Source organism: Cynocephalus volans, chromosome 4 (genome assembly GCF_027409185.1).
Source record: "Cynocephalus volans isolate mCynVol1 chromosome 4, mCynVol1.pri, whole genome shotgun sequence".
NCBI lineage: Eukaryota > Metazoa > Chordata > Mammalia > Dermoptera > Cynocephalidae > Cynocephalus > Cynocephalus volans.
In genome coordinates this window covers 53,550,825-53,622,913 of record NC_084463.1, presented here as the reverse complement: position 1 = coordinate 53,622,913, position 72,089 = coordinate 53,550,825, and the positions used below count along the sequence as shown (strand labels likewise).

General features: G+C 38.6%; 1 protein-coding gene across 1 annotated transcript; it reads left to right on the top strand.

Annotated features, from left to right (window-relative positions):
* Nucleotides 1-27,027: 27,027 nt before the first annotated feature.
* LOC134375418 (zinc finger protein 260-like) lies at nt 27,028-42,425 on the top strand. Its single transcript, XM_063093844.1, has 5 exons — nt 27,028-27,095; nt 27,701-27,870; nt 30,085-30,231; nt 38,012-38,138; nt 40,296-42,425. The coding sequence occupies exons 3-5, from the start codon at nt 30,175-30,177 to the stop codon at nt 42,065-42,067; spliced, it is 1,956 nt and encodes a 651-aa protein (XP_062949914.1). The 5' UTR covers nt 27,028-27,095; nt 27,701-27,870; nt 30,085-30,174; the 3' UTR covers nt 42,068-42,425.
* Nucleotides 42,426-72,089: the final 29,664 nt, after the last annotated feature.

The window sequence follows — 72,089 nt, the reverse complement described above, 5'->3', positions numbered from 1 at the left end:
TCTTTTCTTCTGCTATTTAATTTGCTCTTTTTCTTCTATTTCCAAAGGTGAAAAGGTAAATTATTGATTTTAGACTTTTTTCTAATGTATGCATTCAATTTCATGTTTCTTTCAAAGCACCGTATTTGCTGTACTCTACAAAATTTTGTAGGTTCTGTTTGCATTTTCATTTAGTTAAAATATTTTTAAATTGGTCTTTAGATTTCTTCTTTAATCCATGTATTATTTAAAATATGTTTTTTAATCCCATTCTATTTGGGGACCTTTCTTTCTTTCTTTCTTTCTTTCTTTCTTTCTTTTTCTTTCTTTCTTTTTTTCTTTTTCTTTCTTTCTTTCTTTCCCTAATATTTCTGACTGTGAATTTTAGTAATATGTTCAACAGAAGTGGGAACCGTGGACAGTCTTATTTTTTCCTTGATCTTAGAGGTCCTTGATCTTAAAGCTTTCAACTTTTCATAATTTACAGTGGTGTTATCTTTGGGCTTGTCATATACGGCATTTACTGTGTTAGGGTAGATTTCTTTTATTAACATAGAATATATATATTAGAGAAAATATCTCCAAATATGTTCAGTTTATTTGGAAATAGTAAATAGTATTATAATCCAAATGCATACCATGGCAAGCTACAAATGTCTTCAGTGAGGGAAGGATAAGAGAAATCTTTTATTGGCAAAATGGAAGAAGTTTACATAAGCTGATTGGTAATACATTTCCTTAGTTTCAGAGGATCAAAGTCAGATGTATCTTAGCTCGAGGATTGAGATGTTTTATGAGCAGTTTCTTTTCTGGGCATCTTATCTGTATTACTGCAGTTGTAAAATATGTCTAAACAGAAATTTTGTCACAGAAACATCCATAAGTGCAAAGCATGTGATGCATAAAAGATGTGCAAAACATGAAGGGATTTCTGATGGGTTTTTAAGAAGATCCTTGGAAACAGTTTTTCCATTAGAAAAGCAAGCATAAGCCACCCTCCTTCATGCCTTTCTCAGCTATTTTGGGGGAAATGTGATTTCATCAACATTCACATTTCCTCCTTTTGATCAAGGTCTTTCTCAGAAAGCATCGCTGATCAATGATTCTATTGTCAGGTTTTAAGTGTCCCTTGAAGCCAGGATGAACATGGGGTCTGATCCCACATCAGGAGAGGTCATGAACAGCTGGAAGTCAGAATCAAGACCCTTTTAGCAAAATTTGAGCAACAAGGAGGCCTGAAGGAGGATTTGCTGGGCCAAGGTTGTTTGGATTATACTGTTTAGCTTGATTTTATCTGTTACATAGGCATTGGTTATCATCTCAAAGTTCTGAGCCAATATTACATGATCAGGAGTTATATTTCTTCAAAGATTTGGCAGTCCACAACTACACAACAGTAAGTTTGAAAAGAAAAGTAGAAACAAAAATAACAGCAATATGACAATTCCAATTTATGTGATGGTTTTATGCCATAAACCTAGACTTAAAAGCATTTAACTAAATAGCAAAATGACTGTGGGGAACTGGGTGAGACTTGTTATAGCCATGTGGTTTGTTTTTCTGTCTTATGCAACTGGGTCTCAACTTTCCCATACGAGTTTATCCACATCCAGCATGTAATAATAGCAGTAGCACAGACAGCACCATGCTAAGCTAATAGATAATCAAGAGCAACTCCATTCTCTAAGACTCCCCTGGCAAGAGAAGTTAATGAGTGCCCTTTCAAAGCAACAGCCTTTCAGTGGAATCTACAAGAATTTCTAGGATAGCGGGTAAGTTTCTTATCATTTGTTCTTAGAAAATACACCATACCATGGTACAAAAGATCTGCCTAAAGAAGCAAATTCAGAATTCTATAATTCACCAGGTAATTCATGATTGACAAGATGATGTAATAAGAGGCAGATAACCTAATCATTTTTCCAATTATTAATTTCAGTTCTATTATGTATTGATAACAGAGCAGTCAAATATTCTAATTTATATTGGTCTCCTGTTGTCCAGGCTCAAACTGAGTTATTCTACCCACAAAATTACATGTATCTGATAGGCACACAGATAATTCTTCTATCTGTGAATTTTCTGTATATAATGAAATAAAACCAGGAGTCAGTCATATTACTAATTATTGCTAATAGATTTTCCTTTTGGAATTAGTCTCAATAACTTATTTTTACATATAGTAGTGAGACTTTAGAAATGTTTTAAGAGTGATGGCCCATTTCATATTTCTAGGGTCCAACTAGGAGACCACTGTTTTGATTAGGTAAGACATAGAATGGTCACTGAAGGTGGATGAGAAATTCTGACATATAGGGGGGTCCAGAGATACAATTTATATGTGTGGTTGGGAAATGTGGATAAGAGCATTGTCTTTCCAGGAGAAATAGAAAGAAAATAAAGTATTAATAGAAAGGAAAAAGTACAAAGGCCTAGTCTGTTCATCTTGGAAAAAAGCAATCTACCCAGATGCCATGTACATTAAATTTTGAGAATTTTTAGTTTTAATTTATTTTCAAAATTGCAGGCCCACACAGGAGTTGATTTTTAAAAAACTAAGATACTGGTATCCAGAAATCAATTCCTTTAAATTTGGCAGTGTAAGGGTTGGTCAGAAAAACATGGTATGGCCCTTTCTAGTATGGATGGAGAAATTCCTTTTACAAATCTCTTTCTCAATTGACAAAATCTCCTGGTTGTAGGTTGTGGTGCTTAAGGTCTTTGTTTCCTAGTAGTGTACTGTGGAAAAATTGCTCTGTCAGAGCATAATTTTTATTTGTAGTCTTGATAATGTCTTTATAATAAGCATTTCAACCTTTTATTAATTTGGTGTCAAAAGAAGTTTGAATCAAATGCATGGGGTACAGCAATTATCTTGATAGGTGAGAGCTTGTGTAATCTCAAGGGAGTAGCTTGTACATTCAGAAGCAGTAGAGACAGGGATTTTGTCCAGGGGAATTGGAAATTTTAGATAAACTTTGCCAGTTGAGTCTTAAAAGTACTGTTTATGTGTGGCACTAGTCCAGAGGACTGGAGATGGAAAGCACAATGGAAATGCTGCCAGACTGGCCACAAAGCACCCACTTGTTTTATAGCTTGTCCAGTAAAATGAGTTTCTTGGTCACTACAGATGTTGAAGGGTTACTCCAAGTAGGGTACCAAGTAGACAAAGACTGATAATAGTTAAAGCAGCATAAAACTCTATTGCACTTAATAATTTTTTGCATGTGTTTTATTTATTATTTTGTCTTCACTGAAGGTGAGGAAATGCCTCAGCTTCCACAATATCCCCAAATCATACAAAGCACACATGGTCTGAGGACAGCCACTGGAACATCAATGGTGGTAGGAAAACATGGGGAGAAAATGGCAAAATCAAGCTGCGCCCATGCACACTGCAAATACTTGTGCAGTGGATTCTTACAATGAAGAAGAAACAGCTAAAATTCACTTACACCTAAATTAACTAAAGTCAACTTTTAACTTATTAGATGTATTTAACAGATGCGGCATGATATTCAAAAGAGATATTTATATGAGAGAAAAGCAGGTTGAAATAATTATGTCAATTGTAACATTGTGTAGGATGCACAGAAAAGGTTCTGGAGGCTGATTTTTCATTCATGGCTCTGGGGAGGAGATTTGGAATTTGAGGCGCATGCAGAGGTGCAGAAATATTTTCATAACACTTGAGGATCGGATTTAACATCTATCGCTGTTGTTCACTTTGTTTTGACTGTTGTATGTGGTCACCACATAGCAGAGTGTCTTTGTTCTTCAGAACTTCACACTGGGATGACAATGAGCACTGAGTCTGCGACTCACTCTCAAGCCTCAGAAATGTCAGCAAGTTGGGAATCTGGTGAAGGGCCTGTGGCATGTTTGGTTCCTGTTTCTGCAAATTTTATGTAAATTTGACATTATTTTTAAATATGTCAATGGTCCCAACTTGACTATTATACATTGTACACATGTAGTAAAACATCACACCCACAAATATGTCCAATTATTATGTGCTGATTAAAAGTAAGTTTTTAAAAAATTTAAAAAGTGAAAAGGAAGGTGCTCATACTGTACAGGCTGTATTGTATCCTGAATGTTTTGTTAATAAGATATTACTTGTCTCATTTACAGATATTTTCTGTTTTTTGACTCTCTGACTTACCTATGACAAGCACTAGACATAAAGCAGAGAATAAACACAGAGGAGCAGCTCATTGCCTCCTCTATTAGTAATAATGTACAGGAAAATATTTGCCCAAACAGAATGCTAAGGTCATTTAGGGTTTAGTGGAAGAAAATTAAATGTAGTTTGGGTACTAAATAATTTTGTGCAGTCATTGTTTATCTCAATAGGTGTAATTTTTGAATTGTATTATATACAAAAAATTTTTTATTTTTACTTCTAGAGAGGCATACTGAAGTATTTAGTGTGAAATATCAGTAAACCCTGGACTTGTTTAAAAGGACAGGAAAAATGATATTTAAAGTAAATAATGCAATTTTTACATTTTTAGGTGAAGATTAAATGGTTTTACTACAGTATCCATTGTACCATAGTATATGTACAAATTTTCCATAATAAAAATTAAAGAGACAATAAACACAGATATATTATTAGAGTACATGAGGCACCTCTACCCGCACTTTCACCTTCCATATACTGTACTGTCATCTCCAGAGTTCAATAAATGTTTGCTTTTGTTGCAAAAAAAAAAAAGAGTAGATTTGATTTTTCAAAAGAGTTTGAGGAGGAGACATACCGGCCTGTTCATGGTGGTTTGCTCCGTAGAAGCAGAAAGATGTAGGGACAAAAGAGAACAGGATAACCACATAATTTTGTGTTATTTGCACATTTTAAGACAGAATTTGTCACTTGAGTGCAAAAGTAAAACTTAAAGCACTACATAAAATACATTTTAGGAAAAAGTCTCCAAGTCTTTACCACCAAACTGGCTGTAGTTATTTCTACAATAATAACAATAACAATAATAATAACTGAAAAAAGGAGAGTTGGTGTTTCACTTTTTGTTCCATTTTTATTTCTCTGTTAATTACTTGAATAATTTAATATTTTAATGCAAAAATTTATGAATACTCTTGAATTTTTATGAGATTTCAGGTGAGAACAGCATAAAGGTTAAAAAAGGTAAACCTGAAACCTGCTGATCATACAATTTTATGCATAAGTTTTAATGGTTGAAAGAATTTTATCCTATGGATGTGCTATATTTACCAAATCCCTTAAGGCATTTTTAGCCTCTTTTAGGTTTTTAAAAGTATAAACAGTACAGTGGTGAACATCATGTTTCATTGTTTTCTTAGGATACATTTCTAGATTTGATGCACCCACTTAAGACTTTGGATATGTACTGCCAGAAGGTTTGTAAGGTGACACTACTTGTGCATATGTGGCTGACAGCCGTGAAGATGCTTGAAAACAACTGGTTGGTAACAGTGGAAAATGGGCCATCTTGTATGTACTGATAGGCTCATAGCAGATGCACAAAGTCTTCAGAGGGCAGTGGATAATGTCTATCAAAAGTGTGGCAAAGAGTCTCTTTGAACAGATGTTAGGCTCCTCTGATCCCTCTTCTTAACATGGTCTCAACTTTGGCCTGCCTTTAGCAAAAATTCGGCTGTCCGGTGCTTTGTTTTGTTTTTGTTTTTGTTATGATGGCTGCCTGGCTCAGGAATCATACCCTGGTCCTTGGTGTTTTGATAAGTCAATTTGACAAGAATCCTCCCACTCTTGATATCATCTCCCAGTAATTTTCTAGCCACTGACACCCTCACCCTAACACTGGCTATAAATTTCCACTTATCCCCATTGTATAAGGAGTTGATGTCCATCTCTCTTCCTTACTTCAATACAGTTAGTTCCTGTTGCAAAAGTCTCCCTTACTATTTTAACAAGTGTCAAAATATTTTATCTCTATGACAACTATTAATTTACTTGCCCTTTGATATAGCAGGTAAACTCAGGTTTTATTTTACAGATTATCTGCTAATCTAAAAAAAAAGTGTGGCCAAATATATAGAGTTCACCTGGACCTAGAGCATTATAATGGGAATACTCATGTCATAATAGACTATGTGTGAATGGGAATACATGTGTCATAGTAAACTATGTGTGTATTCAGAGAGGTAAAGAAAGACAAAGGGTTTTAAAAGAAAGGCGATGAAGGATTACATAATTTGGAATACTTTTTATTATTCTTGGCACAAGAGTTAGTAAAAAGGATGAAGCCAGTTTGAGGTCAGAGAGACAGTTTTGGGGCAGAGGTTTTCAAAGTATTTTTGTGTAAGTTTGTGATGGCCTTTGTGCAAAGTCATGGTTTTTTATATGCCCTAATGAAGACTTAATAAAATACCAAAATATGACTGGTAACATATTAGATTTTAAGAATTTTATATAATTTTGTGACAATTATATTAACAACATATCCATATATGTAAATTTATAAAGATCTGGTATTATAAGTCACTGGACAATTCATCCTACATAATCTGTCAAATAATCCTAAATCATTTAATATCTCTACAAGATGAGACATAAGCCATTTAAGTCTATCCAGAGGCCCATCTGGAAAATCTCAAAGACTTACCTTAGAATTTTGATATTGGGGAAGCCCATTAAACATGTCAATATTTTGAAAACACTTCATCATAACAGGATCCCAGGCTAATGTGAAATAATTATTTATTTAACCAGAGTAATTATATAAAGACTTTTTTCCCTGGCAGCTGGATCTAAACCCTTGACCTTGGTGTTACCAGCACAGCACACTAACCAACTGAGCCAGCTGCTCAAGCCCAAAAGACTTCCAAAACACTCAAAGTTACATGGATGTAAAAACTTTTACCCTTTTAATGATCACTTATTCGAAGTAATTAAAAACATAACGGGTGAGCCTGTGGCGCACTCAGGAGAGTGCGGCGCTGGGAGCATGGCGACGCTCCCGCCACGGGTTCGGATCCTATATAGGAATGGCTGGTGCACTCACTGGCTGAGTACCGGTCACAAAAAAGACAAAAAAAAATTTTTTTTTAAAAACATAATGAAGATAACACAGGGAGTTATCTTAAAAAAACACAAAGTCTTTGTGGCTGGCCAGTTAGCTCACTCAGTAGACTGTGGTGCTGATAACACCAACGCCATGGATTCAAATCCCCATACTGGCCAGCCATGACAGAAAGAAACAAACACAAAATCTTAAGTTTATTGTAAGACCAGTCACCGAAAAGGTAAAGATAAACTTCCTGTAGTGTTATTGCATCTTCCTACAGGAAGCTGGCTTGGATAAACTGAAAGTTGAACCTGATGAAAATGTATAAATTTAATCAAGCAAAGAAAGTATGTATCCAAGGTAATGAGAGTATCAATTTAAATACATCAAGAAAAGCAAAGGAACACTTATTCTGTTGCATAAAATGAAGAGTTGCAAAATTCTAGAACTGCAATAAAGCCAGTTAAAAAAATGTGGGGTTGGCTGACTTGCTCAGTTGGTTAGACCATAGTGTTATAACTCCAAATCAAGGGTTCAGATCTCTTTATCAGCCAGCCAAAAAAAAAAAAAAAATTAAGAAAAGCCAAGAGTACTGTCAAAATATACTAGAGAAAAACATTGGTTTTTCTAGGCATTCTGATTATAGTGTCGGACAACTGCTGAGTCATCTGATGAGCAGGTTAAAGAGAGTTATATTCCAAGACCTTCTCAAGGGGAGAAAAAGAAAGAGCTGCAGACTCTGACATAGGGCCTGCAAGTTACATGCAGCAAGACACAGTATAAGTTGAACTTCTGAGACATGAATCTAAGAAGCTTTCAGAGGAAGATTCTACCTCAAGAAATGAAATCACCATTCTAAATAAAGAAGACAGCATTTCCAACCTGAAAATAAGAATATTAAATGAATCTCAGGAACAAATACCTATAGTTTAGAAGATGGCCATTAATAAAGCAGATTAAAAATTTTAAACAATCATAAAAAATTCTTCTAATTTTCCTAAGAACAGATCAGTACCTCAATAGAACCTTTCTGTTCTAACATACAGGAAGAAAATTTAGTTTTGCATCCGTGTATTTTTAATATCAAAGTTCAATCTTTAGAAAGACTTGTAATTTTATTCTAATTGTAACCAATGTAACCACACACAAAATTCACCCTTCAGGAACTGTTACTACACTTTAGTCAGGCATTACCATGTTGTGCTTTAGATTTTCTATTTTTCCTGTTTCTTAAATAGTAAGTTTATTTTAAGATAAAAATTTACTACACAATATTTTCTTATGCAAAATACTTTTTCTTTTTTAACCTTCCTTACCAAAAATACATCTTCATACCCATGACTTTCTTCGCATTTCCCTTTTTCACATTAATCTTTCTTTATCATGCTTTTATCTTCATTTTTGAATTTGCTTTTTGAAACAACCTGTAATAACCTCTGAATTTGGATAAAACTCATTTTTTAAATAAAAAACACAATTTTATGTTTTTTAGTAATTTTTAAAATCAAAAGCACATCTTTTTTTGGTATACTTTATAAACAAAATTATGTATATTGATTAGACTACTAACAATTAGTAACTATAATTTTTTTTAAAAGATGACTGGTAAGGGGATCTTAAGCCTTGACTTGGTGTTGTCAGCACCGCGCTCTTCCCAGTGAGCCACGGGCCAGACCCTATATGGAGATCTGAACCCATGGCTTTGTTGTTATCAGCACCACACTCTCGCAGGTCAGCCAAGGTCCAGCCATCAGTTACTATAATTTTTGTGAAAACCAAGGAAGCAATCAATTTTGAACTGTATGTTACATGTCAGCATTTTGTAAATGAGCACCATTTTATAATTATAGAAATGTATTTTCCAAAACATTAATTTTTTGAATAACTTTAAGTTTTATTTATATTAATACACCCAAATGTAGTTAGGTTTCTTATAAATTTAAAGCTAAGAACACACTTATATTTTAGATTTTATGTATAATTTGGAAAATTAATGAGTAATTTTCAGTTAATTTAACATAACTTTAAGACTCTAAATTACATAAAAATTATTTATAAACATTGGTCTCATTTACATTGACCTAATTTATGTATGTATTTTAACAATTAATCCTAGATTACTTATAAAAACTGAGATATTAGACCAGGGTAGTCATTATTTTAAGATTTTTATTGTTGTTGTTGTTAACCATGTCATAGCACAAGGGTATTTTGCTGATAACTCAGAGGATACAGTTGTTTTTATTAAACCAATATTAAGTGAGTCTTAAGGACAATTTAAGGACATGCCAGTCCTTAGCTGGAGTGGCTGAGCTTGGATGGGCTTGTTGGCATCTTGACCAAAATCCCGTAACCCTGACAGATGAGCTGAGGTGCTCTAAAGCCCCTCAGCTGAAAAGCGCATCTCTAGGCGGGATTTCTGGGGGCTGAGATTAGAATGTTGAGCTCTGAGGGAGACAATGAAGTGCTCAGGAGATCCTCACCTAGAGTGAACAACACAGTGGAGCTACTGGGGCTGTGGGCTGGGCCGGGTACCTCTAAAGGAGGTGTTGGGACACTCTGCAGGTCCACAAATAAAGTGGGCTTCATAAAGCAATATAAGGTAAGCACATTGGGGCTGAGGTCAATGGGGCTGAATGTTGAACCCTATGCCACCAAGAGAGATGCTGGGGTGCCCTGCAATTTCTCCATTGATGTGGGCCACTGTGGGTGAGGTTGCTGGGTTCATAAGTGGAGCCCTGCATCCTCAAGAAGGACACTGAGTTGCTCTGCAGCACAACTGTTGGGAGTGGGCCACCCTGGGTGAGAGCATAGCAGTTTTGGACAATACCTTCTGGCCCTAAGAAGAATGCTGGATCATTCCACAGCTTTTCAGGTGGAGTGGGTCACTACGGATAAGGTCTCTGGAGTCATGGGTGGAACCCTGTGCCACCAAAAGAGATGTTTGAATCTGCTGCAGCTGTCCAGCTGGAGTGGCCTCTCTGGGTGAGGTGACTGTGGTGTGGGTGGGACCCTCTGCCCCAAAGAGTGATGCTGGGTCTCTCTGCAGCTCCTCAGTCAGAGTGGACTACTCTGGGCAAGATCGCTGTAATCGTGGTAGGACCCTGTGACCACAAGAAAGGCACTGGGTCACTCTCAAGTTCCTCAGTATGGGTAGGCTGCTCCACTCAAGGTTGCTGGGGTTGTGGGCAGTCTGCTGTACCCCCAAGAGAGATGCTGGGTTCTCTGCAGTCTCCAACAGGGTCAGTTTGGCATGAGTGGTATTGGTGCTGCAGGTAGAGCTCTGTGTCTCCATGAGGGGCATGCAGCCTGTCTGTAACTTCCACGCAGGAGTGTGTGGATCTGGGGAGGGACACAGCACCACTGTGAGGTGCACAGGTGCTTCACTGAGGTGAGCAGCATGGCCACCAGTGATAGATGGCTCTGATTGGTTGCATCTCAGTCTCTGAAAAATTTGCAACTCTATTCCAGTAAGAGAGATTCTGGGTTTCTCTGCAGCCCCTTCTGTGCTGGTCCCAGCACTGCCCAGATGCACTGGTGCTTCAGATGGGGGTCTGTGCCCTCAAGAGAGGCATGCGAGGCCTCTACAGCACCCCCACTGGGGTGCACAGATCTGTGTGGGTCTACTGCAGCCATAAAGTGACTCAGCATGACTGTGAAAGTTGCCAGGGTGCTTTATTGAAGAGGGAGGGGCCACCAGACATGGCAGAAATCTCTGATTGGTTGGCTGTGAGGCTCTGCAAAGTGTGCACACTGACCCCCTCTGTCCTAAGGTCCCTTGCTGCACAGGACCACCTGTTCCCAGGGTGCTGGATGCCATGTGGACTCAGGTGCCTGCAACATGGCATGATGATGGGGTCTCAGGGCTGTGGAAACACTGTGCCTATGGGCCCCAGGGCAAAATGTCATCACATGTTGGCTTCATTCCCAAAATGGCAACTACAGCAGCAGCCTGGGACCAGGCCATGGGTGGGAGTGGGGGGCTGGTGGCTTAATGTAAACTCCCTCCCTGGACCAATGCAGTCTCAGGGACCTATTAAAAATTGTGGGATACAGCAAAAGCAGTGCTTTGAAGAAAACTATGGCAATGAATGCATGTATTAGAAAAAGAAGAAACATGTAAAATTTATCATCTATGTTTCCATCATTATAAACTAGGAAAAGAAAGAGCAAATTTAATCCAAAGGAGATAGAAGAAAAAATAACAAAAATTAGAGCAGAAATTGATAGAATTGAAAATAAGAAAACCAAGAGAGAAAATCAACAACAGCAATAAAGCTGGTTCTTTTAAAAGATCGATAAATCTGATAAACCTATAGTGAGGTAAACTAAAAAGATAAAGACACAGGGCAGAAAGTACTATTATCACAAATGAAAGAGAGGACCTGACTACACATCCTGGAGACATTAAAAAAGTAGAAAAGAAATACTATGAACAACTCTCTGTGCACACATTTGAAAACTAGAAAAATGGATGAATTCCTAGGAAGACACAATTTATCAAAGCACACATAAGAAAAAATACACAATTAGATTAGGTCTATATCTGTTATGAAAATTGAGTAAATAAATAATAATCTTCAAAACAGAAAGCACCCAGTTCAGATGAGTTCAAGCATCCGTTTAACAAAGAAATTACACCAATTCCATAAAACCTATTTTAAAGAATAGAGTATAGGATACTTCCTAACTTATTCTAAAAGGACAGAATACCAATATCAAAACCAGACAAAGATATGACCAGAATAGAAAATTATAAACCATTATCTCCCATAAGATACATGTAGAAATTATCAACAAAATACTAGCATACCTTAAACAACAATGCATAAAAATAATTATGCAACACAATCAAGTGGGATTTTGTTCTTGACCAGTACCCCAAGGGGAGATGGTGGGAAATGAAGAAAGACACGATTTATCTTACGGGATCAAGAGTACCTTGCAGGCTGCTGACCTGCAAGAAATCCTAGTTTATTTTAGGTTCCTTTTTATAAGCCAGTGAAAATAACAAATTGTAGTGATTAAATCAATTATATCTGCTACCAAACTATTTATAGAACATTTTCAGCTGCCACAGCACTTGAAGATTCATAGCTAACTACTTATCAACAAAATAAGAACATAAGTTTCTCATTTACAAAGCTTCCAGGGTCTTGGGTTCAATCAAAGGTCAGACCTCAAAGGGAGGGAGAAGGGGAAAGTAGGTAAAAGGGATGTCAGCCTTGCTGTCTTTCCTAGAATAGCAAGGACACTGTCAGCTTGCTTATTCAGTACCCCACAGGATTTATCCCAAGCAGACAAGGCTGTTGCAACATTTGAAAATCAATTAACATAATCCATCAGATTAACACACTAAAAAGGAAAAAATCACATAAATATATCAATAGATACAGAAAAATCATTTGACAATATGTGGTACCAATTAATCATAAAACCTCTCAATTAATTAGGAATACAGGGGAAACTCACAACTTGATAAAGACTGTCTACCAAAAACTACACTAAACATCATCTTTAATCGTGGGAAACTCAAAGCTTTTTGAGAAATTCAGGAACAAGGCAAGAGTGTACCCTATCACCACTCTTTTCAACATTGTACTAAAAGAACAAGCTCACACACTAACACAAGAAAATAAATAAATAATACATAATAATAAATTTGCCTTTTCAGATGACATGATTGTGTAGAAAATACAAGTAAACAGATGATAAAACACCTGGAATTATTAAGTGACTATAGCAAGATTGCAATAACAAGGCAAATATGCAAAAGTCAATCATTTTTTCATATGCCAGCACATAACAAAGAGAATTTGAAATGAAACAAATAATACCAATTACATTTACACTCCAAAAATGAAATAGTTTCAAATCATATATCTGATTTAAAAAATAATAATATTCAGAATACATAAAAAACTCCTACAACTTAATAACCATAAAACCTAATTAAAATATGGGTGAAGGACTTGAATAAATATTTCTCCAAAGATAATATATAAGTGGGTAATAAGCATATGAAAACGCTTAGAGAAATGCAAATCAAAACCAAAATCAAAAATCACTTTACGCTTGATAGAAAACAAGTATGGGCAAAATTGGAACATCTATACACTGTTGGTGAGAATGTAAAATGGTGCCGCCACTATAAAAAATAGTACAGCAGCCTTTCAAAAATTTAAAAATAGAATTACCATATGATTCAGAAGTCCAATCTTTATGTATATATCCAAAACAACTCATAGCAGGATCCTGAAGAGGTATTTTCACATCCATATTCACAGCAGAATTATTCACACAACCAAGAGGTGGAAGCAACCCAAATGTCTATCAACCAATGAGTGAACAAAGAAAATGTGGTATAAACATACAAAAAATATGATCAGCAAGGAAATCTTGACGTGTTCTATAACATGGGACCATGAAAACACTATTCAAAGTGAAGCATGCCACAGAAAATGACAAGTATTTTATGGTGCCAGTGATATGAGTCGAATTTTTAGAAACACAAAGTAGAATGGTGGTTGCCAGGGGCAGGGAGGAGAGAGAAACTGAGAGTTGTCATTTAATGGGCATAGAGTTCCAGTTTTCCAAGATAAAAACTTCCATATATCTGCTGCACAACACTGTTCACAAATAAACTTAACACTGTTTATAGGTCAAGAAAAGGCTAAGATGAAAAATTTTGTTATGTGTTTTTTACCAAAATTTTTTAAAAGTAAATTAATTTCTAAAATTATTTTAAAAGTCAATAGATCCAAACTGAAATATTAAAACAACAAAAAGAAATATGAAATATTAGATTAACCAAAAACAAGTTAGGAAAGAAAAAACAGAGAACTAAAAGGAAGATGCAACATATAGAAAATAAGTACTGAAATGGAATACCTATATTTAATGATTAGTTTATTAATTATTAATTAAAAATTAATAATTAGTTTAAATGGAATTTTAGTAAATATTTTACTTAATGTATAGAGATTTGATAGGTAAGACCCAAAAATATCCTATCCACAGAGATGTACTTTAAATACAAAGACATGAACAAAATGAAAGTAAAAAAAAAGAAAAGAAAAAGATAAATGACACAGACACTAATCATAAATGGCTTAAGTGGACATACTAGTACTAGCAAAAAAAAAATAAAAATAAAAATAAACCACTTTGGTGCAAAACATATTACCAGAAACAAAGAGAGCACTTTAATAATAATAAAAGTATCATATGTGAGGATGATATAATAAATACAAATGTGCCTGTACCTAAACACAGTTCCTAACGTACAGTCATGCATCACGTAACCACTGACATGCTAAGAAATGCGTCATTGGGCGATCTTGTCATTGTGTGAACATTAGAGTGCACTTACACAACCTTAGATGGTACAGCCTGCTATACTCCTAAGCTATGTAATACAGACTATTGCTCCAATCACTGTCATATGTGTGGTCTGTTGCTGGCCAAAACATCATTATGTGACACATGACCACATCTGAAACAAAAAAGCAACAGAACTAAGGTGGTAAATTGACAAATACACAACCATATTTGAACTACTACTCCTTCTCAATAACAAATGGAACAAGATAAAAATCAGTAAGACTACTAATCTATGAGACAAAATCTTACCTATTTGATAATTATACAGCACAATGTGGAGGGGTCACCAAGACAGAGCATACGTTGAGCTAGAAAACAAGTCTCAACACTGAAATCTTATAATGTATGTCCTGACTACAATGAAATTAAATTAAAAACCAGTAACAACAAACATCCAGAAAACAGATATTTGAAAATTGAATGATATCCTTCAAAATAACCTGTGGGAGTTTCAAGATGGTGGTGGCTGCGGCGGTTGGCGCGGAGTAGCTGAGGTGGAAAAGGTGGCCACTGGGTCTCAGGCAGCCGGGAAACTTGTGGACCTTCCTCTCGCCATCTCTTAAGGGAGGACCGCAGCTGCTGGCTGGTCGTGGGGGCTGACTGCCACTTTGCCCCCGGCAGGAGAGGCTGCCTCATTTACAGGCAACAGCTTTGAAGTGTGGAGCCAGAAAAGAACTGTTTCTTAGCTGCAAAAGCGAGTCTCGAAACAGGGAACATGGCGCCAGGGCTGCTGTGGATGCTGCCAGGATCCCGGAGGCCGGGGCCGTGCTGAAGGCAGCCAGCTGCCCTATTCAGGATTCGAGGTTTCAGGCCAGCATTTAAGAAGATTCCTGGGAGTGCCCGAGCCACGCCGCGACTGAACAGCCCGAGGTGGCAGAGGCTGAGAATGGGGAAGGTGGCAAACCAGAGGCAGAGAGTGAGCACCCAACCTGGCACAGCACTGTGAGTGACCTTTGGCCCAGCTCTGTTCGGGGGGCTGATGCCCACCCGGCTCCCGCCTGCACCACCAGGCCACTCACTGCCCCAGGGCTGCCTCCATTTTCCCAGGGGCAGGCAGCTACGCCCGGCTCGGCCGCCACTGAGCCTCCCCACTTGCTTGGCCCGGCGCGGGGCTTTCCAGAGCCTGCTGGCCGGCCTCCCCTCCCACTCCCTCCACGGTTCTCTGGCAGGGCTGGTGGCAGGGGGCGTCCCCAGCCAGTGTCGGGAGGGCAAGGAAGTACGGGCGGGCCAACTGTCACTCCACCACACCCTGGACTCCGGCCCCGGTAAAATTCCTGTTACTGGGAGGCAGATACCATCTCTGTGGCCACCAGTTTGGAAAAAAGCCTAACGAATTTCTGGTTGGGAATAGTGTGGTAGGAGAGTTCCCAGGTCTGCTTGAACCTGCCAGAGAGCTGGCTGAAGGCGGGTGCTAGATTCAGTCTATGCCGGGGGGATACAAAGGTGAACAACACCCAAGAAAGATCTACACAGTGCTACAAAGGCACCCAGAGCGACCGGTCGTCTGTGCCCAGCAGAAACCTTGTAGACTTCCTGGGCGAGGCGGTGCCGAGCAGGGTCTTGAAGGCCCACCTGATAGACGAGGGGTGCAGAAGACACGCCCCAGCCCAGCACAGTGCACACAGAGTGGGGAGACATGTGGCCAGGGAGGCGGAGACTCGACAGAAACCACACACCCGGTGGGGTTGCCACTGCACGTTTTAACAGCCTGGGCCAGAGCACATGGAACAGGGAGAAGTACTGCACAGGAAGTGAAAGCTCAACAGAGATCACACACCCTGTGGTATGTGATCCACCAGCCCAGCAGAGTCCAAGCTGACCAGAAAGGCAGCTCCCCGGAGAAGCCCAAGACCCGAGGCAACCACACACACAAGGCACTAGAGGCCAACTGAGCAGTCACAGAGGGAGCCATACGAAATTGGCAACCACAGCAACATCCTAGTTAGTCATTAGTCTCAAACCAGTGGACTGTGAAACCCCCTGCCACAACGAATAAACACCAAAAAAAAGATACCAGAAATACAAAAAATCAGGAAAGTACACCGCCAAAAGTTAATAAATCTCAAACTCTAGATCCTATAGAACAAGAAGCCCTGGAAATGACTGACAAGGAATTTCGAGTGATAATTCTAAAGAAACTGAATGAGATACAAGAAAACTCAGCTAGACATCATGATGAAATGAGAGAAAGTATACACGATCTGAAAGAGGACATGTACAAGGAAATCAATGTCCTGGAAAAAAAAATGTAACAGAACTTGCTGAACTGAAGAAGTTATTCAGCAAAATAAAAAACACAATGGAGAGTTTAACCAGAAGGCTTTTCGAAGTTGAAGAGAGAACCTCTGAACTTGAAGATGGGATGTTTGAAATAACACAAGCAGACAAAAAGAAAGAAAAAAGAATCAAGGACATTGAAGAAAATCTGAGAGAGATATCAGACAACCTTAAGCGATCAAATATCCGAGTCATGGGTATTCCAGAAGGGGAGAAAAATGGAGATTCCATAGAAAATATATTCAACAAAATAGTGGCAGAAAACTTCCCAGGTATAGGAAAAATCACAGATCTTCAGATCCAGGAAGCTCAACGATCTCCAAATGTATTCAACCCAAAAAGATCTTCTCCAAGACATGTCATAGTCAAATTGGCAGAACTCAGAGACAAAGAGAGATTCTTAAAAGCTGCAAGAGAGAAGCGTCAAATCACCTATAAGTTAAAAAAAACACTATCTATAACCTAAGGAACCTACAAACACAGAATCCAAACAGTAAATCAGAAAGCAAGGAACAAAAGACACCTAAGACAACCAAACAACCAATAAAAAGCTAGGAACAAATCAACACCTTTCAATAACAACTCTTAATGAAAAAGGCTTAAATTCCCCAATCAAAAGACACAGACTGGCTGATTGGATCAAAAAGGAGGACCCAACTATATGCTGCCTACAAGAGACCCACCTCACACATAAAGATTCACACAGACTAAGAGTGAAAGGATGGAAAAAGATTTACCATGCAAACAGAAAAGAAAAACGAGCTGGAGTAGCTATTCTTATATCTGACAAAATAGACTTTAAACTAAAAACCATAAAAAGAGACAATGAGGGACACTACTTAATGATAAAAGGACTGATCCATCAAGAAGACATAACTATCATAAATATTTATGCACCCAAAGTTGGAGCAGCCAGATTTATAAAACAAACTCTATTAGACCTAAAGAAGGAAATAGACACTAATACCATAATAGCAGGGGACCTGAACACCCCACTGTCAATATTAGACAGATCATCTAGGCAAAGAATCAGGAGAGAAACACAAGATCTAAACAAGACTCTAGACCAATTGGAATTGGCAGATATCTACAGAACATTCCACCCAACAACCTCAGAATATTCATTCTTCTCATCAGCACATGGATCATTCTCCAGGATAGATCACATATTACGTCACAAATCAAGTATCAATAAATTCAAAAAAATTGGAATTATCCCATGTATCTTCTCAGACCACAATTGTTTAAAACTAGAAATTAATAACAAATGAAACTCTGGAAACTATACAAACACAAGGAAATTAAACAGCATTCTACTTAATGATATATGGGTCCAAGAATAAATAAAGCAGGAAATCAAAAATTTATTGAAACTAATGAAAACAATGATACATCATACCAAAACCTGTGGGATACTGCAAAAGCAGTATTGAGGGGAAAATTTATTGCATTGAACACTCATTTCAGAAGAATCGAAAGAAGGCAAGTGAACAACCTATCACTTCACCTAAAAGAACTAGAAAAAAAAGAACAATCCAAACCCAAAGTTAGTAGATGGAAAGAAATCATTAAGATCAGAGCAGAACTGAATGAAATTGAAAACCAAAAAACAATTCAAAAGATCAAAAATCAAAAAGTTGGTTTTTTGAAAAGATAAATAAAATTGACAAACCATTAGCATGGCTAACAAAATAAAAGAAGAGAGAAGACTCAAATAACAAAAATTAGAAATGAAAAAGGCGAAAATACAACTGATTCATCTGAAATACAAGGAATCATTCGAGAGTACTATAAACAACTATACACCAACAAATTTGAAAATCTGGAGGAAATGGATAAATTTCTGGACGCACACAAGCTCCCAAAACTGAACCATGAAGACATAGAAAATTTGAACATACCAATAACAATAAAGGAGATTGAAGCGGTTATCAGAAGTCCCCCAACAAAGAAAAGCCCAGGACCAGATGTTTTCACAGCAGAATTTTACCAAACATTCAAAGAGGAATTGACACCGATTCTTTACAAACTATTCCAAAAGATTGAAATGGACGCAAATCTCCCAAACTCATTCTATGAAGCAAACATCATCCTGATACCAAAACCAGGTAAAGATATAACAAAAAAAGAAAACTACAGGCTGATATCCTTGATGAATATAGATGCAAAAATCCTCACTAAAATACTAGCAAACAGAATACAGCAACACATACGTAAAATTATTCATCACGATCAAGTGGGATTCATCCCAGGGATGCAAGGTTGGTTCAACATACGCAAATCAATAAATGTGATACACCATATTAATAAACTCAAACACAAGGACCATGTGACCATCTCTATAGATGATGAAAAAGCATTTGATACATTTCAGCACTCATTCATGACAAAGACCCTCTATAAGTTAGGTATAGAGGGAAAGTATCTCAACATAATTAAAGCCATATATGCCAAACCCACTGCCAATATCATCCTGAATGGGGAAAAGCTGAAAGCTTTTCCTTTAAGAACAGGAACTAGACAAGGATGCCCACTCTCACCACTCCTATTCCACATAGTGTTGGAAGTACTAGCCAGAGCAATCAGAGAAGAGAAGGAAATAAAGGGCATCCAGATTGGAAAAGATGAAGTCAAACTCTCCCTGTTTGCAGATCACATGATCCTATATATCGAACAGCCTAAAACCTCTGCAAAAACTGTTGGAATTGATAAATGATTTCAGCACAGTAGCAGGATACAAAATCAACACACAAAAAGCAGTAGCATTTCTTTTCTCCAATAGTGAACATGCAGAAAGAGAAATCAAGTAAGCCTGCCTATTTACAATAGCCACCAAAAAAATAAAATACTTAGGAATTGAGTTAACCAAGGAGGTGAAAAATCTCTATAATGAGAACTACAAACCACTGCTGAGAGAAATTAGAGATGATACAAGAACATGGAAAGATATCCCATGCTCTTGGATTGGAAGAATCAACATAGTGAAAATGTCCATACTACCCAAATTGATATACAAATTCAATGCAATCCCCATCAAAATTCCAAAGACATTTTTCTCAGAAATGGAAAAATCTATCCCGTCATTTATATGTAACAATAAAAGACCACGCATAGCCAAAGCAATGCTGAGCAAAAAAAAATAAAGCTGGAGGCATAACACTACCTGACTTTAAGCTATACTACAAAGCTATAATAACCAAAACAGTATGGTACTGGCATAAAAACAGACACACTGACCAATGGAATAGAATAGAGAATCCAAAAATCAACCCACACACTTACTTCCATCTGATCTTTGACAAAGGCACCAAGCCTTTTCACTCGGGAAGGGACTGCCTCTTCAGCAAATGGTGCTGGGATAACTGGATATCCATATGCAGGAGAATGAAACTAGATCCATACCTCTCACCATATACTAAAATCAACTCAAAATGGATTAAGGATTTAAATATACACCCTGAAACAATAAAACTTCTTAAAGAAAACATAGGAGAAACACTTCAGGAAATAGGACTGGACACAGACTTCATGAATACGACCCCAAAAGCTGGGGCAACCAAAGGAAAAATAAACAAATGGGATTATATCAAACTAAAAAGCTTCTGCACAGCAAAAGAAACAATTAACAGAGTTAAAAGACAACCAACAGAGTGGGAGAAAATATTTGCACAATATACATCTGACAAAGGATTAATATCCAGAATATATAAGGAACTCAAACAACTTTACAAGAAGAAAACAAGCAACCCAATTAAAAAATGGGCAAAAGAGCTAAGTAGGCATTTCTCTAAGGAAGATATACAAATGGCCAACAGACATATGAAAAAATGCTGAACATCACTCAGCATTTGGGAAATTAAAATCAAAACCACACTGAGATATCATCTCATCCCAGTTAGGATGGCTAAAATCCAAAAGACTATGAACGATAAATGCTGGTGAGGTTGCGGAGAAAAAGGAACTCTCATACATTGTTGGTGGGACTGCAAAATGGTGCAGCCTCTATGGAAAATTGTATGGAGTTTCCTCAAACAATGGCAGATAGATATACCATACGACCCCGCTATCCCACTGTTGGGAATATACCCAGAGGAATGGAAATCATCAAGTCGAAGGTATACCTGTTCCCCAATGTTCATCGCAGCACTCTTTACAATAGCCAAGAGTTGGAACCAGCCCAAATCCCCATCATCGGATGAGTGGATATGGAAAATGTGGTACATCTACACAATGGAATACTACTCAGCTATAAAAATGAATGAAATACTGCCATTTGCAACAACATGGATGGACCTTGAGAGAATTATATTAAGTGAAACAAGTCAGGCACAGAAAGAGAAATACCACATGTTCTCACTTATTGGTGGGAGCTTAAAAATAATATATAAATTCACACACACACACACACACACACACACACACACACAAAACTGGGGGTGGTAGAAGATATAACAACCACAATTACTTGAAGTTGATATGACAAGCAAACAGAAAGGACATTGTTGGGGGAGGAGGGAGAAGGGAGGGAGGTTTTGGTGATGGGGAGCAATAATCAGCCAAAATGTATATCGAGAAAATAAAATTTAAAAATATAAATAGATAAATAAAAATAAAAATAAAAGAGAAAGGTATTTGCCAAAGAAAAAAACAAAAACAAAATAACCTGTGAATAAAAGAAGTATCCACAAAATAAATTGGAATATACTTTAAACAAACATATTGTAACAGCAACATTTCTGGCAGGTTAAATGTGGCCACAACTTCCTTCCTACTCCCCTCTGTGTGGTGAAAACAGATTTCTTTGTGAAGCTGACAAAAGTGGGTGGGCTGCCACATACACAGAAGGAACTGAAAATTCTTTTTCATGATCTGGTGACGTCATTGCAGGCCTAGTCTACATTTCCCGCAAGCCTCTGCGCAGTCCACTAGGAGCCACCTGAGGAGGTTCCTGTTGTTTCTCAGGGAGTCAGTCCTGCTGCCTGTAGACCAGGACTTGATGATCAGTACTGGTTCCTACCTAGTGACAACATGTGATATTCTGCTTCTCTACTAAATCCTGGTTTCACACCCTGACACATGTGGAATGAATGGGGAAGTTCAAGTGTGGGTGAAGCAGTTGATGATATCAATAATTACCTTTAACTCTTTCAGCTTGGTTAAGGATATTGTGGTTACAGAACCCACAGGTATTTTTTTAGTATATATTCTAAAGCATGAAAAATCAAGTCCTTATTTCACATTAAATTTGTTACCAATCAAGAAACAAACATGGTATCTCTCATTGAATAGATGTTTTTCTCACCCAATACACTAATCTGTGAGCCTTCAATGGATCATGTTACGCAGTTGGAAACACTGCTCTAATGTTTACCATATACTGGAATAAAATAACAGAGTCAGAGGGTAGGTGCGCTGCATAATCTTTATTACAATTTATATCCACGAGCTAATAATTATTTGCCCAAATGCCCCAATTCCATGCACTAATCTTTCTATCAAATCCTTAGTTATTAGTTTTTTGTGAGAAAGACCTTCCCTTTTTTCCTAGATTTCTGATACAAATGAGGCAAAGAGCTTCACAAAGGGTGTCTCAGAGCTGCTGCTACTACCACTGTTCTTCCCAAAGCAGGAAAATGCCTCACTTGAGTCATCCAACTTGATGTGGACTTAAGTTTGTGATGTGTATGAAAGAGACATTAAATTTGTGGGTGGTTGGATGGGGTGGGTGAGAGGCAGGACCCTTGACGAAGCCCTATCCTTGGTTTTCCCTTTTCCTAATGGATGGCCTGTCTTGTTCCAGTTCCTGTATCTTCTCTGATCCTACAATTGCATTTTTTATGTGCCCTTTACCAGTTTAGAATGTTGCCTTCAACTACTCCTTTGTTGAGTGTTTTCATCATGAAAGAAAGTTGGATGTTTGCAAATAATTTTTCTGCATCTATTAAGATTATCATGTGGTTTTGCTAATTATGATATTGATATGCTGTGTTATATTAAATGATTTTGGGCTGTTAACAAACCTTGTATTCCTGGAATGAATCCTACTTGGTCATAGAGGATGGATTCTGTTTGCTTGTGTTTTGTTTAAGATTTTTGCATCTATATTCATGAGCTATGTTCATGAAAATATTTCTTTTCTTGTGATGTTTTTGTACGATTTTGTTATCACAGTAATACTGTCCTCATTAAAACCTGGGAAGAGAATTGGAGAGTTTGGAAAGAATTGATCATAAATATTCTCCAAATGTTTGGTAGAATTCACCAGTGAAATCTGAGCATGGGCTTATATGCACATTATAAATCCAGTCATATTTATAACACCAATTGGGCAAATATTTATGTGAAGGCAGAGACTGTCGGACTTCATTAAAAAAAAAAAAAAAAACAGATTCAACAGTATGCTATCCAGAGATATAGTTTAAATACAAAGACATTGACTGAAAATAAAAACATAAAAAACCACAAACTTTAATAATAAAAAGATCAAGTGAAAGCAGAGACTAAAACAACACCTTAGCAGCTCCATGTTCACAGCAGCATTTTTCACAATGGCTATATTAGTCCATCTTTGTTGCTTATAACAAAATACCTGAAACTGGGTGATTTACAAAGAAAGTTAAATTTATCGCTTATAGTTTCTGAGGCTGTGAAGTCCAAGGTCCATCTGGTGGTGGCAACAGTGACCAGGGGTCTCACATTGAAAGATGGTGGAAGCACAAAGAGCAGAGAGAGAAAGACAGTCTCCTCTTATTTTAAAGCCCTTAGAACCATGCCCCTGACCACCATTTTAAATCCATTCACTATGGCATGGTTCTACAATTTAATCACCTCTTTAAAGTTCCACCTTTCAATTACCATAACAGGATTTCCCACCCTCTTAACAGTCACAATGGGCGCTAAGTTTCTAATACATAAATCTTGGGGGATACAATTAAGCTTCAGTGAGTTTTGGGGGACATAATTCAATCCACTACAATGGGCAAAAGGAGGAAGCACCAAGTGTCCACCTGTGTATGAATGGATACACAAAAGATGGTCGATCCACATCATAGAATAGTATTGAGCTTTATAAAGAAATAGAAAAAACTGACAAATGCTACCACATGGATGAACCTTGAGACATTAAGCTACATGAAATAAGCCCAATACAAGGGGACAAACATGGTATGATTCCACTTACATGAGGTTCCTATGGTAGACAAATTCTTAGAGACAGAAAGTAGAATCCTGTTTGCCAGGGCCTGGGGTAGAGGGGAGTAGGGATTTAGTGTGTGATGAGTACAGAATTTGGGGAAAATGAAAAAAATTCTGTGAATGGATGTTGGTGATGGTTGCAAATTAATGTGAATAAACAATACCACTAAACTATAATCTTAAAAATGATTACAGTGTCGATTTTTGTTACATATATTATATCATAATAAAAAGTTTTTAACCAACTATGAACTACAGCTGTAATAGTTCCTAATCATAGATATTATTGATGCATAAATCTATACTTGCCTACTAATTTTTAACTGATTAGGTGAAACAACAGAATTAAATACAATCTTTAAAAGTGTTTGAAAACATGACAAGCCATTTTTGAGCTAGAAACATACAATTTTCTATTAGTACAAACTAGTGATAAAATCAGGGAAATATGTATCAGTGAAAGGTACAAATGACTAAAACCTGTGCTCCCTGTTTTTATTCTTTGTGTATCTTTCTCTTAACTCTTGTTCAAATGTATCCCGCTAACTCCTGCATGTTTGTCCCACTGACTCCTATGACTGTCACCACAGCTCCTGGCTGGTAGCACAGCTCAGGAGGGACCAAACTTCATCAATGAGAAAACACCCCCTTCAGGTTTTGCCAAAAGTGACATTTCCAATGTAAGAAGAAAGTTACTGTGTCTGCTTTTGAGCACCAACAGCATGTAGGCATTAGAATAAAAATTCAGAAACACAGAAACAAAAATAGCAGGAAATGACAGCAGAGATTAGAGCTGAGAGAGAGGGAGGAGACAAGGAAAATCCCCTTTTGGTTGTTTGGGTCAAGACTATTTGGTAGTAATACCATATACGAGCATACTTCAAAAAGTTCATAGGAAAATTGAAGTAAAAGATAATAGAAATCTTTCCCTAAACTTTTTGAAGAACCCTGATTATGGGGAAAGAATGGAGAATGTGGTTTCATTTTGGATTTTTGCATCTTGAGGTGGCTTTTGGAGAGATACAAAGAAGCATTAAACATTGAGTTGAATGTATGTTGTAAAGGCTAGGAAGAGCTGAAAGCTGGAGAGATGCAGGTAGGAGAGTCAAACCACAGAAAGTCATATTAGTCAAGGGGAACTTCAGAGTGGGATAAATGAGAACAGGATGGAACACGTCTAGGAGCTGTGTTAAGAAGAAAAATAAAGCAGAATTCAGAGGATAAAGAGAAGGAACCATCAGCAAGGTCATGTCTAAAGCTAACAGGAAACAATTTCCATGGAAAAATCATGAATAATAGTTTCAAATACAGCAGAAGATTCATGTAAGGTAATGCACATAAGCCTTTGGATGATAATTTAGTTATTGGTGAACTTTTGAAGACGTGAACTAAGGTCACATTGAGGAGGGTAAAGTTCACATCAGCAATGGACATACCCAACAGAAAGTATAACTTTGCACTGTCTGGTACAACCCACATATACAGAACAGCTGAGAGAAAGGTGTGGAGAGTTATGTAAGAACCTGCGGTAGATTCTGTCCTCCACACTTCCCAGCTTGTATCCCTGCATCAAGTGGGGACTTTCAAAATCTGTCTGGGGCCACCCTATCTCAGTAATTCCAGAAAAACCTCTTACTGCCTGATTTGTGCTTTAGCACTAGGTAGCCACGACCACTGCACAACGCTGAGTGTTTACTTCCAAGTTGATCATGAAACACTGTCCATGCCATCATCTATGTGCCCAATAAAGACTCTGCTTCACACTTCATATCTCATGAGAATTTAGCATGTTGCCCTCTTAAGGTCAATTGGAAGCATGTAACAACGTGTCTTTTGCCATGGTATCAGAAACACCAGAGACCTACTTGCACTCAACTTAGATGGCGCTAAGGTCTGGTAACCTGCCTGTATCAACATGCCAACTTTCTCATTTTTGTATATTTCTCTGATGCTGAATTTTGTTTCTTTTTATTTCACCATCTGTTTTAGTCCATTTTATGTTGCTATAACAGAATACCTGAGACTGGGTAATTTATAAAGGAAAGAGGTTTATTTGGCTCACGATTCTGGGACAGCTGCATCTGGCTCGGGCCTCAGGCTGCTTCTACTCATGAGGAAAGTGACAGGCAGCCGGCGGGTAAAGGGAGATCACATGGTGAGAGGAACAAGAGAGAGAGAGAGAAGGTGCCAGGGTCTTTTTCAGCAACGAGCTCTCACGGGAACTGTTAGAGCAAGACCTCACTCATTAATCCCCCTCCTCCAGGGAGAGCATTAATCCATTCATGAGGGATCTGCCCCCTTGACTCAATCAGTTTCCAACACTGCCACATTGGGGAGCAAATTTCCACATGAGTTTCGGAGGGGACAACACATCCAAACTCCATCACCATCTTAATGAAACCTCAGGAATCTTCTAAAATACAATAAATAACTTAACAGAGATATGTTCATTTTCTCTGCTCTTGAAGACTCATAGAGGAGTCTGGAATTACAGCTGGAAGAGAAGGTGAATGGAGACAGTCCTGAGAAATAGCGAGGTTTGTTCCACCACCATCCCCTATAACCATCGTCACCCCCTATAACCCACCTCCATCCCCCATAACCATCATCACCTTAACCGTTTAAAGGAAAATAGATGGATGATTTTTCTCATACTCTTAAATGCGTCTGCAAAAATAAACGAGGGTTCTAGAATAGCAATACGTATATTACAACTAAAAAAAATAAAATTACTTATTAATATCATGCTGTAATTGCGCTACAATCAAATTTCCCCATTATTCTCACAATGCCCCAGGTTCTCAACCAGGATTTAATAAAGATCAGAATCACACCTCGCAATAACGTGGATAGAGACGAGTCTTGATCAATCAGGTCCTGGTCTCCTGGTAACAGGACTCCCTGCTGAAAAAATAAACAAAATTTTCTCTTTTCGTCCCTAAAGGATGACCCCACAGGCTTGTGGGAAATGTAGTCTCGTTCTCCTATGATGTCACCAGCACAGGAGCCATTCCACCAGCCATTCCAAGTTCCTACTACGCATGTGCTGCTCCACTAGCTCTGCCACCCGGGAAAGGTAGTTTCGCCCTGCAATGAGGACACCTGCGCAGGACTATAGAAGGGCTTTTCCGGGTATGTTCTGCGCATGTGCAGCTCCGCCCACACCGCCATCTTTGGTTTGGAGGTTCCGGACGCTGCTGCTGACCTTACCCTGTTCATCAGATCCTGGGGTTGTATTCTGCGATCCTGAAGGTGAGTGCGAGGGTGGAAGAGGAGCCCCGAGGGCTTCAGGGTCCCTGGGGAGCGGGACGGGTGTCCCGGCACTTGGCGGGACAGAAGCTCCGTGGGCCTCGGGCAGGCGGGACACGGACCTGGGCTGGGCCGGGGAAGGGGCACCCGGGCTGCGCTTTCCATCTGAGGCTCCATCTGAGGACGGCGCTGCCGGAAGGCGGGCATGCGCTGCAGGGTGTGCAGAAGCCGGTTCCAGATGTCTCAGAACGGGGGCTCAGGTCCAACGTGGCCATGGGAAAGCGGGTTAGAGGGGTCTCTGAAGACAGTGAGCCAGGGAGGGGTGCGGGAGGTCACATTCCAGCTCCGCCATTCAGGAACCCGGTACCTACCTATGGGACATTCATTTTATCCATCAGTAACATGAGTGTGCTGATATTAGTGTGATGCCCCAAATTCCCAGAGAAATAATTGTGAGGTGTGTGCAGAATGTTATTCTATAGCAGTTGTGTTTGTGGGGTTTCTTGGTGTCTCTTCAGGAGGTCAAGTTTTTGGTCCCTCCTGCACTGTACAGCCTGCCTAGCGCTCCTGGTCAGAGTTTACCTGTTTATGTACAACCTTGTTTCCAGGGACAGTAATGTTTAGGAAGGAGATTGGGGCACTGGATATTGATCCCATTTTCTTTGGAGTGAAGGAGGTGTGACAAACTTGGAACGACGGCGTCCTGTGAGTAGGAATCCCACCTGGGCGAACATCGTTATGGCCGGAACCCTCTCAGTACTGCTTCAGTCCCAGAAAGGTGAAGATCCTAGCTTTGTACAGCCTAAACAATAATTGTGTCTAGTGCTTAGAACGCACCAGAGTTGCTGATAATACCTCGTTCCACAGCCATTTGAGACTGGGTGATGGAAGGTTTGGGCCAAGTGTCAGAAGGGAGAGGTGAATTAGACTGAGAAGGAGAGGCAAGGACCTAGGAAATGTTACTTATTGAAGAGGGTTTGAAGGTGTTCTGTGGGGTGCAGGAATAACCTCTCACAGCTGAGAGGATCTGTCTGCAGTGCTCTCTGAACACACTCCCATTCCTTCAATCTTCCCTCATTGTTCCCAGTGTCTGAGCTCTCTCAATCCCAGCCTGTCACCAAATTTGGCATCTAGAGATGTGTTGATGGTTCTCTGTCTTCATAGTTCTTTTCTGGTCATTCATGAGTGGTTTTCCCCATATATCTGCCTTGTAAGAAAAGTGAAAATACTTGGATATGAGGAAATGTGATTTGCCCAGGGTCATGTGATTTGTTGATGTTAGACATCCAGAATTTTTGGCTAGAGTTTTCCATTTTGCCTCATTTAAATCAAAACAAGTGTTTGTTCACTTTTGAGATCATTTTTGTAATGCTGAAGTCAACTTAGAGCAAACATTGCTGTAACATACATGCCTTAAATATTCCTATTCTTGTTTAAATCTAATACTTTCTATGGATTATGTCACCTCAAATGGAAAATAATGTATTTCCCAGTTCATGTTAGTAACCTATTTTTCAAAATCATAAATTTTGCAGGAATATATTGGAGGCAATTTTATGTTATTTAAAATGTGAAAATTAGGGGCTGACCCGTGGCTCACTTGGGAGAGTGTGGTGCTGACAACACCAAGTCAAGGGTTAAGATCCCCTTACTGGTCACCTTAAAAAAAAAGAAATTAAAATAAAATAAATTGTGAAAATTAGATTGCACTTCCTTTCTACTCAAAACCAATTTCTTAAATTAATTAAAATGCTAGTGTGCTTCAAAAAGTTAATGGAAAGATTTCTATTCTCTTTCATTCTATTTTCTGCCGAATTTTTGAAATTACCCTGGTACACTGCATTACTCACTTATAATCAGCACCCTTTTTATGTTGTATGTTTTTAAAGTAAACAACTCATATGTGATGTACAAACAATATAAAACAAAACTTATGACATACTTTTCTGATGTACAAACAATTTTCTTTTATGATTCACATAGCCTCTATTAGGGCTACAAATCTCACTGAAGTCCATGTAGTTAACATTCATCGTCATTTTCAAAACTTCTACCTGTGGTTCTGAAGGTATATTGACTTGTTATTTAAGACTTTCTCCCCCACATAATTTTGTTAAATATGTTTTGAGTTTTGTGGTCTTAGATGTATCATTCATCATTTGCTGTGGGAGGAACAAAGCAAACCCCAATGGCTTAAAATCCCAACCATCTTATTTTTCTGAAGTTCTATGGATCTTGGGGTGCATTTAGCTGGGCAGTTTTCATTCTAGGGTTCCCTGGATTATAAATATGGATTTAGTCGCCTGGTATCTTGACGGAGGCTGTTTGGCTAAAGTTGGCTTCACTCACATGTCCTGTGGTTTGTGCTGACCCTTGGCTGGTGTCTCCCCAGGCTTCTTCACAGTATGACCGTGTTTAAGAGGCAAGCTCCAATGGCCAGTACTTTGCAAACGTATGTTTGCATGACATTTTCTAACATGCCACTGTCCAGAGCAGGTCATATGACAAAGACTAATTTATTGTCAGCATACTATATGAGGGCTTGGGTACAGGTAGATCAGTGTACCAGAATATGTATATTTTTTACTTGTATAATCATGGACTAAATGTGTTGGGTTGCAAGACGCACACTATCCAGATATTTAGCTACATAAAAGGAAGATGTGTTGTAATGGAAACGCTTTTTTGGAGTAATGTGTGAACTTAATATATTTATAGGGTCACAGTTAATATAGCCAAACTATTTCTACAACATTAATTTTAGTGATGTCACTATGTGTTTTTCCTTGGTTTATTTTACTATGTTATATGTTTAGATAATATTGATTTGTGCTAAGTCAGTAGGTTATGTATGTTTTCATTAACCCAAAAATAAATTGTGTGTGTAATGTGTTGTAGTTGTAGCTGCATCTTTACTGGGGTCCTTGTTGCCCCTTATTGAGGTGTGAAGGACTGTTCTCTCACAGGAAGGCTTTTTGTTTGTCTTTTTCAGCTGATAAGTAGAGAGTTTTGGAAAGGAAAATCTGGAGCCAAGCCACAAGGGTTCTTTCCTTAATCCACTCCACTCTCTTTTCTCCCAGCTATGCTGCAACAGTGCACTGTGGGTTTACAAGAGCAACAAAAGGTGAATAACTCTCTGGTGAGTTTTTTGGTTATTGATTACTCAGTCTTATTTTATTGTATTATGTGAGCTTTATGGAATGCATAAATTAAAATTGAAAAGTAGAAATGAATAAAACTCAAAGTTGGCATGTAGATAGAGCCATTTGTAAGACCTCAGAGTCATCTAAGTTGAATAAAATTTGTCTCTGGTCTTTGCGATGTCATGGAAAAAAGACAGACACCTTGTTTACATGATTGGAATTGAGCTGAGAAGAGAATCTGCCAAGTTCTCATGGGATGTGAAGACTTGGTAGCACCAAATTCTTTACCACTATCATGATTACAAAGTTTTTCACTGCTGACCTCAAAATAGACATTTCTCGCTTTCTGCAGTGGAAATATTTGCTTAGTTCTACGGCACAAATTGCTTAGTAAACTTTTTATAAAGCTTCTCAAATAAATCTAGTTCCAGGTGGCTTTGCAAGACTGTACTAGATTCATGGAGAAAACCTAGAATTATAACCTAAATGATAGTCAAATCCAATGACTGTCCTCTAGTCTTTTTCTAACTTGAGTCTTCTGCTACATTTTGAACTACTCTTCATGATATTCTCCTGCAAATTCTTCTGTGTTAGTTTATTAGTTTCTCTCATAACTTCACTGATGGTTTTCACTCTTTTCTCCCGAATTCTTCTACTTTCTAATTTATAACATAGCATATCAAAGTGCTTCCTCCTGGGCCCTGTTCTTCTCATGTGAAATTCTTTTTCACTGATTCCTCTGTAGTTTGCACTCTTTTTTCTCTCCAGGGTGTACTTCTTCCCTATTCATTTGATCACAGGTTGAGCCCTGTTGAATGCTTGTTTGTAGCTATTCAAAAGGCAACTCAAGGGGCTAGTTTGTTAGCTCAGTTGTTTAGATCATGGTGTTTTAACACCAAGGTCAATGGTTTGGAACTCAGCACCAGCCACCTGACAGGAAGAAAAAATACAAAATTTCACCTCAAGGTCAACAAATCTAAAATTAAAACCACTTCCCTCTCTTCTCTTATATGTATTATCACTGCCACCCAGCCAGTGGCACAAGCCAAAAAAATGAAATTTCTCCTGGACTCCTACATGTTTCTTGGGTCTAATTTTAGTTTGTGTTACTTCCTGCTACTTTTGTTTGTCTGGTCTTTTCATTTTATTCTAATTTGTATATACACTGCTAGTATAGCAGGAGATGTTGGTACTCATAAAGACAGTGATTTTGTTCCATTGGAAATATCGTTCTTGTAAAAACCTGAAGGTAATGTTGCAGGGGTATGAGGTTCAATCCCTGGTGACCTATGCTTCTAGCCAGCACCTGTGGTGACATCCTTAGGAGTCTATGGGGAAAAAGCCTTCAGGAGTTACCAGAACATATTTGAACAATGGTCAATAAAAAGACATGAAAATAATAAAAACAGAAAGTACGAATTTTCATAATGTCTACCTTTTGCTTCTATTAATTTAGATCAGTGATTGTATTTGCAGTTTTTATCAATATACAGTTATCTGCTTGTAGTTCAATAAGACCCATCATGCTTTTAAACTTTCTTACAGATTGTATTTTATTCTTCTCCTATCTCAGGTACTTGATTAAAAATGAATGAGAAAAATGGATATGTGCATTAGTCATCAGAATGTTTTTAAAGTAGAAATTTAACTAACAGCTAGTTAAGAACAAAAATTGGCAAAGGAGTTAATTGAACATTTACATTCAAAATTGTAATTTGAGATCTCACATAAGATATGAAATGCTTTCTTTCTTTGTTTTGAATCTGACATTCAGTGTGAACCTACATTCTTCATGTTTCAAACAAAAGTGCTACCCAAGGTCTCTAATAATTTTTTTGGTGCTCCTGTGATATGCTGTACAACAAAGTATTGGAAAACTTCATGGCTTAAAATAAGAACATCTTATTACATATCCCAATGTTTTGGGTCTGTAAACTGGACAGTGTGAGGTGGTTGTCTGCTGCAGGATGTCTCTGCTCTAAGCTGGAAAAACTCTACTGGCAGGAAACATTGAGCAGAAATCCAGCCGTCTCTTTGTGGCCATGTTGGACTTCCTCACACAGTGGCAGTTTCAGGGTAGTCAGGTTTGTCTGGCTTCTGCCAGAGCAAGTGTGCAAGAGGCCCAGGCAGAAGCTGCAAGGATTCTTATCTCTACTCAGATACTAAAGCATCTCTTCCACCACATTCTCTTAGTCAAGCACATCACTAAGACCAGCCTTGATTCAAGGGGAAGGCAATTAGGTTCCACCTCACAATGAGAGGAATAGCAAGACTTTGCAGCATTCTTTAATATACCACAAGTTGCTCTCTGACCATAAATTTCTACCATGTGCTAAATATACTTTCCCACTCTCAAGAGCCCTAGAAATATTATACCATTGTGCAGTTGGCAAAAAGCCAAACTAAATAAGCTACCATCAGGCACCTGCTTTAGTATTTCATTAGGTTCCAGTCCTCGTCCCTGGAAAAGAAGCTTTGTGCCTCTTCAGTGTGTCCTCTGGACTCTCACCATTCTCTGTCAATATCTCTTTTCCTTAAATGCCTGGGTTTGCAGTTGACTGACTTTCTTTACCTATTTTTGTTTATTATATGTTGGTGGATCCAATGACCTTCTTTTTTATTTTTTTCTGACTCTGGCCTTTTATATAGGAAATTACCTGGTGTAATCACTGCCATAAAAACATGGATTTCTATTGTGCTAAAATCCATTAGACCAGTGCTACCCCCACACATTCTGAGTCAGGCTCTCTGTTCTCTGACCTCTCCTCTCTAAGGTGGCTATTTCCTTAGAAGTTTTATTGTTTACTAGGTACTATCTATGTGTCAGACCCTAAGGTGCTTAGAAAGCTAGAAATATTTTTGTCTTTTATCCTTGGAAAACAATGGATTTGATCCTTGCCACAAAACAGTTTAACAGTTTAAAAATAATTTTCTTGGGAAAATGGATTGAAAAATAGTTTTACTTCAAACTCAGCAAGTCCTGGCTCCTTCATATTTTCTCTAAATTCTCTTTGAAAATTGAATGTCTTTCTTTTATTTTCTCTGACAGAGGAGGCCAGGTAGCACTTTTCCCATTGTGCCCAAAAGTCCTTTGGCAGACCTGGAGATGGGGAGACATCCTTTCCATTTTCGATGATATGGGAGGTGATAGTGTGGCCCACATCCTTCAGTGTTCCATATATTACTAGTAATAAAATTTGTCTTGAAGATTCTTTTGCCAGTATCAGTATTTCCACTTAAGCTTTTCATAATTTATGTTGCTATGGTAGATATGTTTTTCATTATTTTACATTTAATCTGCTTCATTGTATTTAAAGTGTAGTTCTCTGAAAGTTGGGTCTTACTTTTGTATCAAATCTGACTGTCTTTGCCTTAAGTAGAATATTTAATGCAACTCCATTTAAACTAGTTATTGATAAGGTTTAATTTAAGTGTGCCATTTTGCAGTTTTCTATTGTATTTCCCTCACCTGCCTTTTAATCCTCTGCTTTTTATTTTCTAACTTTTTATCAATTAATTAATTTTTAAAAACTTTTTAATTTGGTTCATCTATTGTCTTTTAAAATAATTTATTTTTAATTTTTGTAAAACACATATAGCCTAAAATTTACCATTTGAATCATTTCTTAACCTTTATGTAGTGTTAAGTATATCGACGCTGTTGTGCAGGAGATATTCACAACTTTTTTTTCTCGGAAAACTGAAACTTTATATCCATTAAATTACAATTACCAATTTCCCCCATCTCCCAAGCCTCTAGCAACCACCATTCTACTTTGTGTTTCTAAAACTTTGATCCTTATCAGTGGGACCATACAATACTTGTCATTTTTGGAGTGTCTTATTTCACTTTGCATAATGTTCTCAAGGTTCCGTGTTATAGCATATGTCAAGATTTCCTTTCTTCTTAAGATAGATATTATTTCTTTTTATTTATTTACATTGTATTTATCCATTCATTCATGAATGAACGTTTGGGTTGCTTTCATCTCTTAAGTCTGTGAGCAATGATGCTATGAACACAGGTGTGCCAATATCATTTTGAGATTCTGGTATTATTTTGGATATATACATAAGACTTGGATTTATGAATCCTATGGTAATTCTCTTTTTAATTTTTTGAGAAGCCACTGTACTGTATTTTTTTTAATACGGGCTGCACCATTTTATATTCTCACATAAAATGTACTAAGTTTCCAATTTTCCAATTCTTATTTTCTGTTGGGTGTGACATATTTCATTGTGGTTTTGCATTTCTTCCATGAGCCTGTTAGACACCGGTATATCAATTTTTAAGAAATGTGTGTGGAAATCCTCTTATTTTTTAATCAGTTTATTCATTTTGATGATCAGTCATAGGTGTTTTTTAAATGTATCCTGTATGTTAATTTTTTATGAGATAGATGATTTTCTATTTTGTTTTCTGTTTTTTGAGTTGCTAATGTAAATAGTATTGTATTTTGTTTTAAATTTTACTTGGTCATTGCTAGGATATAGAAAAGAGATTAAATTCTGTATGGTAATGTTATATTCTGCAATCTTGTCCTAATCAGTTTTTAATTCCAGGAGGCTTTCCATTTACTTGCTAGGATATTTTTCATATCATCCGCAACTAAAAACAATTTTATTTATTTATTTCTCAATCTGTAAATCTTTTGTTTTATTTCCTTGTGTTATCACACTACCCAGTACTTTTAGTGCAATGTTGGAGGGGTGATGAGAGAGTTCCTTCTTGCTTTGTTCCTGATTATCTGGGAAAGCTTTGACTTTCTCACCATTGAGGATGATATTAGCTGCCATTTCCTGTAGATAATCTTTATCAAGTTGTGATGTTCCCTTCTATTCCTAGTTTACTGAGAATTTTTATTATGAGTAGATGCAGTATTTTTTCAAATGCTTTTTCTGCATTTATTGATGTGATCATTTTTTTTTTTTCTGTTTTAGTGTTTTCATGTTATCGATTACATTAATTGATGTTCATATATTGAACCACCCTTGACTACCTGGATAAGTACTACATGGTGCATAATTTTATTTAGAGATTGTTGGATTAGGTTTGTTAATTTTTACAGAGCTTATTTACATGTATGTCCATGAGAGTTAACAGTTTGTAGCTTTCTCTTCTCATAATATCTTTGTCTGGTTTTGGTGCTGAGATTGCGCTGTCCTCATATGATGAGTTGGGAAGTACTTCATCTTCTGTTCTCTGCAATATGTTGTAGGAAGCTGCTATATTTTTTTCCTTAAATGTTGGCTTGAATTCCCCTGTGAACACTTCCAGACCAGGTGCTTTCTGTTTTGAATGTTATTTGTTTACTCAGTTTTCATAGTAGATATAGGCTTATTCACATCGTGTATTTTTGTGTGAGTTTTGGTAAACTGTCTTTTAAGGAATTGGTCCATTTCATGTAGGTTGTCAAATGTGTGGACAGAATTCTTCATACTATTTATTATTTGTTTAATATTCAGAGAATCTGTAGTGATATCCTGTCTTTCATTTCTGATATTAGTAATTTCTTTCTTACATTCATTATCTTTTTAGTTAGCCTGGCTATAGGCTTATCAATTGTATTGATCATTTTAAAGAATCTGCTTTTTAGATGTTTATTTTTTCTCCAGATTTTCTTTTTCAATTTTATTTCTCTTTTTTTTTTTCTGCTTCCTTTCAATTTAATTAGCTCTTTTTCCCCCCCTAGTTTCCAAAGGTGGAAACTTTGATTATTGATTTTGGGTGTGTTTTTTATTTTAATGTATGCAGTCAGTGCCATAAAATTTTTTGAGAGCACTGTTATTTCTGTATACTGCAAATTTTGGTAAGTGACATTTTCACTTTTTTTTTTTCTGGTGGCTGGCCAGTACAGGAATTGAAATCCTTGACTGTGGTGTTACAAGGCTGTGCTCTAACCAAGTGAGCTAATTGGTCAGCATCATTTTCACTTTTATTTACTTAAAAATATTTTTAATTTTTTTTTTAACCCATGTATTAGTTAGAGTGTGTTGTTTAATCCCACTCTATTTGGGGATCTTGTAGTTATTGCTTTGTTAGTGATTTCTAGTTTAATTATTTTGTGGTCTGCGAGCACATGTTGTATGATTTCTATTATTTTAATTTTGCTAAAGTGTGTTTTAATGCTCTGAATATGTGATTTTCATGTGAGTTTGAGAAGAACGTGTTCTGTCATTGTTGGAAGAAGTAGCCTGTAGATATTCGTTCTATCCAGATCATGTTATGAGTTTAACTATGTCTTTTGTGGTTTTCTGTCTGTTGTATTGGTTCATTCTTGATAGAGGGTGTTGAAATCTCTGGTTTGATGGTGGATTCTTCTATTTCTCATTGAAGTTCTGTTAGGTTTGATGTCACATAGTTTGATGATCTGTTGTGAGGCAGATACATATTAAGAATTGTCCTCTGGGAGAACTAACTCCTGTATTATGATGTAATGCTACTTTTTCTTTATCTTATGTTTAAAGATAAAGTGTTTCTGTAGATTCTGTATTTGTTCTTTTTTTTCTTTTACTTTCAACCTCTTTTGTTCATTCACTCTCATGTGTTCAGATTACATGGAAATTTTGATACTTTTGAAATCTTTGCCATCAGTTTAATTTTCTTTCTTGAATACTGGAATCATATATCCAGTTGCCACTTGGACATGCCCACAGATATTTCAAGTATTATTTTGTCAAGTCTGTTTCCCTTTTGCCCACTATATTTTTCTCCCATTTTTCAAACTTTACTTTATAGTGCCAGGACCTAACTAGCTGTGATTATGTAGTTAGCCTGAGAGTAAAACTCTTTGTTTTACTTCCTGCACAGCAAATTACTACTGCATTCTGTTTCTGCTTTTTCTTTCCCTTTTTTTTTATAGTGTTAATAAGTCTTATTATGTGTGCCTATTTCTCTGTGTTGCAAAGTAGTTCATGTTCTTTCACCGTTTTCTTCCCCTTCGACTCTCCCTAAAAGCCTTTCCATTCTCCTTATAGTGGATTACTGTTAAAATACAAATAATCTACTTTCAGTACCACATTATTTGCTTCCTGTGATTAAGAAAGTTGCAGTGCACATCCTAACGTGCACACAAGCAATCCTTTGGCACATAGGAAATTTTAAAATGCCTTTTTAATGTACATTTAGTTCATAAATTATTCAGAAACAACAACTACGTAAAATGTTTTACTGTTTGAAGTACATTACATATTTAAGTGCAGAATCATTCTATAAACTTGCTCAATACTGTGTTTTATCATTCACTCAGACATGGTGCTATTTACTTAATGTGGGTGTGTTCTTTGTGTTCTTGTAACTGGTCTTTTCCTGTTGCCTCATGAGACCATGTGCTTCACATGGAAGAGATTAACTTCTTTGGCATTTCTGTTAAGTGCAAACTGAATCCAAAATAAAGCTATAGTTTCTATTTCTTTCTTACCCCAGTCTATATTGTGTTTAAAATTGTTCATCTAACAGAGTATTTCAGGTATGTGTTTATACTTATGTTTATAGCCTCCTTGGAAAAGAAAAATTTCGTGCACACTTTTATTACTAGCAACAGGGATATTTCTTAAGGTATAAACTCAGTTTTGTAATATTTTTAGTAAGAACTTTTTACAGTGGCAGGGTATTTGTCCTTTGATTTATCTTCCTCCCATTCTATGGAGTCCAAAACAGTGACATCTTATATAAGACTGATATGACACATGTACACACAGAGGTGTGAACTCCCAGATTTCTGTTTCGTGACCCAGGGATGTTGATGAGTTGAGAACAATGTGTCATTACAGGAGTTGGTGTCATTTGAGGATGTGGCTGTGGACTTCACCTGGGAGGAGTGGCAGGACCTGAATGATGCTCAGAGGACTTTGTATAGGGATGTAATGCTGGAGACCTACAGCAACCTGGTGTCACTGAGTGAGTAAAACTCCCCAGTAACTTTCACATGAAACAGTTTCTTTTTTTTTTCATAAATATAGGAACCATTTATAGGGTTTCATGCTATTTTGGTAAGATTCCATTACTTGAAAATGTGCCATCTCTCTTTATTATGAGGTTCAAATTGTTCTTTTTATTGCACAACTTCCAAAGCTGACCTCTTGCTGTTCTTCCAAGGATCACATGTAGCAGTTTGACAGAGTCCTACATTCCCATTAACAGAAAACTACATTAACAAAAGTGAGGTGATTGTCAAGTTAGACCAAGGAGCAGAGGCATGGACAATGGAAGAATGCCCAAACCATATCCTGCAAGGTTAGTCAGCACATACTGGGCAGAAGCCAAGAAAAGTAAAGCCTGGCAGTATTCAGATGTTTCTAGCAATTTTTCCCCCAAGTTCCAGAGTTGAGTTTGGCTCATCTGAAATCCTATATTACATAATCTCCCAGGTGAGGTGTCCCATGTACATACCAATATTTTAATTTTCTGAATATGTTTTGTATGTACCCAAAATCTAATTTGTACATTCGTCTGCTTTAGTTTTATTTTTCCTATTTGCTTTTTTATCATTTTCAGTTGAACTTCTGTCGACAATTCCCATGTTCATTTTTTTTTTTTTTTTAAAGATGACCGGTAAGGGGATCTCAACCCTTGGCTTGGTGTTGTCAGCACCATGCTCAGCCAGTGAGCTAACCGGCCATCCCTATATAGGATCCGAACCCATGGCCTTGGTGTTATCAGCACCACACTCTCCCAAGTGAGCCATGGGCCGGCCCTCTCATGTACATTTTTTCGTACTGTATCTGTCTGTTTTCTGTTGCTTGTAACAGAATACATGCAACTGGGTAATTAATTTAAAAAAATATTTTTCTTACAAGTCTGTTCTGGAGGCTCAGCATTCTAAGTTCAAAGGGTTGCATCTGGTAAGGGTCTTTGTTCTGGTGGAGACTCTTGACATAGTCACAAAGTAGGGCATTATATCAGATAACAAGCCTATAAGAAAATTGGAAAAGAGTTATAGCAGTGAGCCTTGTGCCACCACATCAAAAATCATGAATCTGAGGGGAACCCTGAATGGGAAAGTGGAAAGGGGTGGTCCTTAACTTTGGGGGAAAACCAGGAGATTCTGGGTGTCAAGGCCAAGTGAACTAAGGGTATCAGGTTGAGAGGATGAGATTGTTATTTGGGAATGGAGTTCAAAGTTAGCATTTTTCTGTTTTCTTTGTGGAAATTATTCCAAAAAATGAGAAATGTACAGGAGACTCTATTTTTATGAGAATAGAAGACCACCAAAACTTCCCTGCACAAGAAAACTTTCACAAGAAATTAATTATCAAATGGTGGTCCATGTAGCAGAAATTGGGAATAGAATACAAGTTGATTTGAGGAGTAGAAGGAACATTTTTCAAAGATGATGGGAGCAGCCTTGGATGAAGAACCAAATATTATAGAACAGAAATGGGTGTCTAGGGTAGAGAACTGAAGTTTCCTTTATTGTAATGGTTTATGAGAAGCAGAGGAAATCAGGTTAAATGAGAAACTTGGAGGAAGCTATCTTTATCTAGGGTGGAGAAAAGGATATTTTATTATTTGAAAAACTTCCACATTCCCATAGCCATTTTCTAATGGAGGAGCGTAAAGCATAGATGCAAATTGACATATTCCTCAGCCATATTCCTGCATGTGTGATGAAAAATTGATTCATTGCTGTACCTGAAAGTACCTGATGAAGGAAAACCTAGCCACCTTCATAGTTGAAATAATGAGAAAAATAGCAGCAGGAGACACCTACTGTTATAAAAAATAAAAAAGAATGTTGTAAAGAAATGAAAGGTGCTTAGATGAGAACTACAAGTAGGCAGAGTGTATAAATTAGCAAATACTTACTCATGAATTAAAACATAAAAATGAACAAAGAAGGAAAGAAAAACATGGTATGACATTAGGAAATATATTAGTATAATATTAAATTGTCAGAAAAAATTCATTCCATAAATTCATGAAACCTATGTCCATTATTGATTTTCTAATAAAATCTATTGTTACTAGGATTGGAGTCCACTTCTGTACATTTACTTGAGCAATCAATGACATATGCTTATGTGAGGCTCATAGATAGTTTTTTTCTCATTTCAGATATCCAGATAGATGATGACCTAGTGGAGAGAAACCAAGAAAGTCATGGTAGATGCTTGCAGCAAATTGTAATCACCCACAGGAACACATCAGCTGAGGAGAAAGTTGTGTTAGGAAAATCATTTTATTTGAATTCATATCATGTTTTAAATCTGATTATAAATAATGGGAATAATACAGGAAAGGGACATGAGGAGTTGTACATATGTCAGAATGCACTGCTGGCTAGAGAGCCTCATGAGACGCCTGCTGGAGAGAAGCCTGGTGACCATGATATAACTGGAAAATTGCCCAGATATCATGAGCATATTAGTCAGCATCCCAATATTCAAACTAGGAAGCAGCCTTTAGAATACATTGGAAAAATGAAATCCTCCAACACACAGCCAATAATATTTACTCATAAAAAGATTGATATTGATGATAACACCTATAAGTATAAGGAATATGGGAAAGGCTGTGGTAACTCAGCTGTTATTGACCAAGAAATAGCTCAAGTAGAAAGGAAAACTTTTGAATGTGATATATGTGGGAAAATGTTCCGTAAAATATCTGACCTCACTAAACATCAGATTATGCACACAGGAGAGAAACACTCTATATATACTGAATGTGAGAAATCTTTTATTGAGAAATTATACCTTACATCATATCAGAGAACACCTACACAAGAGAAGCTTTATGCTGGTAATGAACATGAAATTTTTTGTCAGAAGTCACACCTTACAATGCATCAGAGAATTCACACAGGAGAAAAGTACTATGGGTGTATTAACTGTGGAAAAAGCTTTTGTGAGAATTCACTCCTCAGCCATTGTGAGAAAATTCACAAAGATGAAATACCATATGGAGATAATGAATGTCAAAAATTTTTCTACTATGAGTCTGTCCTCACTGTATGTCAGAGAATTCACACAGGTGAGAAACCATATGAATGTAAAGACTGTGGGAAAGCTTTTAACCAAAAGTCACACCTCAGCATTCATCAGAGAACTCATACACGTGGGAAACCGTATGAATGTAAAGAATGTGGAAAAGCTTTTAACCGAAAGTCACACCTCAGCCGGCATCAGATAATTCACACAGGTGAGAAACCATATGAATGTAATGAATGTGGAAAAGCTTTTAACCGAAAGTCACACCTCAGCATGCATCAGAGAACTCACACAGATGAGAAACCATATGAATGTAAAGACTGTGCGAAAGCTTTTAGCCACAAGTCAGACCTCATTAAGCATGAGAGAACTCACACAGGTGAGAAACCATATGAATGTAAGGAATGTGGAAAAGCTTTTCTCCAAAAGCCACAGCTCAGCATTCATCAGAAAACACACACAGGTGAGAAACCATATGAATGTAAAGAATGTGGAAAAGCTTTTATCCAAAAGTCACAACTCAGTCTTCATCAGAGAACACATACAGGTGAGAAACCATATGAATGTAAAGAATGTGGAAAAGCTTTTCTCCAAAAGCCACAACTCAGCCTTCATCAGAGAACACACACAGGTGAGAAACCATATGAATGTAAAGAATGTGGAAAAGCTTTTCTCCAAAAGCCACAACTCAGCATTCATCACAGAATTCACACAGGTGTGAAACCATATGAATGTAAACACTGTGGAAAAGCTTTTAACCAAAAGTCACATCTCAGCAGACATGAGAGAATTCACACAGGTGAGAAACCATATGAATGTAATGAGTGTGGAAAAGCTTTTAACCAGAAGTCATACCTCAGCAAGCATGAGAGAACTCACACAGGTGAGAAACCATAAGAATGTAGAGAATGTGGAAAAACTTTTAACCAAAAGTCACATGTCAGCAGGCATCAGAGAATTTGCATAGATTAGAGAATCCATGTGAATGTAAGGAATGCAGGAAAACATTTTACTGGAAGACGTTAACAAATTCACACATGGGAGTATCACAATGTAATGGCTTTGGGGAAAGGTTTTTGCTATAAGTCACACCTCATGTTTCATCAGAGAACTTACAGCAAGAAGAAGCCCTGTAGATGTACAACTGTCCCTTGCTATTGGTGGTCAGTTCTAGGGACCCTTGTTGAAGAAAACACTTGCAAATCATGAAGCCACTTCTATAGATGGTGTACTTTTTCACTTCTACCTATGTATTTCTGTGTTTTTTACATCTTGAGTAGATTATTTGTATTACTGAATATAGTAGGAATTTGTTGTAAATAGTCACAATACTGTTTTGTTTTTTATGCGTTTTATACTTTTTTCTTTTGATTTTGAAGAATTTTTGTTTGGTTGAATCACCAGATGTGCAACAGAAGGAGGTCAGTAGTTGTGAAAACACTTTTCAACAGTTACAGTACTGGGTATAGTTAGTATATTCTTGGTTAGAGCATGGTGCTGATAACACCATGGTTCACTGTACTGACCAGCCACTGAAAAAACAAAAAAGAAAAGTAAAGCAAAAAGAACTCACACTGCAGCAGCCATGAGATCATTTACTCAGGGGGGAAATTCTGTATGGATTTGACTGGCTATGTATTTTCCTCAAAACACCTTTTCTCTCTTGTACAGATGTCTGCAATCCCAGCCTTTAATTATTGTGTGTGGAACCATGTAATTTAGCACTGTTCAGGAGAGTATGGAGACAGGTGATAAGTGTTACTTCCAGGCCAGGCAATAAAAAAAAAATGTTCATGCATGTGTCTCTGATTTCTTTCTCTGCGACTGAAGGGTAGATGACTACTAGGGTGGAATTGGGCCATAGGTGGGAGACATCCACCATAATTTAAGACAGACTGGATTGAAGAAACCATAGTTCTTTCTAACTCTGTCCCCAAATCCTCTATTAATACTTTATGTAAGAAATGCTTTCTATCCAGTGGTCATCACTGGGCTGGTTGTGGATTAGGGGGGGGCATGCCTGGAGCCCTTGGCCCCCCACAGCCCTGGCTCAGTAGCCCAGCGTGCATCCTACAGTGGCACAGTCATCATCACTGGCTCATTGCAGAGTTTGTGGGGGTGGCTGATTGATTCCCCCACAGCCTCAGCTCAGAAGCCAAGGGCACTCCCTGCATTGGCTTCTTTGTCATCACTGGGCTGGATATAGGTATTGGGGGTGTGTGGCTGAGGTCCTTGGCTCAAGCCCAGGGTGCTTCCTGTGGAGGCTCACTGGCCATCACTGGGCTTGTTGGGTTGTAGATATTGGGTGGGCATGGCTGAGGCCCTCAGCCTTCCCACCTCTCTGGCTTGGGAACTCAAGGGCTCTGGTCCTAGGTTTTACCAGTGTTCTTTGGTGGTGTTAGACCTTTACTAGTTAAGATCAAGCTTTGTCTCTGATCTGTGGGTATTTTGTTTTTTCTTTTTTGTGTGGGATTATTGCTATTTCCACCACTTAAATTCTGCAGTAGAATTAATTCGTGGTCCTTTGGTTACTTCTAAAATGGAGGAACTTCATGTGGGAACCAGCAATTGAGCCCTGTGGTTTAGCTAAATTGCTGCTTTGCTCCTGATTCCCTGCAGAAGGCATTTTGTGCAACACATGTTTTAATGCTTGACCTTGTATATACTTCCAGGTCTTGTGAGATCTGGTGCACCCAGGTTTTATGGAAATTCTGGTCTGAGCCTGAGTCTTTTCAACAAACTACAACCCCAGCAATTCTATATTCCTGAACATTCTACACTGAGTGATCCTGTGATGATTGGAGGGCAGATCAGCTGTCTGTGCTATGCAGCAATATTCCCCTGGTTGGCCCATCTCCCCAACTGCCCCCACTCCAAACACTTCCCATAGGACAGGCCATGCACTGGTCCCTTGTCATGACTTACTGGCTTTTCAGTGGTTCCTTTATTCTGTTGTATTTGGCTCCTCATGCTTATGTGGGTCCACAGAAACTTTTATTGGTCTTCCTGGCCTGGGGGTGAACAAGTTCCTCTTCTCCCCTGCCACTGCCAAGCAACGTCATACAAAGGGCACAGCTGTGGCTTTTGACTTCTCTTGCTCTGTGTGTGCACCAACTCCAGCCTTAAAACATCTGGGGCTTGAAATGGTGGGAGCTATTCTTTCTCTCATCATGGCTTCTCCTGCCTTTGTGAACTCTAGTTCTCTCCTCACCTTCCCCTGAGTTCTAGCAACCCCAGTTTGGCTGTCATTGATTTTTAATGGTTGTAAATTGGTTGATTTGTGGGAGAGAGTGGCACTGGGGACCATCTATTCCACCATCTTGACCAGAAGGTTTAACTCAGAATTTTGGACATTAAATGCCACTTCTTTAAATTTTGTTAAATTTATTTTCTAAAATACTGTGCGTCTTACTTTTTTCCTACTCTCCTATTGTAAGTAAATTTGTATGACCATTATTACAAAACTCTCTCTTAAGTATTATTTTTTTCTAATGTTTGAAGCTAGTACAGAGCCAGTCAGTGGGTTGAATAGAAATACATGAGAATGCACAGATCAGGCACATAACTATTAAGAGATTAAATCTGCAATCATTTAAAGTGCTGTAAACAATGGCACTTATTCTATTTAGTGAAAAGTATTGTCTGGAAGGAAGATGTATCTTTCACTCCTATTCCTCATATTTTTAAATGGGACCACATAATAGATATGATTGTGTATATCATGTGCTCTGTATTTCAGGACTATCTTCTGTTTATGTTTGCAGTGATGGAGTGTTATGTTTGTATCTTGCCACTAGGAGGGGCAACTGAGCAAATCCCAATACCACTTGTGTTTTGCCTTGTGTATGGTTCTACTCGTACATATGTCTGCAGACTTAGCAATGGCCCCAGAGCCTGTTTTCAGCAAAGGAGCCTCCTGGAGTCCGCAGTGGCCTCTTCTCTGTCCTCAGCCCTAGCGAGAGGAGGAGACCCAGGCCCTGAGGAGGGGTAAGAGTAAGATAAAATTGGGTCCATCATAGAACCTGAGGTATTGCTGAATGCAGGTGTTGCAGGGTTGCACTGGGCAGAGAGGTCACTTCCACTTGTCACCCTTCTGTCCCTAATCTCTAGTACCAGTGGGCAGAAACTACAGCACCATTATTTTTTTTTTTATCATTTTAAATGCTATGTTATTTTCTTTTTTCTATTCTTTAGGGGTTTAATTTTTATTTTTCTAGTTTGAAGATTAGCTTTTTGATTTCAGATCTTTTCAAAGTATAGATATTTACAGCTGTAAATTTATTCGAACCCCTTTTTGACTTTTGGTATGTCATGTTTTTGTTTTCAGTCTGAAAATGTTTCTAATTTGTTTTATGACTTTATGACTTATTGACTAGATTTTCTTGTTTAATTTTCACATAATTGTAAGCTACTGAAATATCCTCCAGTTAATCACTGTCAATTTAAATCTATTGTGGGCAGAGAACATACTTTGTGTGATTTCAATCCTCACACTGATTGAGACTATTTTATGGCCTAGCAAATTATGTTTCCTGGTGTTCTTCCCCATGCACTTGAACAAATGTGCATTCTGTTGTTGGGTGGCATGATGTACGTATATATATCTGCAAAGTAAAGTTGCTTTGTAATGTTGTCCAGGACTCTTATACCATTGTCAGTGGTTTGCCTAGTTCTTCTATCCGTTGGTGAAAATTGCACTGGACATCTTGAAATATTTATATGGAATAGTCCACTTCTCTCAATTTCTTCCCCAATTATTTTTATTTAATGTTGGGCTCCTGTGTTTGATGCATGTTCATGTGTATCTATAATTGTCATGATGTTCTCATGACTGACACATTTGTCATAAAATGTCCCTCTTTATCCCCGATAACATTTTTGTTTTAATATTTATTTTGTCTGATTAGTATGGCCAGCCAGTGTAGCTGTCTTTGGGTTCTGTTTACATTGCATATCTTTTGCCATCCATTAACTTTCAACCAATTTGTGTATTTTAATTGAAAGTGTTTTTACAATGCACAATGTTTAGCATTTTCTTTTTTGTATTTTTCAAAACTCTTTCAGGCAGTTCTTGCCTTTTAAAAAGTTTATTTTGTTTTAATTTACAGATTATAGTGTATATTTTCATGAGGAACAATGATGTCTCAACACATGAATGCATTGTGAAATGATAAAATGAGACTAACATTCATTACATCTCATACTTGTTATTTCATGGTGAGAACATTTAAAATCCACTGTTAGCAACTTTGACATATACAGTGCTTTACTCTTAGCTGTATTCACCATGCTGTGCAGTACATCACTAAAACTTATTCCTCCTGCCAAAATGAAACTTTTTACAATTTGAACAACATGTCCAAGTTTACCTTTGACCCCCATCCTAACCCTCAGCTTCTGGTAACTTCCATTCTAGTTTCTATTTTTCTTAGGTTGATTTTTTTTTTTTGACTGGTAAGGCGATTGCAACCCCCAGCACGGTGTGGTCTGCACCACACTCAGCCAGTGAGTGCACCAGCCATCCCTATATAGGATCCGAACCTGCGGCCTTGTGTCGGGTCCACCGCCGGCTGAGCTGAACAGCCCTAGCCTTGTTCCTTTTGGTGGGTGAGCAAATGGCCCGGATTCCTCTTTCCCTCCGGTCCCCTTTGGAAGGAGATGGGGGAAGAGAGCCGTGAAGAGAGGTGAGCACAGCCGCTGGCCCCAACCAGCCTGGTTAAAGGACACTCAGATGCAGCGGGGGTTCTGTCGAGCAGTTCCGTTTATTATCACACAAGCACTTGCTTTTATAGGCAGATGGGGAGGGGAAGTTTTAACATAATCCTTTCAGCTTAAAGGTCAAGAGCATGCATCCTGTCTCAGTGCCTAGCTATTGCAACCACGCAGTGTTCATGAGTGTGGAAGCACGTATTTAGCCAATAAGGGCTAAGGCAAGGTTCCCACAGACACCCCGACCCTACTTCCTCCTGGCACCGTCTTATGCTGCCATGTTAATATGCCCTCGTGGGCCCATAATGGTGCCACTTGTAATGTCACTTAAGGTGGTATTAGTTTTTAAGGCCCGACATCTCTCCCTTTTTGTTTTAATAAGGCAGCTGGAGGCGGCTCACCTTCCCAGCCTCGCCTCCATTCCCTCTGGTGGCTGTGCCTGTCTTCGGTTGTTTCCCTCTGGAAATCTTACCCATCATTGACCATCCAGCCAAGTGGGGGCAGGGCAGAGCCTTACAGATTGGCGTTGATTTTTTAAAGGGCCATATTGACCCAAGGGCCTTATTGACCCAAGGGCCTTATTGACCCAAGGACTGTCAGGGCTTTCATTTTGGGCCACCTCCTCTACCACCTGGGTGAGCATTACAGGAGAAGTGGTGTTGCGCCTTATAAGGGACACAACCTGGTGAATGGCATAAGGCCCCAAGATGATTAAGACAAGGAAAATGGCTAGGGGGCCTGCCAGGGAGGACAGCAGGGTGGTGAGCCATGGGGAACTTGAAAGCCAGCTTTGGAACCAATTACTATTGGCTTCTCGCTCTTTTTTTGTGATTTTCTAGACCTTCTCTAAGCTTAGCTAGGGAACCTTTGACCACCAGAGTGGTCGGTGTAAGCAACACTCTTCTTTGAGGGCAGCACATAGCCCTCCTTGTTGTAGAAATAGCAGATCCAATCCGTGTCGATTCTGTAGTGGCTTGTATGACCTCCCAGGTTTGGTTGGCTGGCTTGTGGGGACCTTCCCCCAGTGGCAGAGGCCCTTGTCCTTCTTGACTCAAGGAGGGCGGCCACTTGGAGCATCCACAAAGGGTTCGTAATGCAGTCTGAAACATACAAACAATAAACTCCTAGTGTTCACGAGCACAGAAGCATGTATTTGGCCAATAAGGGCTAAGGCAAGGTTCCCGCAGACACTCCCACCCTACTTCCTCCCAGCGCCATCTTCAGCTGCCACGTTAATATGCCCTTGTGGGCCCATAATGGCACCGCTTGTCATGTCACTTAAGGTGGCGTTAGTTTTTAAGGCCCGACAGCCTTGGCGCTACCAGCACTGCACTCTCCCAAGTGAGCCATGGGGCCAACCCAGATTGATTTTTTTATACACTACATATAAATAAAGTTATGTGGTATTTGTTTTTTTCTGCCTGGATCATTTTACTTAACATGATGTCCTCTAGATTCAGCCATCTTGTCACAATTGACAATTTGTTTTTTCCTAAGGCTGGGTAGAATTCCATTTTTTATATGCATGACATTTATTTTCTCTGTTCATTTCTGGGTTTTGATATAGAGCATTTCTTTAGTTGTGGTATGTTGGATGGTGCAAGGAATATTGGAATTGTGATATCTCTTTGACAAACTGATTTCAATTATTTTGAATATATACTCAGAAGTAGGATTGTTAGATCTATGGTAGATTTATCTTTAGCTCTTTGAGAAGAATTTTTCTACTTTTAAAATGGTTTCTAACTTACACTCCCACCTACAGTGTATGAGGGTTCTCTTCACATGCTCGTGAACAGTTATCTTTCATGTTTTTGATAATAGCCATTCTAACAGGTGTGATGTGTTCTCATTGTGGTTTTAAAATTTCATTTCTCAGGATTAGTGAAGTTGAGGATTTTTTTCTTCTATTGGCTATTTCATGTCTTCTTTTGAGAAATGTCTGTTCAGGTTCTTTGCTCATTTTTTGAATAGGGTTATTTTTATTATTGAGTATTTTGAATCTTTTATATGTTTTATATATTAATGATTAATCAAACATACAGTTTGCAGATATTTACTCTCAATCTGTGGTTGTCTCCTCACTTTGTTAATTGTTTCATTTTCTGTGCAGAAGCACATTATTCTAAATACCAGTTTGTACATGTGATTTATTTATTCTCATTCAGTGTATTCTCTAATCTCCACTGGATGTAAAAGTTTTGATTGTGTATCAAAATTCATGTCTAACAGGTGTTATTAACCCCATCTCCTAGATAGAATAATGAGGGGTTGAGTTTTAGATTTGTTGCTCAAAGTCTCAGGCTGGCTGTAGAATTGGTCCACCATTCTGTACTCTCCCATTCTTCCCTGGAAACCATGTTCTCCTGTCTGAAAGCCTGGATTGGCCTCTCATTAACCACATCATGACACTAACGTACCTGGTGTGGGAGGCTCTCCAGAGAAGAAACATCTTTGTACTTAATTCAATGTATTTGGGCCCCGGAGGTGTTAACCTTGACTACCTTCATTGGCTTTCATTGGGTTTATGCATATTGGAGGATTTGAAACCTACCTCAAGTCCACACAGCTGAAGACCAGTTTGATCAACTTTCTGCACACTAACAATTTTCACATATTCCTGTCAAAAGTGTCACTTATATATCTTGTGCCCATAAGTGGACAAACCACACATAGCCTTGTTACATTTCTTTTTCTCAGTAAATCACTGGGGACTACAGCATGGAACTGACTGGCTTTGGATTCCAGCTTCTTTACTCTCTTTTTTTAAATTTTGAGGGTCTGGTGGGTTCTAGACATTCTGGGCTCATGGTTTTAGGGGGTCTCAGGCCTTATCCCTCTGCCTTGGGGAACGAGAATGTGACCAGTTTAGAGAGCAGGCGGTTTGGGAAGCACTCTGGCCCAGGCCACAGGCAGATTCAAACCATGGCTTTATCCAGTTTCAGGACCCTAGAAATGTATAATCGTTCTTCCTTCTTAAAACATTCCTTGGGTCTGCCTAAGGTATTTTTAAGATGTTATTGAAACCAATACCAAAAAGAGTCATCGTTAGCAATATGTAGTAATATAACTAACTCCTCATTTAATTTCATTACATATAATAATTCACAGATGGAAGATTTGTCTGTACTCATGTCAGGCACATTTCCTTCTGTGCCTGGGATGCCTCAATTTGGGCCTCTAAATGTTTAGTCAGCTGGACAGCAAGAGGCCAATGTGGATTGGGATGTTTGACTGCTCTGTTATCAATACATAATGAGTCTAAAGCTGATCAATGGAACATTCATCGTACTAGTCCTCACTAAATTCATCAACGTGTCAGGTGTGTTTTTCTTGGTGAACTATGGAATTCTAGATTAGCTTCCTTTGGCAGATCTCTTGAAACACATATAGTATAGCCACTAATGAAGGAATGATAAAAAAGCTAGTTGTTGCCCTATGAGTTTTTGAACATTCCACTGTAGAATCTATTGCTGAGCAACAGCATGTTAACATCTCTAGCCAGGGTAGCCTTAGATAGTAGAATTGTTCTTGATTATTAGCTCAGGAAAATGTTTTCTATGTTATTGCTAACACTACATGCTGTGCCTGAGTAAACTCCTCTGGGGAATTTGATATCAGTTGCATAAAATAAGAGGACAAGCCACAAGGCTACCACAAGTCTCACCTAGTTCTCCACTGTCATTTGATTTATTTAGTTGAATGTCTTTAAATCTAGGTTAATGGCTTAAAGCTATTGCACAACCTGGAATGGTCATGTTTCTAGTATTTTTACTTTGCATTTCTTTTTTAACTATGTATTCATTTTCTATTAAATCTGTATAGAAATGCCATTCCTGACAAAATAATGTTTGCCCATGCTCTGAGATGATAACTTGTACCTAAAAATTAAAGTTAAAGATAAAATCCAGACAAAACAGGCCAAAAGGAATTGTTTCAGGCCTCTACATTTCTCAAATGGAATTAAAAAGCTCCTGACACTGACTTACAGCAGTTCATTACCCCCAAATTGAGACCAGATCTACTGACTGGAACATGTTCATCCCAGCTTCAAGGCACACATGAAATCTGACATTAGACTTATTTATCAGTGATGATTTCAAATAAAGCTCTTGATAAATGGAGGAAATGTAAAACTTGATGAAATTAATTTTTGTCAGACACAGAAAACATAGAGCCAGAAAAAGCACAAGAGAGAGGGGCTCATGCTTGCTTGTCTGAGATAAGAATTTTTCCAAGGACCTTCTAAAAACCCATCAGAAATCCCTTCACATCTTCCATGCATCTCCAGCTTTGTAAAAACACACATTTGTGTAACAAAGCTGCTCATTAAACATCGTTTGCCATTGCAGTAATTCAGATTAGATTCTCCAAAAAGAAACTGCGCAGTAACAACATCTCAACCAATGAACTGATGACAAATCTGACACTGAGGCTCCAAAACCAATGAACTGTTTCCAAATAGCTTATGTGAACTTCTCCCTTTATGCCAATAAAATTTCTATCACCCTTCCCTCACAGAATTCCTTCAGTGCTTGTCATAGTGTGCATTCCAGATTTTAATCCAATTTTATATTCATGAATAAACAACATATTTGGAAATTATTATTCTCTAATGTATTTTTTTCTAGGTTAACAGAAGAAACATACCTTAACATGTTACATGTCACATATGACAACCCCAAAGCTAACAACATCCCCAGTGCTGAAAAATTAAAAACTTTTCCTGGAAGATCAGAAACAAGATCAAGATATCCACTGTTCCCACCTTTATTCATCATAGTACTAAATGTTCTAGCCAGAGAAATTGGGCCAAAAAATGATAAAAGGCAACCAAATAGAAAACTTGGACTATATTATCTATTTTCCTATTAATACGGTGATATAAAGCAGGACTCCTTATGAGTATTTCCACTACACCACTTCTAGCTTTTATATATGTAAATATTCTGGAACATATGCATGTTGCAATTCAACATTTTTTCACCCAAATTTATACAGATGAAATACATACATAACTACATTTCTTGTGGTATTCTGTTCCAGTAATGTTTCCAAATGACAAACCTTCAGGTACCTACACCCTCATATAGTTCCCTCTGGCTACATGGACTTTGCCATTGGACTTGCTTTGGTCAAGAGGACATCATTAAATGTGGTACAAACATACATTTAAGAAGTACCTGCTACTAGGGCCTGAATTTTCAGAAATATTCATATTTGGATGAAGCCTGGGGCTATCCTCTTGGAGGAAAATGGTGTAGCCAAGAGTCAGCCCACACAGGATATGTAGCAAATCCATCTTGAACCAACCAGCCTTAGTCAATTCACAAGGTGCGTACAACGTCATCTGTAATCCAGACAACACTAGCAGCGAAATGTCCCAACTGAGCTCAGCCCAATTTCTGATCCATAGAAAGATTATTAAGTTAAATGATTCTTTTAAAGTCAATACATTTTTGTTGATTTCTTATGTGGGAAATGCTGATGTATCTAAGCATGTGAAAGTCAACATTTTTACCCATTTGAAGAGTGAGACACTGTTTAATTACATGCCAAATACGCTAAGTAGAAATTGATAATCACATGCAGTTTTGAAAACAAACAAAAAAAATCAACTGAATAATCTTTAATGTGGTTGAAGCTATGTACATAAAAGCAATTTCCTGAAGATTAAAAGCATACGTCTTAAGTTTTTTACATCATAACATAATTCTGATACTTATATTGGAGCACTATACTGTGTTTTATTTACTTTTTGTGGGGTTTGAGCAGAAATGTGATGCAGTCTGATTTTCCCATTTCAAATGTAAAATAGGATTATTATTATTTTCCTGCACAATTTATGATTTTTAGGGACAGGTAACTGACATTAGAGAAAAACTGTTGTTATCAAACCTTTATATTCACATAATCTCCAGAAAGTCTTGGGATTAAAAATAGATATGGTTATTTAAAATAAAGTATTTTAAAGCAATGTACATAAGTTGACTTCATTGTAACAAAAATGATCACAATAAAACAAACATTTGTTTTGAGTTAATTGTGGCAAAATTGATAACACTAATCAAAGGAGAAAGACTTCAGGATGGATGGATCACAAGCATATCCCTAAATGACAAATCGGGTTATAGACTGGGTTTAAGAGATCTCAAGCACTATAAAGAATCATTGAAGGGAAATTTTAAAACTAGATGTGTGAAAATTAAAAATTAATAAAAAAAATAAAAGTGTATTTAGAGATTGTCTCAGGTATGATAGGGTATCAATGCACTCCAATCAACATTTTCAAGACCTCTCCAGTAAGTAACATTTTCTACACCCTTGTCTAATATTATCAGTCAGACTCATTTCTCCCTTCTGGAAATTGGTTCAAACCTTCCAATATTACCAAGTCTTTGATATCTTCCAGAAAATGTAAACTCAAACCAGGAATGCTAGGCAGGCTACACAGTACCAGAGAGGAGCAGAAATCTCACTTGTTCAGTAGACACCAAGAAACTCCACAAATACAAGTGCCACATAGTAACTCTTGGTCTAAACACACTTCACGATGATTTCTCTGGGAATCCAGGGGCATTCTGTTAACATGCTCAGCAACTTACAGGTGGGTAAACTGTTGTTTAGGCTAATAACAAAGCCTACATCCTTCGGAGTCTGATCTGTAATGTGAACTCACTGCAGACCTCCCACATGCACGCTCTCTGAAAAAAACCTTCCCCCATTCTTTCTCTCAGCTTCAGGAAGCAGCTTTTGTACAACTAGACAAAAGCAACTGGTGTCGTGACAGAGCACCTTCCTCTGATAAAGCAATCACTGAAAGCACAGCTCAAGCGACCCCTTTCGCAGCCCCAGATCTGCAGGCCACCTGTTGGCCACCTGGCCTGGCCTGGAGCCTCAGCTCACAATGGCATGTCAGGTCTGGCCCAAACAAGGTCCACCAAGATTTCTACTCCACCAAGAAGTGGGACATGCATCCCACTCCCCAGGGTTCCCTGAGGTCCTCGGGGGCTTCTCTTTCATTCTCACATTTACCTTCAGAGACACAGAACCCAACCCCACAGCCTTCAGAGCAGTGTTGGATAGCTGGGGGGTCTGAAATGTCCTGATAGAACATGGTGAGAATGGATTAAGCAGCACATGCGCAGAAGAAATATGAAAGATTTTTTTCGTGGTCTTCTGCTGGTGACATTATTAGATGAAGAGAACACATTTCTGCAAGCCTCAGGTGCAGTCCCTGAAAAACCAAAGGAGGAATTTTAGTTCATTTCCCAGGGACTGAATCCTGCTGCCTGTAGACCAGGACCTGGTGGTCAATACTGGTCACATGACAGCATGTGAAATTCTGCTTGTTTATTAAATCCTGGTTTGACAACCTGACACATCGTGGGATGAATGGGGAAAATTTGAATGTGGGCCAAGCAGTTGATGATATTAAACATTAGCTTAATTTTTTTATGTTCGGTTAAAGGTATTGTGGTTGTAGAACACACATGAATTTTTAAAAAGTCTATTCTAAACCAAAAAAAAAAAAAATCAAGTCCCTATTTTTTCTTTTAATTGGTTAACAAGTAATTAATATAACTCTCTTCTAATCCACTATAAAAATGTTTCTTCTCACCCACTAAACTAAATCGTGTGTCTTCAATGGATTATATTACTCAGTTGAAAACTCTTCCCTAGTTGATACTGCATATTAGAATAAAATACCAGGGCCATAAGGAAAGTGCACTGCATAATTATTACTCTAATTTACGCTCCAGTTTCTAAAAATTATTTGCCCAGTCTCCCAACTCCCATCCAACTGTCCATCTATTCATCTATTAAATATTTATCTATTTAATTAATTATTATTGTTGTTGGGGAGAGGGGAACTGAGCTTTGTGTTTCCTTCCCTGGTTTATGCCAGAAACTAAGCAAAGACTCTCACACAAGGGCTTCTCAGAGCTCCTGCTGCTACTGCTCTTCCTCCTCAAACAGGGCCTGTTCAAGTTATCCAGGTTGATGTGGACTCGTGTAAAATGAAGATTTGAATAACATAAACATGATGTTTCAGGATGAGAGAGTAGGGAGTGTGAGAGGGCTGACTTTTGCTCAACACAGATCCCTGCTTTTTTATTTCTCTAATAAACGTTATGTTCTGCTGTGCTTTAATTCCTGTGTTTTCTCTGATCCTACAATTGCCCCACAATTACTGTCCTACAAATCTAGGTAACTTGGCCTTGATCCCCCAGAGCCATTTTGACTCAGACTTTATCATCTAAATCCTCTCTTCCTCAGACCCCTGGATCCCAGGCTCTAACTTAAAGATCTATAGATGAGATTTCTGAGCTTTATTAATATGATGATTGGTAGGTGTTAAGTGCGGGTGAATCAGTGACAGATAGTCTATTCTCTTTGATATGGATTTTCATTTCCATTTTGTGGGCCTCAGTCTTCTGTCCATAAATTGGAAACAGTAATACATATTTTGATGGTGAGATCTTACAATGTTTATATATCATTTTTCATCTACAGTTCCTCTCTCATGCTACTCTCTTACCTTTTTCTGCCTTTTTTTTTACCTGCTCATTTTTCTCCCTGGGATAGGAAGTTCCCTGACCCAATAGCTGATTGTAGGTGATGAGGGTGTCACACAGACACACACACACACACACGCGAGTACTGTAGGAACTAAGACCTTTCTTTTATAGGCAGATGTGTGTGGTTACCACAGTACAAGGAAGAGGCAACTGTGTGAACACATTTCAAAGGCAAAGAGAGTGAGTAAGAATAACATGTGGTTTGCAGTTATTTTTGAAATTTAGCCAATGATAAGAAATATATTTCACATTACAACCCAGTACACACCTGTACAGCCTTGAACAATTTAAGCACATTATCACACACAAAATACTTTACAAAGTGTGATACTGTATGATATATTATTTTATATCATATTCCAATTAAAAATAAATTCATTAGAAGTAAACAACATACTCCAGAATTATGAACAGGCATGGTCCATGCTATGGCAGAGTCCTGAAAGGAATAGCTTAGGCTACCCTCTCTGAGTTGGCAAGGCCGCTGGAGGAAGAGCTGTAGGCAAGACCACAGCTATGAGCACTTGCTGCAATTGTAAGGATCTCTGCCTCGGCATAGTGGTACTGCTTTTACTCTCTCTTTTGATGTTTTGGTCAGTGTGGCAGTTTCCTGAGTTTCCAAAAGATGCAGAAAATGACACACAAACAGTTGTTGTCATAAAACTAGATAGTCCCACCAAAGATCTGGGAAGATTGAACAATTCCAAATTGTCCCTTTTGAGTCAATTAATTATGCCAACGGATATTTCAAAAACATCGGTCATGATTAATCATGAGCAACTGCCTTTACCAGAGAAATTAATAAATAAAAGAAGTCCCCATCCTCTTCCCACCATCTGGGTAAATGGTTACATGGGATATAAAATGATGAAGGGAAAAATTTGGTACCCTCCCAGGGGACGTCCAAAGTATGATGTAAGTTGGCAAACATCATTTACTGGAGATTATATTAATGGCAAGAGAATGGTTGGTATTAATGGGAAATTATATGATTGGGATAAATTAAGTATATGGGAATGAAACCATAGAATTCCCTTTACTTGGTGGTGTCCAGTTTTAAATAAATCATTAAGAATCAGGTGTTGGGATAAAAATATATTCTGTAAAATTATTAAACCTGCAAAATTAGATCTTAGAAGAATAAGAGAGTGCAACTCATTTTGTGAGGGATGGTGCTGTGCACAAGGACACTTTAACATTTAGATCAAGATTACAGGGCCACAGCCAATGCATATTCTTAAAATGTGCATGATAATGCTGCTCAAATATCCACTGTTCTTTTTCCATATGAACAGTAGGTTCATTCCATTAGAACATAAAATCATTAGACCCCCATTAGAATTTAAATGTTATCATTTTTCCTTTTAGCAAAGTTGTATTTAACCAAAATAGCTGCCACCCTGTTAATAGGTTGGATATTAACCACAGCTTGCTAACAGAAAAAGGTCACAAGATAACTTAAAGACAATGAAGGGATGGTTTTGATCTGATAACCTGATTCCAAGAAAAAGAAGCACGAGTTGATCACCTGAGACATGCTGACAAAAGGAAAGGACTGGCTGACCTCTAAAAAAGTTTCCTCCCTGCTTTGTGGACTATTGATTTAAGCTTGCTGATACAATAAAAATAGTACCCAAAACCCCCCTGCAGAGAAAAATCTAAATAAAAGGCATTGTCTCATGATCTACTGGGCTCCAGCTGCAAAACGCTGACAGCCTGCAGAGAGAGAATGTGCATATTGATGCATTCAGGTCTCCATCTGTGTTTGTTATTTTTGCTGACCCTCTTCTTCCCTTTTCGGATACCCACCCCTTCCTGAAGCTGGACTTTGGCAATGAACTGGTCAAGGAAATAAAAAAAGGACATTAGAAAATACACTTATATGACCAGTAATGAAGATACAATGTACAAAATTTGGAAGACAATGAAGGCAAAACCTAGAGGAAAGTCTGTAGCTGTAAATATTTATTTTAAAAAAGAATGATCTCCAAGTAGTAATCTAAGCTTACATGTGAAGACACTGAAAGAGGAAGAGCAAATAAAATTTAATGTAAACAGAAGGAAGAAAAGAATCAAGGTTGCAGGAGATACCAATGAAGTAGATAATGGGAAAACAAAAAAGAAGAGAACATCAAAACTAGGCTCATGAAAGATTAAAGAAACTGACAAACTTTAGCTAGACAAAAGAGACAGGCAGAGAGAGAGAGAGAGAGAGAAGACAGAAGTAACTAAACTTAGAAATTAAACTGGAGACATTATGACCATCCTCACACATAAAAATATTTAGAGAAGAATAACATGAATAATGTGTTGATATGTTAGGAAAATGACATGAAATCGACACATTCCTAGAAACTGCAAAACCTGAGTCAAGAAAAAAAAATCTGAATAGACCTATTACAGGTGAAGTCATTGTATTAACAATACAAAACTGCTACACACCAAGAAAACCTCGTGTCCTGAAGCTTTAAGTATTAACACTATCAAACATTTGGAGATTTAGTATCAACTGTTCCCAAATTCTCTCGAATGCACATGTTGTACAGAAATTTTTAACTCATTCCCTGACTCAGTATTACTATGATACTGAGACTCTACAAAGACATTACAAGCAAAGAAAAATTCAGAAGCATGTATCTTATGACAATATATGCAAAATTAGGTAAAAATATACAAGTAAATAGAATCAAGCAAGATATAAAAATAATTATATGCCTTGTCAAAATTGCATATATCTCAGGACTGCATGTTTGGATAAAAGCCAAAAATTACATTATAATACACTATATCAATAAAATAATTTTAAAAACCCACACAACATTTCAATAGATGGACAAAACAAATTTGGCAACATCCAACACGCTTCTAGGAAGAAAACACGTAAGAGACTAGGTGTAGTGGATTGAATTATATCCCTCCAAAACTCATTGAAGCTTGAATTGTGTTCCCCAAGATTTATGTATTAGAAACTTAGCCCCCACTGTGATTGTCAAGAGGGTAGGAAATCCTATTATGGTAATTAAAAGTGGAGCCTTGAAGAGGTGATTGGATTGTAGAACCATGCCACATTGCATGGATTAAAAATGGTGGTCAATGGTGTGGTTCTGAGGACTTTAAAAGAAGAGGAGATTCTGTCTGTCTTTTTCACTCTCTCTGCTGTCTCTCCTTCCACGTCTTCAATGTGAGATCCCTTGGTCACTGTCACCACCACCAGATGGACTTTGGAATTCCCAGCCTTATAAACTGTAAGCAAAAAAATTCATTTTTCTTTATAATTACCCAGTTCTGTGTATTTTGTTATAAGCAACACAAAAAGGACTAATACAGAAAATTGGTGCCAAAGTAATGGGGTGTTGCTTATAACAAATACTTGAAAATGTGGAAGCAATTTTGGAACTGGATATTCAGGAGAGGTTGGGGGAGGAACAGGCTAGGAAAATCCTAGATGCTAGTGAAAGTCTAGAAGACAAGAAAAGCAGGCCAAATTTTAGAGATTGGTTAAAGGGTGGTGACCAGCATGGTCATAGACTTATGGATTGTAAAGACCATTCTAAGGAGATCTCAGATAGAAACAAGAAGGAATTTTTCAGAAACTTGGGCAAAGATCACCCTTGCTGTGAACTGGAAAGAAAGGAACTAGGCTGCACTGTTTATGCCCTAGGACTTTGTGGAAATTGGAACTTAGGAGTTGTAAACTGGAGTATTTGATTGAAGAAATTTCTAAGCAGCAAAGCGTTAAGGAAGCTGCATGGCTACTTCTAACAGCCTACTCCTAGTTATGGTGGCAAAGGCATGACATGAAGCCAGAATTTCAAAGGAAAGCAGAGAGTAAAGATTTGGAAAATTTGCAGTCTGGCCATGTGGTAGCAAAGCAGAGAATACTTTTGGAAGGAAAATTCGATTGTTCTAAGAAGATTAACACAAAATAACAGGATTATCAGGAGAAAGGAGAAAAGGCCCAGAATGCATTGCAGAAGCCTCTGGGGCCAACACTTCCATTTCTGGCCCAAAGGCCTAGGGAGACAGAATGGTGTTGGGGAACAGGCCTGATGCACCCCAAACAGGCTTGCTGCTCAGGGCCACCTCCAGAAGCTGCTTCCAGCACCAGCACCCCAGCTGCTTGGGGTCCTCTGGCTGTGGCTAAATTGGCCCCAGTTGTGGCTGTACCAGCAGCTTTGGAAAACATAAGTGGGAAATCTTTGTAGCATCCATGTGGTGTTAGGTTTGCAGGCTCACAGAATGCCAGAGCTGTGGAGGCTCGGAGCCTCCACCCCAATTTCAGAGGATGTATGGAAAAATCTGAGGGCCCAGGAAAAGATCTGTCATGGGGCATAGTCACCAAAGACAACTAGAGCAATGTCAAGTGGAAACATGGGGTCAGAGTTGCAGCAGAGAAATCCCATCAGTGCCATGTATAGTGGAGCCATGAGAGTAGGACTGACACAAAGACCCCAGATCTGTGGAACTACCAGAGTGCAATGCCAGTCTGTGAGATCTAAAGCATCACCTGCTACCAGGAAAGCTATAGGAGTGGAGCTGCCAGAGGACTTGAGGACCCAACCCCCACAACAGCATGCAGAGGACGTCTAACATACGTTCAAGGTACCTGATTCACCAGCCTTGAGATTTAATGCCTGCCCTGCTGGGTTTTGGACTTGTTTGGGACTCGATTACACCTTTCTTTTGACCTGCTTTTCCCTTTTGGAATGGGAATATGTACCCTGTGTTTGTCTCACCATTGTATCTGGGAAGTAGATAACTTGTATTGATGTCACAGATGGGACTTTGAACTTTGGACTTTCGAGTTGAAACATATTAAGACTTTGGGGATGAAACGAATGCATTTGCACATAAAAGACATGAGTTTTGGGGGGTCGGGGTGGAATGTAGTAGACTGAATTATGTCCTCCCAAAACTCACTGAAGCTTGAACTGTTTCCCCCAAGTTTATGTAATTGAATCTTACCCCCCACTGTGACTGTTAAAAGGGTGGGAAATCCTATTATGGTAATTGAAAGGTGGATCCTAAATAGGTGATTGGATTGTAGGACTGTGCCATAGTGAATGAATTAAAAATGGTGGCCAAGGGTGTGGTTCTGAGGGCGTTAAAAGAAGAGGAGAGTCTGTCATTCTCACTCTCTCTGCTCTCCCTGCTTCCATCACCTTGCAATGTGAGATCCCTGGGTCACTGTCACCACCACCAGATGGACTTTGGACTTCCCAGCCTTTGAAACTATAGGCAATAAATTTCATCTGTCTTTATAATTACCCAGTTCTGTGTATTTTGTTATAAGCAACACAAAATGGATTAATAAATGGATCTATAGATTCTAAAGTGTGAGACAAGAGGACTGTGGGAAGATCAAGGCTGTGTTCCCTGGAACTGCAAATAGAATCACTGAGGGGAAGTTGAAGAATCTAAGAAAACAGAAATTTGAACAAGGCAGGAAATAATTAGGAAAAGAGAAACAAGGGATAGGTTATAGACACAATTGCAGCCTCTCACACATCTCATCCACACACCCCGAATGTTCACCCTTCTTTCACTTTGCCCCACATTCTAACACTCAAGCCCACATCAACCTTGATTACCCAAGCTGGGCATATTTTCCTTCTTTTGTGCTTTTTTGTTTGTTTCTTTGTTTGGCAGCTGACCAATACTGGGATCAGAAGTTTTGACCTTTGTGTTATCAGCAACACATTCTCCCAAGTGACCAAATGAGCCAGCCCTATTTCCTTGTTTTAAGAAGAATTTCAATGTAGCAGTAACTTTGGTAAACCCATGTACAGATCTCCTTGCCTAGTTTGCTGTGGAAACCAGAGAAGAAAAGGCAAAGTTCATGTCACACACCCCCCAGACACCCCTACACACCCCAAGTTACTAAAATTTGATTTAATAAAGGGATGGAGGGGTTAGTTGAACATGGAAATTTCTGGACAATTAATTATCAGACACTGCAAGTGTAAATTGGCACCAGTATTAAGAAATACACCTACCCCATGACCCTGCTACTTTATTTCACTGTATGCACTAGAGCAGTTTTTCTGACTGTGTAATGCATGGAAACTCACAAATTAGTTTATTGGATGAGAGCAAATATCTTTTGATAGTTTGAAAGAAAATTACCATATCGATTTTTTGTTAACACATTTAAAATAAACTAGAAATATGATTTTTTCATATTTTAAAATGCATCTTTAAAAAATAGACATGGCTTCTATAACAGCTATACCTGGCTCCCATTTGAATTCCCCCATTGTTACCACAATGTCTCAGGTTGTCAAACCTAGATTTAATAAAAAATCACAATTCCACATCACTGTTGTGTGGGTAGAGACCAGTCTCGACCCAAAAAGGCCTGGTCTCCCGGTACTGAAAGGAACCTTAGCCAGAAAAATAACCATCTTTGCGGTAACTAAGACCAAGCAGAACCTTTCAGTCAGCCCTTTGTTGGGAACTGATAATTATCACTTCCTTGAGGTTAGTGGAAGAATGAAGAGAATGTCCACAGATGCAATCACTCCCTCTTATGTTGATTTACTTCAGAGGTTGTGCATGTTTAATTAAGGACTAAAACTAAGTTTCTTGGTTTTCTTACCTCTCTAATCAGCTGCAGACAGGAGGAGACATAAGAGAGAAGCAGGACAACCCAGCGAATTGTAAACTCCCCCTCTTACTTAAGGGAACACTACATCCACGTTAATTAGAAATCCAAGCCTGGTTTTTAATGATGTTTGACTGACGTTAATATCCTTGAGCTCTCCCTAGGAGATAAAGACTCTGGCCTCGAGGTAACATCAAGGACTTGAAGCTGACCACAGGTGCTGTGACGCTGAAGTTCCCAGTCCATCATGGCACCTTTACATTTGACTCAGACCATCTGCTGCTCCCAGATTCCTCCCTTTTTTCTTCAGAACAAAGACCCTAACCTCACCTTCCGGCCTGTTCCCCTGTATAAAGCCCAGGACAGGCATCAGAAGTTGGGATGACTTTAGTCTGTTCATCCCCCAGGTGCCCGTTATCTCCATTAACCTTCTAATTCTGGCACCAGCTTCCGGACTTTACAGTCATCTATTTAATATGAGAGGACATGTATAGCCTGTTCTGTCAGTAACAACAGGACTTACTGCTGGGAAAATAAATAAAATTTTTTCCTTTGATTCCTAATGTAGGGGCTCAGTGTCTTCTGTGAAATGTAGTCTTGATGACCATTGACATCACAGGCCCAGGACTATAAAAAAGGTCCTTCATTTTTCTTCTGTACATGTGCAGCTGCATTTTCTACTCCTGGAAAATGTAGTTTTGTGTTCCAATGACGTCATCAGCGCAGGACTAAGGGAAAGCCTTTCTGGGTTTCCTGTGCGCATGTGCAGTCCCGCCCACTCCACCATCTCTTTTTGGTACTTTCTGCCTTAGTGCTGTCCCCACGCCAGTCCTTAGCTCCTGCGTTGGATTGTGCGTCCCTGAAGGTGGGTGCCAGGGTGGAAGAGGAGCCCGTGGGCCTCGGGGTTCCTGGGGGCGGGACGGGTGTCCCGGCACTTGGGGGCAGAAGCGCCGTGGGCCTCGGGTGGGCGGGGCCTGACGTGCGGCGCGAGCGCGGACCTGGGCCGGGCCGGGGAAGGGGCGCCCGGGCTGCGCTTTCCTCGGTGGCTCCGTCAGAGGAAGGCGCTGCCGAAAGGCAGGCATGCGCTGCTGGGTGGGCAGAAACCGATTCCAGATGTCCCAGAACAGGGGCTCAGGTCCGAGGTGGCGACGGGAACGTGGGTGGGGTGTGATGACAACGACCCTGGGAGGTGTGTGCTCCACCATTGGGGAACCTGGTACCGACCTATGGGGACATTCACTTTACCCATCTGTAACATGAGCCTGTTGACATTAGTATAATGCCCCCAAATTCCCAGAGAAAGAATAGTGAGGTGTGTGCAGACTGTTATTCTGTGGCACTTGTGTTGTGAGGTTTCTTGGTGTCTCTTCAGCAAGTCAAGTTTCTGGTCCCTCCTGCACTGTGCAGCCTGCCCAGCGCTCCTGGTGTGAGTTTACAGACTTTGACACAAAATTTACTTTCCAGGGAAAGTGACTTTTAAGAGAGACATTGGGGCATGTTATGATATTCTGGTTTTCTCTGGGGTTAAGGAGTTGTGACAGTTTGAAGGAGGTCATGCTATGTATACAAATCCCACCTGGGAGAACATCACTGTGGCCTGAACCCTCTCAGTACTGCTTCAGAGCAGAGGCAAAGGAGTCCCAGAAAGTTTTAGCTTTCACAGCCCACGCAGTTATTCAGTAGCTACTTGAGACTGGGTGATATTGGAAGGTTTGGGCCAACTTTCAAAAGGGACAGTGAGTTTGAGAAGAATAGGCAAGGATCTTAGAGATGCTACTTATTGAAGGGGGTTTGAAGTTGTTCTCTGGGGTGCGGGAATAGCCTGTCACAGCTGAGGATCTGTCTGCAGTGCTCTCTGAACACACTCCTATTCCTTCAATCCTCATTGTTCCCAGTGTCTGAGCTCTCTCTAACCCAGCCTATCACCAATTTTGGCATCTAGAGATATGCTGATGGTTCTATATCTTCACGGTTTTTTTCTGGTGGTTAAGGAATGGTTAGCCAGGTATTTGTTCCTTGTTAAAAAAAAGTGAAAACAATTGGATATGAGGAAATGTGAATTCCCAGAGTCACATGATTTGTTGATGTTAGACATCCTGACTTTTTGGCTAGAGTTCTTCATTTTTCCACCCTTCTGTCAAAAGAAGTGTTTGTTCACTCTTGAAATTATTTTTCTAATGCTGAAGTCTACTTAGAGCAAACATTGCTTTAACATACATTGCCTTGAACATCCCTACCCTTTTTTTTAAATCTCCAGTGCTTTCTGTGGATTATGTCACCACAAAGACTAAATAACATGAGTATTTCCCACTTATTTTCAGTTTTCTGTTCTTGAAATGAAAAGCATGGCAGATATATATATATATATATAGAAGCCAATTTTATATTACCTAAACAGGAAAATTGCAATACTAGTGTGTCAAAACCTTCATGGACAGATTCCTGTTCGTTTTCCATTATATTTTCCCATGGGCTTTGGAAAGTATCCTGTTCTGGTTCACTACTAACTCTTAAGAAACAGACCCTTTTTATGTTTTTAAACACCTTCTAATGAGATATATATATATATATATATATATATATATATATATATATATATATATATATATATATATATATATATATATATATATATTTTAAAACCACTGAGAATCTTATATCATAGTTTACTTATGTGCAAACAATTGCTGTTTTGGTTCACATGGCCTGTGTTAGCATCAGGAACCTCAGTGAAGTCCTTTTAGTTGACATTCATTGTAATTTTCAAAACTTCTTTCTGTGGTTGTGAAGGTATATTGATCATACTTGACATGTAATTTAAGACTTCCTTCCCCACATAAGTTTGTTCAAAATATATTGAGTTCTGGGGGCTTAGATGTATTATTTACTATTTACCATGTAAGGAACAAATCAAGATCCAAACAGCTTAAAAAATGTAGCCATTGTATTTTCCTGAAGTTGTAGGAACCCACATTTTGGAACTGTTTAGCTGGGCAGTTCTCATGCTAGTGTTGCCTGGGTAACAAATTCAGCTTTAGTCACCTGGTGTCTTGACTAAGTATGGTTGGTTCAAGAGGGCTTCACTCATATGTCCTGTGGTTTGTGCTGACTCTTGGCTGGGCCCTGTGTCTCCAACAGGGTAGCCTCATTGTTCCCCACACTATGAGTGTGTTTAAGAAGGCAAGCACCAGTGGCTAGTACTTGTCACACTTATGTTTGCATAACATTTTCTAATGTGTCATTGATCAAAGCAAGTCTCATAGCAAAGCCCAGTTCATTGTAAGAGCATATTATATGAGGGTTTAGGTGCAGGGAGATCCATCACTGGGTAACATTACTGGAATAGTGTACCAAAATAAATATGCATTATGTACATTTTTACCTGCATAATCATGGGCAAATATGTTGGATTGCAAGATGTATATTATGCACATATTTAAGTATATATAAATAAGATGTGTTGTAGTGGGAACACTTATATGTAGTCATTTGTGGAGTCATTATATTAACATGAAAATAGTTAATATAGCCTAATTATATTTGTATAGCATTAGTTTTAGTAATAACACAGTGTGTTTTTCTTTGGTTTGAATGATTGAGTTTTATGTTTAGGTAACATTGATTCTTGCTAAATCAGTAGGTCATGTATGTTTTCATTAACCCCCAAATAAATTGTGTGTCTAATGTGTACCAATTATTGTGTTTGTAGATGCACCTTTAATGGGTTTTGTTGCACCTTATTGACCATAAAAAATTGTTATCTCACAGGGAAGACTTTTGTTTGTTTGTTTGTCTTTTCCAGTTAATGTGTAGAGAGTTTTGGGCGGGAGAATCCAGGGCCAAACCACAAAGGTTCTTCACTTAATCCTCCCAATTATTTTCTCTCCAAGCTAAGCTGCCAGAGTGTGCTATGCATTTTGAAGAGCAACAAATGATGAATAAACCTTTAGTGAGTTGTTTATTTATTTCTCATTTTTTCCATTGTATTACTTGTGTATCGTGAGTAGCCTGAATTAAAATGGAAAAGTAGAAATTAGTAAAACTCAGCTTGAAGGAAATGTACATACATAAGATAAAGTTTGCATTTAGATATAATGAGGTAGTTATTATACTTCAGAGTTATCGAAGTTGAAGAAAAATTTGTATCTGGTCTTTCTGATGCTATAGCAAAAAGGCAGACACTGTTTTTACATGATTGGAATGGAGCGTGAGAAGAGAGTATGCCAAATTCTCATGGGAGATGAAGATTTACTGGCACTGAATTCTGAAACACCATCTCTGTTAGAAAGTTTTTGACTGCCAACCTGGAAACAAACACTTTTAGCTTTCTGCAGTGGAAATGGTGAGTGCTAACTCTAATGTTGCTGAATAAGCATTCTGTAAAGTTTCATGTAATTTAAGACTTTCTCCCCCACATAATTTTGTGAAAACAAACTGAGTTCTAGACTTAGAGGTGTCATTTAACATTTGCTGTGTAAGAACATATCAAAATCCAATGGCTTAAAATACCATGCCATTTTATCTTCTTGAAGTTATATGGATCCACATTTTGGGGTGTACTCAGCTGGGCAGTTCTTGTGCTCGTGTTGCCTGGGTTGCAAATGCAGTTTTAGTGACCTGGTGACTTGACTGAGGCTGTTGGTTCAAGATGGCTTCACTCCCATGTTCTGTGGTTTGTGTACATTTTTGGAAGACTGTACTTGATTTGTGGATAAAATCTGGAATTTTTGTCTAAATTACACTGAAATCCAGTGCTTATTCTCTAGTGTGGGAAAATAGCATAAGTGATTTATTTTCAAGAATACCTTAACGAGGGTTGCTTGACTAATGACTTCTCAAGATGGTGGCTGGTCACCTTGTTCATTTTACTTCCTGGTTCTTCTCCTTGCCCAGCACTTTCTCCCAGGCCTTTTTGATGAACTTATCTTGATTCTATCCCTTTCTACCAGCAGGAAGTGAATAATAAATACCTTATAAAGAAAAAATGAAACTTAGGTGATGTTCAGGAAGATTGTATACCCCATAGTACTCAGCCAATGAGGAACTGGGGGAGCAACTTGCACACTAGGGAATAAATTGCTTGATGTAACTGTTTCTAGCATGCCTGCCCAACAGACACCCTATCTTGCAAGACCACCTTTATAAAGTCTTGCTTTGCTGTATCTCATGTCCCCATTCCATCCATTGGCATTGGATGGGTGAGGGCATTTCTCACAATTTGTGGGCTAATCCAGGATCTCTGTGATTGCAGGAGTGAGACTCCAATAGAGGGGGAGATGTGTCCTATCTGATTTGGGGTGGTCTGCTCTGACTGGGTGCCCTGGATTCTTGTAGGACTGCAGATATACCCAAGACTGTTATTCTGAGGATGGCAGAAGTGACACTGGGAGAAAGGAAACAGGCACTGTGTCAATCAGGCAACCTCGTGCACAAGCCAAAGTAAGATATTGGACTATAAGTACTGCCTTGGTGGTTGGGCATTTTCGGAGGTGGTCGAGTGTGTGACTGAGATGTATCCTAGACATGAAGCAAGAGAGGAGTCTCAATCCATGGTTCCATTCTCCTGAGAGGGAAATGACCAGAGACAGATGACATGGGTCCTGATATGTGCAAGAAGGGTGTTAAGTACATGAGAAAAGCTCAGACACAGGGATCACTGACCTAAAATGAAAATGGGAAACAAGCATCTAGGCCTAGGGAAACAATGAAGGGAGGAATTAAGGAGATTCTTCCCAACATTCCCTCAGATAGTTCCTTTGGGGGAATGTTAAAGGACTGGGAGAGGAATTCCCCAACAAGGAACAAAGAGAAACAGAAAATGATTAAGTACTGTTGTTTTATTTGGACCAAGGAACCAATTTGTAAATCTTCAGTCATTTGGCCACAATTTTGTGCACATGATGACTGAGTTTGTCAGGCCCTCATCCTCTATGTTAATGATAAATCCTCATCTTCCCAAGAGGAAAAGGATTATGCTCTATGCTGGTTACTAGGAGAAACTCCCATGTTTCCTCATAAAATTGATGGAGAAAACCCCAAGAAAGGACCCTGGGACCCACTGTCCTGCCTTCCTCCTCCTTATGTCCCACAGTAGAAACAAGAGGGCCCTAGGCAGATTGAATGTTTGGATCCCCATGCAGAGTCTGAACCCTTAGGCCCTGTGAATCCATATCCTAGCCTAAGGAAGGACCTAGAACAATGTATGAAAGATCCTGAGAATTTCCCCCTCCCCTTGGGGACCTCAAAGAAAGCCTCCAAAATGTTCTCCCTTAGGGATGTCCACATGGGGCAAGGAGTGATCACATTTGTGAATGTCCCCCTCACAAGTACTGAAGTTAGAAAATTTAAAAAGGAAATTAAGTTATTATTAGAAGACCCCTCGGATTGGCAGATCAACATGACCAATTCTTAGAGGCCAGCTATTATACTTGGGTCTAGATGATCATCCTCTCTACAGGTGAAGAAAGAGGAATGATTAGAAGAGCTGCTATGTCCATCTGGGAGAGAAAACAACCTCTCCAATGGGGTCCCATCCATAGAACAAGAGTTCTCAAATTTAGATCCCAAATGGGACAGTAGTGATCCTTGAGATAGGGCCTAAATGCAAGACCTCAGAGAGTTAATAATCAAAGGAATTAAATAATCCACCCCAAAGTCACAAAATGGTTCCAAGGCCTTTGATATTCAACAAGAAAAGGAGGAAACTCCCTCTCCCATTTTGCAGAGGCTCAGAGACCAAATGAGGAAATACTCTGGGTTAGACCTGGAAGACCCAATAGGACAGGGTCTCTTGAAAATTAGTTTTTTAGCAGAAATCTGGCCTGATATTTCTTAAAAGTTACAGAAATTATATGGTTGGAATGAAAAACATATTGAGGAACTACTCAGGGAGGCCTAAAATGTGTTTGTGAGGAGGGAAGAAGAGAAACAGAAACAAAAAGCAAAGATCACGGTATCCACAGTAGAAAAAGTAGTTAGAAAGAATCTGGAATCAAACCCTCCTCACTGGGGACAGAAGAAACCTAGATTCCATTCAAGAGACCAAAGGGACGCTCATGGAAAAAAGTCTCAAGCTAACAATGGGTGCTGTAAATGTGGGAAACTTGGTCATTTTAAGAGAGATAGCCCCATATGGAAAAAGGAAGAAAAAAAGACAACCCTCATGACTGTTGACGAGGATTAGAGGAGTCAGGGGTTCCTTTTGGTAAGGTCCCACCAGGAACCCTTGAAAAACTTAAGGGTGGGACCTAATGAAGAAGAGGCAAAATTTTGACACAGGAGAATTAAAAGACCAATTTCTAAAAAGATTTATACTGTCCATATCCTCTACTTTGTCATCCCTCAGGTTAAAAGAGCTTCTTGCTCAGACTCCACATCGTGAATGCACCATCCTTCATTTCCACCTGAGTGACCCAGTGTTAATCAAGACCTGGAAGGAAGACAAGCTTTGGCCAAGCTGAGAAGATTCCTACCAGGTGCTCCTCACTAGCAAGACTGCTATGTGAACTACTAAAGAAAGAGGTGGACTCATTATACAAAAAAAATGGGGGTTGGACATTGGGATTACCTCTGGAAATTAATATGGAGAGGATGGAATGTTACACCAGAGGTTAAAGGACAGACAGGATATGGGGATATAAATGCCTGGGTAGAAAGAGTTAAATTTTCTGTGCTTGCATTGAACAAGAGCGATTGCTATGCATGCGCTGCAGGATGGCCACAGGTGCAGGTAATTCCATTTCCCCTGGGTTGGGATACTGACCAAGTAGGACTGTGCTGTATGATGGCTGTACACCAAGGCAAGGATGCATGGGGAAATGAAACTCGCAGAAGCCTGTTGTTGCTCTTCTCTGCACAATGAAGGTCAAATCCAAGGACAATCCCTTCCTTCTCCATAGAGGTAAAGAATTACTCCTCTTGCCTCTCCAGGCATGGGGAAAAATTCAATAAACCCATAGATATGTAAACTTGTAGCCACATCCTAAATGTCTCTGGTGAGCCAGAATACAACTATTCCAACCTACACATACCCTAGGCTGATGTTTGGTGGTATTCTGGGAAAAGGAACCTACATAATCTGTTGCCACTTAACTGGACTGGAACTTGAGCATTAATCCAATTGGCAATTCCATTTACCTTAGCATTTTATCCCTCAGTTTTAAATAATGCTGTCCACCATCAAAAGTGAAAGACATTAGAAAGGTCATTTGACTAATGTATACATAGATCCAATAGGAGTCCTGAGGGAGTTCCAAATGAATTCAAGGCCAGAAAGCAAATAACTGCAGAATTCGAGTCAGCACTGTTCTGGTGGTCTGCTATTAACAAAAATGTAGTCTGGATTAATTATATTTATTTCAATCAACAGAAGTTCATTAACTATACTAGAGATGCCCTCCAGGGGGTAGCTAGTTAATTGGATGTCACTAGCCAAATGTCTTGGAAAAACAAAATTCCATTGGACAAGATTCTGGCAGAGAAAGAGGGAGTTTATGTGATGCTATGAGGGAAATGCTGTACCGTTATTCCAAATAATACTGCTCCGGATGAGAACATGACTAAGACATTACAAGGACTTACCACATTGGTGAACGAATTGGCTGCAAATGCAGGCATTAATGATCCATTTACTGATTCGTTAGAAGGATGGTTTGGAAAATGGAAGGGGATGGTAGCTTTGATCCTAACATCCCTTATAATTGTAGCTGGAGTTTTAACAGCAATAGGGTGCTGCATTATTCCTTGTGTCAGAAGCCTGACAGAGAAGCTTATAGAAGCTGCAATTAATAAGCAAGTGCCCTCTTATTGTTCTTCATGCACATTTCTACAGAATTATACATTCTAATTAGACTTTTAATTTTTAATAACCACAACTTTTATTGAAAACCTAGAGGCGACGGCTCCATAGCTCAGGGGTTAGAGCACTGGTCTTGTGAAAACCTAGGAAGCAAGTAATTTTGACCTGTCTGCCATATATCAATAATAAACTTATGAAAGTTTATCCCATTTTTAAAATTGAACATATGATTTAAACAATGACAGCAAAACAAAGCAATACAAAACAAAAACCCAGAACGATGCACACCCACAAAAATAAAACAATAATTCTGGGTAGAGCTCTTTTAGTCATCATATGGTACCAATAAATGGCTAAAAGCCCAAAAGGAAGGAAAAGAAGTTCCAAAACAGCAAGTCCAGCAACTATTTCACTCACCAGAAGGTACCAAGAAATGCCTAAACCTCAACTGAGGAAAGGGAGTTTCCAGTGTGAACTCCAGATCAAGTTACTTCAAATTCCAAGACACAACATGCAACATAAGACACCTACATATATGTAAACACACCTAAGCACATATTCGTACACACAAAGACCTTAAATCTTTCATTTCAGTCATGAGATAGTAATACAAACTCACTAGTTCATAACATAGAGTTGGAAGGCAACTTTTATTCAGGAAGAGCACTGACCTGAGGACAGATGTTAGGTTAACACATGTGTCTGGTAAAACTGAAGAAGAATCGCCAGACAAAATCCGTTTCAAAGACTCTGATTTAATGAGGGATATTTAAAGAGAGGGTTGAGGGAATGGAATGTGGGAAATGAAGAGCAGGAGGGAGGGAGATGTGAGCTGTGCTGAAACACATGCAAGAAACCAGGTGCATGGTTTTGCCAAGTCTCTGTCCAGACTCTGTTCTTCTTCTTGACACTATCCTTGGGTCCTGCAGTATCTTGCTTTGGATTGGGGAAGAACCAACACAGCTTTGCTGATGTCTTCCTTGGTTTCTCAGGGTCTGGATAGTACATGTCTGGTGGCAATTTTGCAGGTAGAGGCTAACTGTATCTGTTGGAAAAGAGGAAACTCAGAAAATTGCACGCTAAGATAAAAAACAAAAACAAAAACCTGTGTCTTTTTAAGTATGCCTACAGCCCTACAAAAATCAGTATTTGATTTATTCTCCCAACATGGCTTCATGCCTGTTCACTCCAAAGCAGCTACGCTGTAACCACCCTGGTAGAGAACCT

What these genes read in the sequence shown, in the direction of transcription:
- LOC134375418 (XM_063093844.1), top strand. Translation starts at nt 30,175, where the DNA reads ATGCTGCAACAGTGCACTGTGGGTTTACAAGAGCAACAAAAGGTGAAT. An exon ending in AAAAGGTGAATAACTCTCTG is followed by an intron (nt 30,232 to 38,011) that starts GTGAGTTTTTTG and finishes GTGTCATTACAG; the next exon opens with GAGTTGGTGTCATTTGAGGA. An exon ending in CAGCAACCTGGTGTCACTGA is followed by an intron (nt 38,139 to 40,295) that starts GTGAGTAAAACT and finishes TTCTCATTTCAG; the next exon opens with ATATCCAGATAGATGATGAC.